The 72,089-nt window shown below is 36.5% G+C and overlaps 3 protein-coding genes across 5 annotated transcripts; 1 reads left to right on the top strand and 2 right to left on the bottom strand.

The window, feature by feature from the left end:
- The first annotated feature begins 5,065 nt into the window (after positions 1-5,065).
- LOC146730598 (uncharacterized) lies at positions 5,066-10,706 on the top strand. 3 transcript variants are annotated; one of them, XM_085493526.1, is made up of 10 exons: positions 5,066-5,196; positions 5,483-5,501; positions 6,620-6,742; positions 7,017-7,163; positions 7,354-7,485; positions 7,648-7,782; positions 9,362-9,502; positions 9,845-9,976; positions 10,077-10,246; positions 10,603-10,706. In XM_085493526.1, exons 1-9 carry the CDS (start codon positions 5,152-5,154, stop codon positions 10,214-10,216), a joined length of 1,014 nt encoding a protein of 337 aa, XP_085349652.1. In that variant the 5' UTR covers positions 5,066-5,151; the 3' UTR covers positions 10,217-10,246; positions 10,603-10,706. The 3 variants fall into 3 exon arrangements, with proteins under 3 accessions (XP_085349652.1, XP_085349654.1, XP_085349653.1); XM_085493528.1 differs by lacking the exon at positions 9,362-9,502; XM_085493527.1 differs by lacking the exon at positions 9,845-9,976.
- Positions 10,707-20,047: 9,341 nt separating this feature from the next.
- Positions 20,048-29,348, bottom strand: LOC144359840 (uncharacterized). Its single transcript, XM_078012777.2, has 2 exons — positions 29,333-29,348; positions 20,048-21,225 (listed from the first exon to the last, which is right to left on the bottom strand). The coding sequence occupies exon 2, from the start codon at positions 21,209-21,211 to the stop codon at positions 20,048-20,050; it is 1,164 nt and encodes a 387-aa protein (XP_077868903.1). The 5' UTR covers positions 21,212-21,225; positions 29,333-29,348.
- Positions 29,349-37,363: 8,015 nt separating this feature from the next.
- On the bottom strand, positions 37,364-57,290 carry LOC100376030 (uncharacterized). Its single transcript, XM_085493513.1, has 10 exons — positions 57,198-57,290; positions 54,906-55,008; positions 52,335-53,508; positions 47,263-47,339; positions 46,525-46,612; positions 43,687-43,792; positions 41,919-41,997; positions 39,781-39,890; positions 38,604-38,751; positions 37,364-37,617 (listed from the first exon to the last, which is right to left on the bottom strand). Exons 1-10 carry the CDS (start codon positions 57,269-57,271, stop codon positions 37,498-37,500), a joined length of 2,079 nt encoding a protein of 692 aa, XP_085349639.1. The 5' UTR covers positions 57,272-57,290; the 3' UTR covers positions 37,364-37,497.
- Positions 57,291-72,089: the final 14,799 nt, after the last annotated feature.

The raw sequence follows: 72,089 nt of genomic DNA, 5'->3' as shown, positions 1-72,089 counted from the left end.
ATTTGAAACGTAGTAGTAAAACATGTGGATGGCAATATGATTTATGTGGTCACAGTGACAACAATAATAAGTTGAGAAGACCAATGGAATTAAAGTCTCTTGATGAGTTTATTCTTGTTATGTGTTCACTAAGACAAGGATTTTCACATGCATGTTTGGTAGTGTGCACCAATGATGGACATTATGTGTATTATTGTGCAATTTCCATGACCCTATTATTAGTGCATAGAAATTATTATTATTGGGGCGCCACATCCTACACACCTGTAGGTTGGTACGCATTGTCAAATATTGGCTTCATCTTTTAGACATGCCCACATATCGTCTATCAGTGCTATATGTTTGAGAAGTCGGAGGCTAATAATGACCGTTTATGTTGGACATGGAACGTGAAACAATTACTTTTTTCGTATGGCTTTGGTGATGTTTGGCATAACCAAGGTGTTAACAATATTGATAATTTTATTGCGATATTTAAACAAAGATTTTGGGATATTGACATTCAAGAGTGGCATATTAAATTACATCAATCACCTAATCCCTGCAACATATAACAAATTTTAAACTGTATTTGGTCAAGAAAATATTTAAACATTGTTGACAATATATCAATCAGAACTTGTCTTGTATCTCTGCACACAATTTGCGCATTGAAGCTGATAGCCCATCACATAATGAAAGGATTGACAGAATTTGTGTTTATTGTAACCTTTACCAAGTTGAGGATGAATTTCACTTTTGTTTGATTTGCCCATTCTATAATGTCTTGAGAATAATCTATATCTCAGAGAATTTCCTTATTTTCCCCACAATGAACAAATTTATTCATTTAATGAACACCACTAATGTGACTGTTGTTAGAAACCTATATATTTAGTAAACATAGACTATTGATTTGACAATTGAGTTTATAATTTCTTATGTTGGCTGAATTGAACATATTTGTCATGCAGCTGTTGTTTCACTCGTTCAAAGATCTGGCCATTTTTGTTTTGATTTATTACCAATATTTTCACACAGAGAGGAGTAATGTTTGTCTTTGTTTCTGGACACTTGACCTCACAAATTTCAAATGTAGACTGCACATCTTTGTCAATGACCTTGCCATCGAGGAAGCAGTAAGGGAACCTTGCTAACACTCATTAAAAACCGATATATCGAAATTTAGACTATACATATTGCTTAATACAACTTTATAGAGCTATATTTTCAAATTTGTTTCCATGCTCTGTAAACGTAGATTTTAAAGGAGTTGGCTTATACAATCTTCGAACTAATTACAAATATCATAAAATATAGATGCATTTAACCTTAAAGCTTGTTTTGCTTCCACCACTCACTGCAATCTACTTGTTGTCGTGTTTGAGGCAGTTGGCTCATCAACTCCAAGGGATAATAGCAATTGCTTTTGTTCGTTGAAAAAGAATGTTTAGAAGAGTTCGTTGAAATTTTAGAAAATTTAAAGGAATGTAAACAGAAATTCTTTCAAAAGTAACACTCGATATGTCTACAGAAACATAAAAACTGTTAAAGTAAATGTTGATTATCATTGTGGCTACTACCAACTTACCACTACCAGCAGCTCAGATCTTATTGGTAAATTATAAAAACAAATATTTGAATCGTCAGTGTTCTTTAAATTATTCAAGGAAAATTCACAAATGCGGAACACAAGCCCAATTAAATAATTACAATGACCTGATTTACCAGCTACACATATACACTTAGTATGTATCACTTATTATTAACCATGTGGGTCCTTACATTTACTATAACTAGAACTCCACTCAGCATTAAACAAGAAAATGTCCACGAATAATTGTTACAATTTCAAATAAATATTGTTCTTGATTAAAAATGTTCCCACACTGAAAAGCTGTTGGTTGTTCTTGGCCCTTTTTTCTTTATGCAAGGTTGTACCCCAAGTGGCAACTTTCATCTCTGTGCGATGGTAGGGTTTCAAGGGATATACCCCATTCAGACTGAGGGTAAGAAACTGGCTAACTGGATATACATGTAGTATATATAATGGATAATGGAATAATAGTACATGAAAGTATGACTCTCAGAAAGACAATGCAGGTAATAACACCGCATCTTTCATATTAAAAAAATCTCCAGAACTTACCGAGCAATGAGCTCTGCTTTTGTCATTCTGTGTTTTGTACGGTCCCCAAGACACAGCAACCAAAACATTAGTTCACCATTGCATGGCCTTGCTACATCTTCAAGCATAAACTAAAATTGTATACATAACACGTACTGAATTCAAAATTGAAGCTTTGAAAAATAGCTGTGATGTCCTCATTTACACATTATCATGCACATAGTTTGTCTGACATTTACAGCATAAGCAATCAGCTGAGTTCACGCTTCGTCACTTCACGGAAACAATGTTTAATAATAAGTTGCAATTGTACATACTCAACAAAACAAACTAAATATATAAGCACAACGAAATACATCAATTTCTTACCATGAAAACGATTGAGCTTGGCGCAAAATATTCATGATTATTTTCAATAATTTCTGTGTAACATAATATTTCCACTAACCATGACACAGCTTGGAGTATTTTCTCACTGTGCATGGATTTACAGTGGTGTCGGCATAGGGGGCAGTTGCCCCTCGATAAAAATGTTGGGGGACGGGGTGTCGCCCCTCCAAAATCAAACTGAAACCCTTTGTGTCAGCAGAATTTGCTCCTAAAATTGCAGGAACTAGCGTTTCTGAGGGTCAACATTTTAAAATTGTTAAGGGGAAAATGCTCCCTACTGAGGTTGGTGAGCAAAATTTCGTGCCACCACCTCTGCTTTATTACGAGCAATTTATTACAGAAGTTGTGAGTAGCTTGAGTCAAAGCTGCCCTAAAAATAATCTATGGCGCGCCACCTTTACAATACATACATAAACTTAGCACATATACTTCAACAATAATAGAAATTTAAATAATTTGTTTTTTTGTGTTTTTTGAAATACAAATATATGTGCTGGGATTGTTAATTTAAACTATTGTATATCTACATCATGCGTATATTGTATACACATTGATACCTATTAATTAATTCAAATAAACACTGCTTGATGTGAATCTAACAACGTATATAGCGTGCTTAGGTTTACAGATAATACAAATTTAGGTAACTATTTTAAGAAGACACATATGACAATTTATATGTGATGGGAATATTAATCCGTCCGATGTAGTCCACAGGTTTTCAACAGAAACCATTTGATTATTACTCAGACTGATATATGGTGCTCAACTCACTCTCACCTGACAGCAGTTCATATGTACCAAGCAGCCCATATAAATTTCTCTTACCGATTTTATTATGTGGAGTAGCATATTTGGTAGTTGTTAAGTCATGCCAGTCGTTTGGTTTGTGTTTTTGAAATTGAGAATGTCTCTAGTATTAAAATCTACTGTTTGGTATGTTATTTACACTTTTATTCACTGGAAACCACTCCAACTGCACAAAGTCAATAATTGACTGTCCTCGAAATGAACAGTTCTGTGTAAAGTGAGGTTTGTAATGTTAATTGCTTTTTAACACATATTATCGTAATTAAACTGATAACACTCATTGTGAAACTAGACACGTATGAAGCATATCCAGATACCGTTTTTGAAATCATATTGTACACATCAAAAGCTCACCGACCAGACACACCTTAGGCTATGTACCTCCAAATAGTGAAAAGCTCTCCACTGTTATATTATGCCTAATCCCATGCGGCACAATATATGCTAATGATTTGATGACCAAAATTACCACTTTATGATGGACAATAAATTAAGTTTAATAAATAGTCAATACAAATAAATTGAGATAAAATATAATACTACATCAGAGCTGAATACTTTTAGGTAAACCATAATCTGATTATGAATGTATAGTATGGCTAGCTTTAGATACAAAGTCATTTGTAAACTCATCACATATACCTGCATAATCGTATCAATATATTTACCGATAATGGGGAATTTAGGTAATCACTTCGGAAATAAACATATGATAACATATATGTGCTGAAAATGTAATTTTATTTACTAATACCATGCTGACGACAACGTAGAACAATTGATTCATTTTGAATTAATAGTTTTAAGTGAGATGGAGTATTTAATTAAGATGTATTCACATAATTAAATTGTTAACGCTCGTTGCGAATCAGGACACGTAAGATGCATATTTAGTTATCATTTTTAAAATCCGATTGTACACATCAAAAACTCACCGACCAAGACACACCTTAGGCTATGTACCGCCAAATACAGTTATATTATGGCTAATCCTATACCGTACAATACGTCCCAGTGATATACAATTATGATTCTTGATACCAAAATTTCCACTTTATGGTGAACATTAAATTATCTTTAATAAAGTAGCTAAAACTATTATTATATGTACTGTATTATACAAATCGTACCAGAGTCTAATAGTTGTAGTCAAATACTGTCCTGGTTACAAACGTATGGTATGGAAACCTTTAAATAATTCATGTGCATATCACACAGGCTGCCTAATCTCATTAGAATATTCTGCTGATAGTAGTAATTTACATAATGAATGGAAATAATCAATGTGAGCTTGGAATATTAATTTCAATCATCATATACCGTCCCTGTCAGAGCGTGTTTTTTACCACTGTCTCATTAATTAGATGATTTGGTCTAAGATCACATGCAAATCAAATAAACGTATCATCTTTATACGTATGTGCTCCATATATAGTTAAACATTAATTTCACATCATGTTAAGGTAAAACATCACATCATGTAAAACTTTGTATAATAATGACAGTGTGGAAAAACATTTCGCAGCATAGTTTTGAGAATGGTGACCACATATTTACATGAGCTGGAGTCGATTTGCTTCAGAGCATCCAGTGCATGCATATCTGAGTGATGCAAAATTTGTAAACTCAGCACGCTGTTATTTGGTACATCGGATGAATAATCGCATTAAGGTTTCTGGCAAATATTTTATAAACATATGGTAAATACTGTTTGTTTCACCGCAACTCTGCCCTTTGATGTACCCGATGATGTAACATATAAATATAACCTGTGCAATCTATTAGCACGGCAAATACTCGACTGTCTGCGTGTTTATTTTGCTCTGAGTGAAGATATATTCAAAATGCATTTCAGTCATTTTCTGCTAACGCTAGCAGCGTTGGTCTGTGTAAGTACCGCTTATATATTATAAATATTCCTCCTTTTTATTACAAAACATGATAGTAAAAAGCTTGAATGTGTCAGCTAGTTTATGTTAGTTCAGGTTATCACATGAGTCAGTGGATGTTGATGATTTTATACTCTGTAGTTGTCAACTCATCATCAAAACAAAACTAGGTATGTATCAGCTATTGTGGGTTTCTATAGATAATCTATTTTTCTATCTATCTTGTCTGTCTGTCTCATTCCCAAATATAGTATAATTTCAATAATGATGACTATTTTTATTGCAGTTGACACATTGCAGTTCGGGTGAGTGTAGTATATTCTATCATTTCCGTATTCAGTTACTGTCTGTCATATATTCATTCAAGTTCAGGTTATTGCAATTCTCCACTCGATTCAATTACTTTCGAAATATCCCTTAATAACATTTTCAACTACTATGTCCAAAGAGTGTGTATCTCTACAGTACAACATAATATATACTGCCAGTCGTTTATTTGACGCACTTCCCAAACGAAACTAAATTGTATTTATGTATTAGTTTTCGACAGGGTAAATTTTATGCAGCTTTTAATCAATAAAATAAATCCAATGTGTTCAAAATATAAAATCGGTGATATCAATTCGTTACTTGAGTTGGCACAGAATAATTTGTAATTTCGAAATAATAATACAATTTTTTTAAAAATGTAGTCCGGTGAAGATAACGTAAAGCAGCATATATTGCAAACCTACTTTCACTGTAGTTTTTGATGTATGGCATAACTTAATACAATAGCTACTGATTCTAAAAAACTTTTTTCGATCATTGTGTGGAATTAAACAATTAAAGTAAGCTTCAAAGACCAGCTGGATTCAACCAAAAAGTGAAAATGATTGTAATGATGAAAATGTTGGACACGCTGCACGTGGGTACACTTATACCCGATGTGTGGCTTATTGGTTATCGTATTCGCATCAGATTGTAGTTTCACTCCAATGGTCGGCTGCAATATTAACCATTGGAAAATAAGCGTACATTCTACCCACTTACCAGCCTCAGTGCATTAGTATTCGGGAGAACGGCGTTCTTTCGTAAAAATAAATCTGTCGGTCCCGTGTTCTGTTCATGTTTTAGTGCACAGATCCAATTGTTCTCTGGGAAAAGGTAGCTGGTTTCCGCGGACAACTGACGTATTACTCTCAATCATACATTTTAGGATTTATCACATGTACAACTACAATTGTAGTATTACTTTTTTCTAATTGTCTACAGTTATTTGCTGATAGTTTTCAAGGTGTTGTATTACGGGTACGATTTAACAATGAAAATCTGAGAATGTATATACGTTTGTTTGATATTTAGAATAAATTTGTGTTTGAGGGTCACATAATACTGGTGCAAACATTTTCATTGTAACAAGATCTGTTTTTGACTAATGTAGATTATTGTGCTACTGAGTGTGATGGTGTATGCCGTAAGAAACACTGCAATGACGATGAAATTGAGTCAACTGATCCAGAATGCAAAAATGATTGTGAGGATAACAAAAAATGCTGTGTAAAAAGTACGTTTTCACGTGTCCGTAGTTTGTATTCATTCATTCATCATCCATCCATCCATTCATTCATTAAAGACATATCACATGTACAAAAATAAATTTTGTATTACATATCTCTTATGTGACAAGTACGATTTCACACTAAACAGTCGGAGAATGTCTATACTTTTGTTTTATATTTAGAACTTAATGTTATCAAGGTGTATTTTGTATTTGACAATCACATGATACTGGTGTAAACATTCTTCTTTTTAACAACATTGTGTTTTGACTGATGTAGATGTAAATGGTGTAGGTAATGAGTGTGCAAATGAGTGTGATGGCCAATGCCGTAAAAAACACTGCAATAGGGATGAAGTATTATCAACTAATCCAAGCTGCATAGACGATTGTGATGCTAAGAAAGGTCGGATATGCTGTGTGAAAGGTAACCTTACCGCATTTATCGTTACTAATCGGTAATTGATGAAACATAAAATTCTGATTTTGGATTAAATTTCAGTATTAACATATTCTTGATTTGACATAGAAAAATAAAAACCTTTCTTTAACCCTCCCTAAACTGCGTATGAATTTATAATTTACAAAATTGTGTATATGTAATTTTTCTGACAAAGTCCAAAAATATGACTGCGAAGTAGACTGTGGAGGTACATGTCGTAAACATTGCAAACTTGGTGAACAGGATGCGGAGCCCAAAGGAGAATGTGTTGCAAGTTGCCCAGATACATACAGGTGTTGTGTGACAGGTATGATTTTACACTTAAAAATCTGAGAATGAATATATAGTCTGTTTTACAATCATAATTTATTTTTTTCTAAATAAGGTACATTGCGCATTAAACACTTACGTTGTACTAGTGATAACAATTCGATTCAATAAGATCTGCTTTCTTTTTTGAATGATTTAGATGATAACGAGTGTCAACGTGATTGTAATGGACAATGTCGTGCAAAGCACTGCAATAGAAATGAAGAGGAGTCAGAGGATTCAATCTGCGAGAAAGATTGTAAAGATAAAAATGATCGGATATGCTGTGTGCCAGGTTAGTTTTCACAAATCTAACGAACATGCATTTTTGATTTCGTCTTTATTAATGTCGTTAGATGTGTGTTATGTGAGTATGTACAGAACCAGGATATGACTGCAAAACAAACCGTGGTGAAACATTGCTAACGTAACAATTGCAAACGTGGTGAACAGGGCGCGTCAACAAATCAAAATTGCCTAAACAATTGTAATGAAAAATAATTGGATTAGCTGCGTGGGAGGAACACATTCATAATGATTAGAAAAACAACAGATGTGTTGCCTAAGGTAGAGATGCAGGTTCGTGGGCACTTGGGAGTGAAATGTTTTTTTTGGCTTTTTATTATTCAAACAGTCTTGGCTATAGACTGTTAAAATTTGGTACAATTGTGAATAGTGGAACATACTCAAAAAACGTTTTTAAAATATAGATAACAAACAAACATTCTTTCTTTTGAATGCTTAGCAAGATTTAGCAAGGCTGTACATAAATAATAAAAAAGAAACATGGTGAAAAAAGAAATGACGGGATCTCCATATTATCCACTATATTTAACTTTTAACAAAACGATAATATATTTAAATTTGGAACTACTACAGCCATTTTAATTATGGGCATAAGCAAGCTTCTCACTGAGTGAATTGTTATGTTATGCAAATTAGCAATTATCTCAGCTTCTTTTGAGTGCACATGCCAGAACTTTAAAATAAAATAGCTCCTAGACGCTTTGACCTTTTGTTTTGAAATTTTCTCAAATGATTGACAATGTGTTTATCTTCAAAACGCCGTTGGGGTATTGTTTTTGGTTGAATAGTGTTACAACAATCGTACAGACAACTAGCCTGGGTGTTAATTTATGCATACACTTGAAGTAGTGAAATTTGAGCTGCGGCCCTGCAAAATTGAGAACTGATAGACAATTTTCAAGACGGCACTTTCTTCTTAGTAAACAGATGTACCCATATACCAATGTTGACAGGAAACAGAAGCATGGTTTAGAAGCTAATTTTTGTGCATATTTCAAACTACAGTGTTCATAGAAACAAATACTAACAAAATTTTAAAATTCATACAATAAGCTTTCCGAAAATATATAGTTTTGTGGACCAGGAAGGTCATCTTGGTTCTCTAATTAACTAATTAAAATACCTGTCAGTTACACTGCATCTCTACCTTAACAGTAATCTTATTCGCATCATAAGATTGTGGGTTCGATTCCAGGTTGAACAATTGTGGGGCGGGGGGGACGAAAGAGTACATTCCGCGTTTGTTCGGCGGGAATGTAAAGCTGTCGTTCCCGTGTTCACTTCACTTGCTCCGGTATCCGGTTTCCATGGGACAACTGATGTATTACTCCCAACTCATGTATGTATGTACTTGAGTTACATTGTTTTTGGTATTACCATTCTTTATTTGTCTACAATCACTGTGGTCGGGCTACAACTGTTGCGTCACAAAATATTATTTCGTACTAAACAAATTGAGAATGTGTATATGTTTGTTTTCTATTTTGAAGTACATTTTGTATTTGATCACATTATGCTGATGTAAACATTTTTCATTTTAATAAAATCTGCTTTATTGACTGGTGAAGATGATGACATTAATGAGTGTGAAATTGAGTGTGGTGGACAATGCCGTAAAAATCACTGCAATGACGATGAATATGTGTCACAAGAACTGAGCTGTATAGAAGATTGTGATGAAAATAATGGTCGGATATGCTGTGTGCCAAGTAAGTTTTTATGCATCGAAAGAGTATGCATTTTGGATTTCGTTTGTATATAATTAGATGATGAAACATAGTGTTCGGATTTCTGTTGAATAAATTCATGTTTAGAGCAGTATACAACTTTCATTTGAAAAATAACACATCACATTTCTCTGATTTCCTTCCCAAAATCACTTTACTTAAAGTTTTACTTTTAAAATTTTTTAGTATTAACATAAATCTACCTTGTCTCACATTGAGAAGTAAAAAACAAGAAAATAGTACATAATTCTTTTCTAAATTCCTTCTACATTGTGAATATGAATTTAGATTTTACAAAACATATATGTTTATTTTCTGACAAAGACCCAGGACATGACTGCGAAGCAGACTGTGGTGGAACATGTCGTAAACATTGTAAACGTGGTGAACAAGATGCGCAACCCGTGGATGGGTGTGTTGAATCTTGTCCACCTGATTATAGATGTTGTGTGACAGGTAAGATGTCACACTTTTATATGCTACATTTCTTATTACACTGTAACACCGTGAAAACAAAATTATTTTAACATCTTTAATTTTTTTGTGTTTAATGTAGATGAGAAAGCGTGTAAAAATGATTGTAATGGCCAATGCCGTAAAAAACACTGCAATGACAATGAATACCAGTCACATGAACCAAGTTGTGTGAACGATTGTTATGATAAAAGGGAACGGATATGCTGTGTTCCATGGTAAAGTTTGGTTTTGGTTTTTGCTTCTATTTAGGTAAATATATGTTTTATCATAATATGATTTAATTGCTGGTCAACCTAGTTTGTTGGCCGATAATATAGACACAAAAGTAAGAACTATGTAATAATACATGACGCAATCTAATTATATTGCACATCGAAATTTGTTTTTATGAAATTGTATGTTCACATTCTTTACCACTTTTTTTACCATTCCGGAAATATACACATTTACTTGAATCATATAACATAAAATAATTGTTTCTGAAAACAAATTATGTAGTATTTCAAACAATTCCACATACTTTCCAAGTTTAGTAACTATCAAATATATATTCATATCTTCTCATGACATAATTGTAACTCAATATTCTGTTTTCTCCTTCACAGATATCACTGTCTGGCACCATAAGTAACCAACGAGACTTACAATTTGTCTCATGTAAAGAATAAATTTAGATCTTAAATTAGAAATAAATCATAAAAATGAAAAAGCCTGACTGTAGTGTCGTTGTACATGTGTGTCGGGTATTACACATTGTCACGTGGGGAAGAGGCAAGTGATCCCCCAGCCAATCAGAGTGATGGAAACAATCGACAAACAACAGTTATGTGTATACGAGAATTTAAAGTCCCCATTTATTGACAAGTTAAAAAGAATAGGACATCAAACAATTATGATAATACTTTCAAAAATTAATCACTTAAATTAATAATAGGAAATTTAGATTTGCTATTCGTAAATTACTAACAGTTCATTGATCACATTGGAACCGAAGCAGGCTGTAGAAAGCGGAGCATTTTAGCGTAGACTTAGGTATCTTGGAGCCGGCATACACCAGTCAAAGTGGCTGCAAGTGGCTGTAAGTGGGTGACCAATTCACAACCTTTTCCGTAGGTGCGTTTGATAGACGCCAGCGTACAAAGGCAGTTGACTCTCACATACATAGAAGGCAAAACCACGAGAGTTTCCTGAAACTGATGCAAAGAATAACTAAAAAGTGCACGACCACGTGTAACCATCAAACCGCGTCCGAACCAGTACTGAAATTCATGGCTGCCCTATTTATACTCGGAGAACTTCGTAATTGTAGCGAATATTATAGTATATTATATGGCTGAAACTGTCATTGAATATATCAGATTAAGGTAGCGAGAAAGGTTTGGCGACGTTTTTCATTAAAGCATTCTCTGTCTATTGTCTCATTCAGAACCGTAATTTAGCGTATATAATTCAAAAGCCTAAGTATAGAGGGACGAGTTCGCACAAACTGGAGAGTCAATGTTTACGTAAATACCACGTGACCACATATATGACAAACCTTGTAAAAATGACAAAGTCCGCGATTGCGAGAGTACAATGCGGAATTTCCGGGTAAAATTAGCGCAAGGCATTGTCCGTAATCAAATCCATTGAAATGTGTTTCCGATAATCAAAAGACATATTATTCCGATTTCTACGCAGATTTGTTTTTTTTGTCCCCTAATTATTTCATACGTGGCACAGACTATTATTCTGCGACGAAGCATTTTCTTTAAAAACCCAGACATATTTCGCACCGTCATTATCTGAACGATAAGTGCGAGTTTGAATGTCCTAGTCCGAACGCACTCAATTTGATGGCGGCCCAATGATTCATACTCAGCCAAAACTTTAACTCGCGAAGAACGCGAAAAACAGTTTGAGATAATAAAACACTGCAGATTTGCTGCATTATTATAAATATACACTAAGAATGGCAAAACATATTAACTACTGATATCATAGAACTCATAAAGCTTGTGAGATAATGAATAATTTCAAGCTCGAGTGTGAAAAATGAAGAAATCTGCTGGCATTTTGAGTCCATACTACAGTAGCGTTCGGAAGACGTGGCATCCATTGTTATGCAAACGACAACGAGGGATAATCCTCTGACAAACATTACTGTTTCACTGTACACGCTGACAGTTTACAAACAAGCTAATCCTCAAGTTTCTCTAATAGATCTAATAAAACGGTTTTCATGGTCAAAAAATGGCCGATGTTCGAAAAATTGCTTTGTCAAAGTGCGACACGAATAATACTGGTATAGCTAGACGCAGTAGGATTCAAAGGAAAACAGTCCCTTCTTTAATTTCTTCAAATTACTGTTGAAAAAAATACAAAATGCTGGGTAAATATCTATCAGTTACGGCTTTGGAATAACTGTCATGGGGGCATTATCGTCTTGTCTCTATACACGTCTGCTTGAGGAACAGGATGGGAACAGTCAAATAGACACACACAACGAAATACGTTTTAACTCTTGTTTTTAGTCAGCCAGTCGAGTACTCTATAAGACACAGCGTCCTTGGGAAAAGTTCCAAAGACTATCTCAAGGCTGACCCAAGACTGCGTCTCTCATGGTGTTCTCGCCAAGACCAACTCAAACTCCTTTATTCACTTTCAAAACCTTAACCAATTACAGTGGAGTATAAAGTCTATAAGGCGGAGCCTTCAATCATACAGCCAATCACACGAAATACTGGACACGTGATATATTTTGATTAATCGCCCGCTTTATTAATAAACTACAGATACCAACTGTCAGAAATAGTAGTCCGGATGGCAACGGTTATATCGTAATTAGTTCCAAATCACTCAGTCAAGTTCCGTCTAGAACCTCGCATGAGCCTAAATGGTAACAGATTATGGAAATGTGTTAAATGATATAAACCACATATCTACAAGAACTCAAGCATAAGTCGTATCGGTAGAAATAAATCATGACATAACCTGTAGAACTTACAGTAGATAACAAAGCGATTACCAAGTTCGTTGTGCAAAATCAGTATGAAGATTGCAGTTTTTCAATTGAAACGCTCACTGTTTTTGACACTGCTATATGGATGTTACGTTCGTTCTTCGTCATTAGCCAGTATAATTTGTTATGACTACGTTCATTACTTTAAACTCCAAAAAATTGTGTAACCGTTCAAACTGCCACGTCTGTCAACGTTTTTTTTTCTTTTCCTCGCCATTGCATTAGAAAAAATGGTATTAGTAAAATAGAATATTGACTTGAAAAATAAAACGATTTAAAAGAAATTTGCGCAAACATATGACTATGTTTCTCCGGCGAAGTCTCGACTGACATTAATGCTGACAATAATGCGTTTTAAAACACTAATTCGAGCTTATTTCGCGATTTTGATCTCTTGAAAAGCTGGGATGATGTATCAAGGTCTAAAGTAACCGTTTTATCAATATTTGAAAAATCAAGAAAAGAAGTGAAAATTTCCCTTCTCGCTACCTTAAATAGACACGTAATTAGTCCTTATGCGATATTCCTTTTAGCTTAGTGTTAAATACATATATTCGCACTCGGTTGTCCGTCATTTTACGACTATTTTGGGACGCCCTGAAATCAAATGGTTTCAATCAGCCTATAAATTTTAACGAAAAATTTCGTCGAGTATTTTTGTGTTCTTAACTATTTGTAGGTAAGTGGTCAACACAAAATATTTATGATCCTCTGGAAACCATTTTATTTTATTAGACGATAGACATTTTTCTTATAGCTTTTGAAATAACAATATCTCTCCTTGCAGAAAACGGAATACAAATATATTGTTACTAACAGTGATTGAAATCAGGGCAAAAAGGGCAGCACAAAACGACATTTAACTTTCCCACCCTACCCAAAATGACCTGTCCTTATTTATTTATTTATTTTTTTGAACATCGCATAGTGCACAGTCAGCTGGAGCACAAGTGATAATAAAATAAATGCGATATTTACTATATATGGGAGCATCCATCTTAAATGCGACATAAAACTAAATAAATAGATAGTTGTGAAACGAGTTTTTCAAATTCCTACAAAACAGCACAAAATAGATTCGTTACTATTGAGCCAAACGTTAACAAAATTCGACCAATTTCATCGTTTCGTGTGGAAAGTTACCCTTGAATACAAACACATAATTACACAATGAACATAGAACACTTTCCCGGGGTATTTGAAACCGAAATTGCCATCTAACTGTAAGGCCGTCGACGATTGGCTGCTGTTGGCATGACAATTTTATAAATGAAAATATTGTTAATATGTGGTTAATATACTAGAATTTGTGTTACCACACAAATTCACGAAAACGTTTGAATAGAATGTATAGAAAAGTCCCTTGCACACAAACGCCTTATTTCTTGAAGACTATAGCCCACTTTCCCAGTGTTTTTGAAACTGAAATCATCATCCAGTCCAGGAGCCAATCAACGACGCCTTTACAGTTAGATGACGATATATATCTATCCCATACAGCATCATGGCAACTCAGTGTAACACAGCAGTGTAGAAGTTTCTTTATTTGCTTACTGTATAATAACATTCTCTGCAATCTGATTGGTCCATGCATCAGACTGAACTTTGACATCATTGCACAAAACAAAACATCACAAAACATCTTACGATGCTGATGGTTTTACACAATATTTCTTGAATTATTATTAAGAACTATATTAATTTGAATAATTCTGGTAGTTTCGGGTGTCAACTAATACGCGTGTGAGATATAAAGCCCAACATATTTGACACATTAAATTCTCCAGGCACATAAATATATCGTATCCTGCGGCGATTTTTCATGGATTGTGAAACGGTCATGGTTTGAATTGATAATTTGAAATTATGTTCCCAATAAATCCCCCGAAACAGTAATTATACGTTGGCTTCAAAACTAACTATAATTCTAGTTCAAGTTCAGTTAAATAGCAATTAAATAAATTCACTCCTATATGCAGATGATCTTGGGTCAATCTCTACAACAAACTCAGGTATGCATAATGCATTAAACAACCTTCAAAATTACTGTCAAAAATGGAAGCTACAAGTAAATATGACAAAAACTAAAATTGCTATCTTTAGAAGGAGAACAATGAAAACAACAGAAAGATTCTCATCAACCAAATATTACAAGTGTTGATTCATATTGTCACTTTGGTGTAATGATTTACTCAAATGGTCACTTTACTGATACAAGAAACAACTGGACAATAAAAGCTGTTCGTGCCCTTTATAAACTAAAACAATCGACACGATAAGAAACTAACAGTAAAGCATATATACATCTCTCCAAGGCCTACATAAAACCCCTCCTAGTATACAGTTGAGATAATTGGGGCACTGAATTTCTCACTAATGTTAAATGGGATACTAGTAAACACCAACTGAAATATTTCGCTTTAAATGTTACGAGCATTTACTGGGTCTGAACAAAGTCACTGCAAATTTAGCATATAGAACTGAGGTATGAAAACTACCATTATAAATTTACATCTAAACTAAAATAATCTTTTGAAATACTATTCACGAATTAAAAACCTTCACTAATATAGTCAAGCATTTTGTCGCATACGACTTATTTACCACTTCCGTGTCACTGAGAATGTTCTAGAACCGTACTGTGTCTGGGTGGAATATTCTAGATTTCTTTTAGAAACTGGTTGAATAGGTAATAGAACACTGTAGGAGACAATAGAAGGTAATGGAACATTCTAGAAATTTGTAGTAAATTCCAGACTCATTATGTATGCTGATGTAATGGTCTATTTATAGACAGTGGGGGTATATATAGGGGAGTTGTTCAGCACTGATTTCAGATCGGAGATCTCGTTGAATGGTATTGGAGTTTAAGTATCTAGTCATTAGAGTAGTGGAGTTTTACCGCGTTATTGTACTTGACGCAATGATCCCGGGACCCGCCGTAGGCGGCAGTATTTTCATGCGAGGTCAATTTTGGATCACCAGGTCATTCCTAAACGCGTAATTAGGACTGAGACGAGAATCAATTTTGGGTGCCAGAAATCAACCAAAGACGCTTATTTGGGTATAATTTGCGCTGTCAAGACAAAGTTCGGGTAATTAAAATAAGATTGACGATGTTTTCCCAGGAGAACAAAGTGCATTATTTGTTGAAAATAGCGGAGAAAAATTGATACGCACAAATCGTGACGTCGACTCTACGCATGCAATGCAGCGTCATGGAAATTGTCTACAGTACACGTACACGCATCTTTCGATGACGTAGGTTATTTTTCTAGCCAGCCCAGGACGCCGTACAAACATTGCACTAATAGAGGTAAGAGCTCTTGCCCTTTCCCACAAATTTAAATATATTCTTAACAATTGCTTTACCTATAAAACTCTGCACACCATGCTATGATCATTCAGTGTTTTGAACTAAACGACTCATCGCTTAGCAAAGCCGATTTTCAGGATTTATTGACACATAATGTCATGAATCAGGGAATCTAATGGCCAAAAATAAATCGCCAAATATTGCATCGTACATAAATGATGACAGCGATTTACTCGGCCTATGGCCTGTGAACTCGTATGATTTGTGTAATGTGCACATGAACGGTGCGACTAGTAACAATTACCTAACCTAGCGGTCCTTCACGCCACACACAGTTGTTACGATGCATCTCAATAAAATAGCATCTAAAACCAAAATAAGGCCGATATGTGTAAATACTTGTACATTAGTCTGGTCTATGCAGCCAGCAATAATGAATTGCAAGAATGGCATTGGCAAAATGATGACCTCGGATGTAGCCATGTCTAGGGCATGGATATGATTTATAGTCGTCGCCCACTAATGTGTCTATGAAGTATGTGATCATGATTAATCATTTGTGACCACGCCATTGATTATATAGGCTACCACACACTGTATAATATTGAGCAGAAAGCCATGCAAAAAACTGCATTTCATTCACCACATTGGCATGGCTGGCTATACTCATTCTTACTTTTTCATGACCATTGTTTGGCCCACTACAATTTTCTTGTGATTTAGGCGGATTTTTGTCACAGGCAAGAAACAGCAAGAGCTGCAATGTGTACATCAAAAATGCTCTTATCATGCTTGTGATGTTGCTATTGTAGATAAGTGGCCACAGCAGGAATGTACATAACTGTCATGTATTAGGCAGTAACTGATAGGGGCCAATTCCTTGTGCTGATGTCTACATACACATGTACATCAGTGAAAGTTTTGCTGTCACCAGCTGCCATTCTTGAAATGGTGCCATCGATCAACAGTTCATGCCACTCATCTCAACCTTAAACAATGACATGTGTTGTCATTTGTTAATAAGGCCAAATTTTATTTTTATGGAAATGAGTTACCTTTTTCTAAAATGAACAAATATTAATATCATCATGTAAAAAAACAATTGTTTAAAACGATTGTATTTGATGTAGACTGAATATGTTGGGGAAAAAATAAATCTAAAATAATAAAATCCCTGCCTAACTACCCAATATTTTTTACCATAATACTGGAAACACCAAATTTGTTTTTCATTGGCCTTATAATGTTTTGAGATCTTTTCAACATGGTCCACATAAATAATGAGGGATAAACTGGTATTCTGTACAAACAGGTCCATGCATTTACATTCTATGTTTTTGGTTTGATGTTGACTCGTTTACAGCCCTGTCATTGGTGATAGCAGGATTTTACTCCTTGTAGCATGTGTGTGGGCTGTCTTATGCAAACCAACAATGCTGTCTTTGCACATGGTCAATTCACTTGGGTGATATGTCAGATGGCACATTGCCATTGCCATGCGTTACATTCATTACTTTTACGAGTTATATCAGTCTGATGGGATTGATATCATCAATGATATTCCTATGAAGTACAATTACATTTGATATAGTCGCTTTGCACCTACTTTATTTTCGATTCATTCTGAATGGACAGTTGCATGAACATACAATACCCTAAAAGTAAGGGGGTATATTTGTATGACACCCTGTAATTTTGCATGATATGGATCCATAATACTGTCTTGTACAATGCTGTAAACAGTTAACTACTGGTTTTGTACAGTTTATTGTTGCTGCATATATACAGACAACAAGATCTAATATTTTCGGCAATATGACTACTACCAAATTGGTTGTTGGTGGTGATACCTATCATTTTGGTCTTCCGTCAACACTTGTGTGCTTTTGCACCATGAGTCGTTTCATGCACATCATGACACTCTGTTGACAACACTAATTTACCTCATTATAATGTTAATGTGCATAACCTGTGTTTATTTTCAATGAGAGGATGCTTGAATGCACGGCAGTGCTTTCAGCTTCCTCTCGCCAGTTACAATGTGCCTCAAGATTTAATTATGGAAGTCCAATCATTTCCAAAGCATTATCTATTTCAACAATGTTCTTCCTATTGAACATTCCTCTACTCAACACCTTACTCAAATCATTCATTGCCTTTATATAATCTTTACCACTTTTTATTTTCTTCCAGGCGAGATAATTCAACCAGCACCTGTACCTCCTACTGGTTAAACTTGACAATTATTTGTACTTTATTTTTACTTGAATGTTTTTTTAAACTTGTTGTTTATTGTTGGTTTAAATAAAAAATAAAAACTTTATTATTTCCTTGTTCATTACAGACGATTATTTTATTCACACTATTTTTACATGGTTGTCTTCCAACTAGCCATGCTAGTGATGTCTAATAGCAACTGGCCATATTACAATCGAGTGGTGGGTGGGTCACAGTCAAGTACAAATAAGCCATTCACTGCCAAAGAACAAATATAATCATTCTTTCCGATCAAGTACTTTAACCTCCCCCTCTTGATTCAAATGACATAACCAAAAGACTTAAGACATCACCTACTTCCTATAACACACAACATCATATTCACATAATTGTTCATACATGTATACATTATCACAGCAAAATCAATTCCATAAATTTACCAATGGCTCAAGCAAATCATTTGCCCATATTAACTATAGCCTCTTTTGTAATACTTGTGGCTTGTGTTTCAATTACATAATGTTAGTCCAAAAATGTCAGCTTCTATTATTTGAACACTCAGGAAAAACAGAATCTCATTATCAAGGTCACGTTTATATTGTGCTTGTCCCGCTAACTCTGCAGAGTATAATAATACCAGTACCAGTTGAAACCTCATCTGTTGGCTCCGTGTTCGTATTTTATCATCGCCGCCAGGGAAGTCTTTCTGTTACTGTTGCCATTTTGGTATTTGATCCATCACACCTGTACTATACCAATTACGGTAATATTACGTTGCGTGTGACACATTTCAACAAAAAATCGCAAATTTATTGTGGATTCTATCTGTGCAAAATATTTTGAAAAAAGATAATTTACAAGAAAAAAACTGTTATCTTCATCGAATTCAAAATTTCTGGAGACAAAATATAAAGAAAGACAATTCCAAGTTGAGAACATATGCAGAATTCAAAAACAATTATATTTCTGAACCTTACCTTAGTACATTAAATACCGATGAAAGAATTATGTCTAAATTTAGAACAAGTAACCACAATTTAGCAATTGGGAAAGGAAGGCATACCTATCCAAAGCCACCATAAAAATAGAATTTGTAAACAACGCTCGCTAAATGAGAATGTAGATGAATTACACTTTTCACTACTTTGCCCTAAATATCATTTAGACCGACAACAAATCCTGACAGATATTGAATTCCCAACTAAAATCACCAATTCATTCCAAAAACTACTTAAAAATAGAGATGAGGAAATGATCAAAAGCATTGGAAGTTTTGTGAACAGGTGATTCACAACACGAAATGAAATCGCATATTTTTTTTTTAAATGATACTTATACATGTACTACTTTTTAGTTTTTGTTAAATTGCTAACAATTGATAGACATGTTCTTTTTTAATTTGTTCTGAGCCTTCAGCACATCAGTTTCTACCTGTTCTCTGAGCTCAGTGGCCATACAGTGGTTGAATTACACCAATATGGAGCAGACTTCACAATTGGTAATAAACATGTACTTATCATGACTTGTACTTAACATAGTTTTGTTTTTGTTCTTCGTATATCTTCTTTGCATCTTCATATAATTTCAAATCCCATTTGTTTCTTTTACGTAATTCACTCAATTCATAGTCAGTAAGTTTTTTATTATGAGCATTAGCATTCACATGAACCAATTTCGTTTTCTGATTTATACCAAACATATGTGCAAGCATTTCTTGAGAAGTTTTAAAGTCTTCAGTCAGTCCAATGAACGCCATTTTGGTTTCTAAATTTCTCTTAGCCACGAGATAGTGTTTTTCTCCGATGATAGGTATTTTACTGGCATCGGATAATGACACAGATCCACAACAATCTTCAAAAGTGTCATCAATTACTGGGAAATCGCCAAATTGTAATAGTCTTACCATGTAATTGCTCATATCTTGTAGACGAATACGTTTCGTTCGTTTTAAGTAATGTGTTAGTGACGATGATTTCATCAAATATTTCTTACAGACAACGTGCTTGGATCCACAGTGTGTCTTCTTGAGATAATAATAACTTGAAATAAGCCTAGCTATTGGCTCACGAAACCATGTGACATATGCTACAGGCCTGTTGGGGTACAAATAATTATGAATCCCATAAGAGCGCTTTGAGTAATACAATGTTTGCAAGGCATTACTTTTCGACTTAACTGCTTCTTTGAAAAAATCAATACAATGAGACAGAGCAACTTTACGTATCCTTCCAGCATTCGGTTTGAATTGGAACAGAATATTTTCAACAGAAGTGCCACCAGCTTTAGGTAGATGGACGAATACAATATTAGCCTCACGATACTCACAATCGTTCACAGCATAACTGGCAGTTTTATTCAGATAGAAGTTTGGAAGAGGCTCTCTGCCAGCATCAGAAGAACTGTAGTACATGCGTAGTGCGTCGTTGATGCGACTACAAGTATTACTACCGAGAACTAGTGCTTCTAATATTGCCTTACAATCTACAGTAGCATTTTTATTGGCCAAGTTAAATACAGGTTGTACAGGATCGCTAATTTTGCAGGATTTTTTTAATCTAACATTGTCATAGTTTGAAGTCGTTATCTGGTATTTTCCTTGCCAATATGAGTAATATAGAGCAACTGCCAATATCGAACATATGCATATGCACAGGAACGATCGTCGAAAATTTCTATTCATTATCTCTGTGTTACCTGCAAAGCAAATGAAAAGCATTGTGAAATAAAAGCGTGATCCTAATTTGAACAAATTACTTAATATCTACAACAATTGTTTTTATTTGAGATTGCTATACCTCATGACCATGACAGCCAATCAGATTACCGTATTAGAGGTTAACATTTTTGTATGTTAAGTTCTTGCCATAATTGTATGTTAACCTCCATCCGGGTACCTTCCTCCTCAATTTACCTGATTTATGCCGATAACTTGTCAGGGGAGCACGACACGCGACAATATTCATGAACTGGTTGGTTTGCCAGGTTTACGTTCACTATATTACTATCTTAATAGAGAGAAAAACTAGGATTTTATAGCGATTTCGCGTGATTTTTAGTCAAGCTTGTCGTGCGTTCGCCAGAGCGTTCAGCTACGCTCTTTGAGACATTCGATCTGCGATTGCGTAGTTCGTCAACCTAAATAATCTGAGAGTCATGGGCGTTGCTGTGTGACGGCATCGTTTTGATTGATTTTGTTACGTATTTTGCGTGTTTTGACAGTATATTGTCATATTTTGTACAGTGTATTTGTTGAAAGAGAATGGTGTTGATATAAACCTATACTCAAGCAGTGTGCAGCTCCGAGTGCAGCTCGTTTCAGTGTTCTACATGTAATGCGAACTGAAACGCAATGTAGCGTATAGCTGTGTACAGGATGGCGCCGGATGTTGTTGCAAAAATCCATTCTCCGTCGGGCTGAAGCTATTGAAATTAAGTTTATCAAAACTACCATGAAAGTAAAAAGGCGTCCATGATAAAACTTAATCACTGCTCTTGAACTCTTTCAACTTGTATATTTGTGTTCATACATGCATTTAGATCTACAAGCGTGAACTGAAGTTTGCCATGATTGAGTGCCACAATTTCTGTTTTTAGATTTATTCGGTATAATACTCAGAGCCCATTGTCAACCTCGGCTTCGACTCGATTGACAATGAGCTCCTCGGGTCGCTAAAAATGTATGTCTACCTCTGTTGGGGTGTACATTGGTATATTATACAGAAGAAATGCAACGTACTGAGAAAGCCATTGAGTACCTTCCATATGTTTGTTGGAAAAGACACTGATCTTAAGGTGGCATCCATAGGGCAGGCCATCATGCAGTCCACGAGTTATAGTGACTCCACTACAAATAGGAACTTGCTGTCCAAATGCATCGCCAGTTTGGCTCACGATTTCTCATTGATTTTCTCCATAGTCATGGGTTTTGTTCATTATATGCAGAGGTACAGAAGTTTGAACGTAGTGCCACCTTGCACCAAGCAACTGACAATCCTGGTTTTATACATGTAGCTGATAATGTTGACCATAATGTCCATACCATTGACGGGCTAAACACGTTTCATGGTATGGGCATAATACACCAGGGATAATGTGGAACAACACCCGGAAATCACAGGAAATCCAACATAATGCGCCCACAAGTAGCAATGTGAGGAATATTGTTCTCAGACTGAGTGGTCTGCATGTGCAAATGAGTTTTCTGGGTTGCATTGGAAATTTGATGAGTGGATCTGGACTTAAGGAACTATTGGAGACAATTTATGCCGAGAATGCTGTTGGATATGTGTTGAGTGGCAAGTGGCAAGGAAGCAGCATTATATGCATTGCTTTTGTCATTACCAAGAAGATACCAGTGCTAGTGAATTATCAGATATACCCGAACATGAAGATTCCAGTAATGCAAATCAGTCACAAAAAGAAGATACAACGAATTAGTTGAAATAAGCAGGGACCATCCTAGAGAGGCTGCTTGCACACGAGACAGAGATAGAATCGGTTTGTTCGAATGAAGGTACTAACTCTAATACAGGAAAAAATCAACCAATTCAAAAAAACAATCGCTTCCCTTAGAACATCCAAGTTATGGCTACAGTACATAGAGATGATTGAAATACTCCAGCAGTTCATAAAAGCTGAAAGAACTGGTAACTGGTCTCTCCATCTAAAAGCTTTTTCAGACATGCTTCCATACTTTGTCAAATCTACCAGAAAGTAATGCTGATGTATTTCAATCATTCCTGAATGGATACCATGTGGTTAGGCGGACAGACTGGGCAGGTATATCGACTGATCTTGCAATTGAACAAGTGTTGATGTGGAGTGTGAAAACAAGTGGTGGGCTGACAAGAGGCATGTCAGAAATACAACATACCGTTTGGCTACTATCAACACCTGTATGTGCAGAAGTCAACCGTGCAATGCAAGAGTTCACTGGTGTTTCTTACATCACAAGTGAGCAACACAAAGAGAGTGCAAAGACCAGGCAAATTAGAGATCATAATGACCTAATGGAGTTGGTACAGTTTCTTCGTGCAAGGAATCCATTCACGAACAACTCTTCTCTATGTAGTATAGTTACTGGAGTTGTTGCTGATGACACAGTAAATGTCGTCTATTGGTGCCGAATTAATAAAGTCTATGATTGGAAAAATTGAAGGTCATTTTTCATTCACTAAAAAAGAACAGGCTGTGTGAAAACATCGTTAAAGCTTGATGCAGATGAGTACAAGTTGATCCCCAGTTGTTATTTCAAAGACTTGTTTCCATTGCAAGGGGGATTGTATCAATAGACGAGTTGTCCAGTCTTTTCACCTATGAGCTGTGTATTCATCCACCAGCATTGTTTGCTCCTGATGGACTGATGCGGGAAGCAAACAAGCCAGCTTTAGCCGAAGCAGTCTGGAAATGCGTTGGTCCCATTACTAGTGACATGTCCATTGAGGTTAAGTATGTTATTGATGGAGGTTTACTTTTACAGAGAATTCCATGGCCACGAGGACTAACATATAAGGGCATTTGCAAACTTTACCTTGATTACATTGACCGCAAAGATGGTAAAGAATCAACAGTTATTTTTATGGCTATCCAGATAGACCATCAACAAAAGACACAACTCATCTTTGGCGTTCAATAGGGAAAATGTCTACTGGTGTTTAGTTTGATTCTGACATGGTTATGAATAATGAAGAAACAACAGTTCCTTGCAAATGCAGCAAATAAGCAGCGGCTCATTAATATCCTGGGAACTGAACTGGAAGTAAAGGGAATCGAGATTCGAAATGCTGAAGAAGATGTAGATGTCCTTATAGTGATGACAGCTGTAGACTCTGCTGTCAATGCACCAATGGTAGTTGTAGGTGAGGACACGGACTTGTTAGTGTTGATGATCTACCATTTCAACTTAAATAGTCACAAACTGTATTTAAAACCAGAGGCACTGCGAAATACAAACAACAAAGTCAATGTGTGGGACATAAAACATACCACTTGTTTGCAAAAACATATTATTTATACATGCTGTCTTGGGCTGTGACACCGCATCCAGGATATATGGCTTAGGAAAAGGGTCTTCTTTGAAAAAATTCCAAACCAACAAGCAGTTTCAATGTCATGCTTCAGTGTTAGACCAAGATAATGCTTCCTAATACGACATTGTGGAGTCAGGAGAAAGCTTTGGTTCCTTTATATGATGGCAAGTTCCATGAAACATTGGATTCACTCAGAATGGGAAAATTCTTTCAGAAAGTTGCTACAGGCGTTACATGTGTAGGGCCTGAGAATATTTCACCAACATCTGCAGCTGTAGTTTACCATAGTCAACGGGTATACCACCAGGTTATGATGTGATAGGGCAAACTCATGTTAATCCAGAAGAATGGGGCTGGAAAGTGAAGAAGGGAAAATTGCTTGTTATCTTAACTGACAAGCCTTATGCACCTGACAAATTACTAAAAGTTATCAGATGTAAATGTAAAGCAGACTGTCGAACGACAAGTTAGACATGTAGAAAACATGGACTAAATGCTCTCCCATATGTGATGAATGTAGAGGTGTAAGCTGATGATCAACTATATTATTATAAACTTAATAAAATGGCTTAATATTTCCATTATATGGGCAATATCAATACCTGAGAAATTTCTTTTTTTTCTTCTTTTTTTTTTTAAAAAAAAGATTAAAAAAAAACGGTTCACTAAACAGACCCGATAATTACAGGAGAATATCTCTACTAAGTATATTTAGCAAAATATTCACGTCTATTCTAAACCGACGTCTCGGGTTCTGGTCGGAGGCCTTCGGAAAGATTGACGAATCACAGGCTGGTTTGGCGGTTATTCAACTTTTGATAGTATCTTCATTTAACAGTGCGTTATTCAAAAATATCTGTCTAAAAAACGTGGAAAATTTTACTGTGTATTTGTCAAATTTTCCAAGGCCTTCGACACGGTTGAACGCCAACGATTGTGGTATATTCTGCTGAGGGGTGGTGTTACACGTAAAATGTTCAAAATGCTTTATGCTATGTACAAAGATGTCAAGTCGTGCGTGCGCACGTCTATTACTAGTTCTACTGAGTATTTTAACTGCCCAACCGGTGAGCGTCAGGGTTGTATGCTTAGCCCCTTTTTGTTTTCCTTTTTTATAAATGAATTGACACACGAGTTACATTCTGGGGTTCAGAGGGGCATACAACTTTCACCTGATTTGGTTGAAATTATGTGCTTGCTTTTTGCAGATGATGTCGCTTTATTTTCTGACACTGTCATTGGCTTACAGCGACACTTTAACACATTGAGTTCTTATTGTAATAAGTGGAAACTAATTGTAAATTTATCTAAAACTAAAGTGATTGTATTCAAAGCTGGGGATAAACTTTCAACAAATGAGAAATGGACTTACGATGGGGAACAAATCGAAGTGGTGCCATATTATAAATATTTAGATGTTATTTTTTCAAACCGACTTTCTTGGTCTGAAGCAACAAAAATATTATCACAACAGGCAAAGAAGACATTTTTCAATATTACCAGTGTTACAAGTATGCTATTCTTTGATGTATTTTTTTAAAATGTTTGACACTATGGTGTTACCAATATTAACTTATGGTTTCGAGGTATGGGGCTTTGAAAATCATTTATGTTTGGAACGTGTACAATCTCTAGCCTGTCGTTATTTTTTGGGTATCTCCTGCAATGCTCCAAATGTTGCAGATTTTCTATTTATTTTCACACAGCATTAAAATGCATTAGGTATTGGACAAAATTATTAAAAATGCCAGAAACCCATTACCCAAAGAAATGCTACCTTATGTTATATAATATTGAAATATCCAATCTTAGTCATGTTAAACAAATATTATTTTTATGTAATTTAGATGATGTTTGGGAATCACAAACAATAACGTAAATGTGTTTTTACGCATTTTTAAGGAAAAAAATGAAACAAGTTCTATATACCGATTGGTTCAGCCAAGTATGTACTTTTTTTTAGAGAAACTGACATTTTATAGGGAATTTAAATTTTCTTTGGAACCTGAAAAGTATTTATTTTGTGTGAAAGTGCATTCTCATGTTCAATTGTTAGCTTGACTCCGTTGTTCATGCCACTATCTTCGTATTGAGACAGATAGAAAATAATAATGTTGATAGGAGTGAACGCATTTGCTTGCTTTGTAACAGTAACAACATTGAAAATTAATACCATTTTTTTACTTATTTGTTCCTTTTTTGTTAATTTAAGAATAAAATATATTCCTGCTAACTTTTGTAATCCCCCAACAGTCAGTAAATATTACAAATTAATGGGTACAAAAATACAGATCTTCTTCAAAGACTGGGAGCCTTTACTTTTCACGCAATGAAATTGCGAAAAGAGCTACAAGTATTGTCAATTGTTTAAAAATTGTAATTTTATTTTCAAATATAAATAATGTATGTCGATATTATGGGCCGATGGCCTTCTATTATAAATAAAGACCATATATATATAATTAACTTTCTCTTTGTACGATTTTGGTAGACTTTTGATATGTTGTTTATATATGTCAATTGTTGCTTAATCTGCAAGGAAACTTTCTGTTGCAATTTTGTCCGGGTTGACCTAAAATCAAATTAGATTGACTGGACTACTAGCTTTCAAAAGACATCGGCTTTACAAGGTTGACAGACTTCTGATGTCAGCAATGACGTCATCATATATATGACGTCATCATGCATGTTGAAGTGATCTGTTACAGATGCACATTTATATATTACATTCATTGTTTTTAAAATATTGTTGCTATACAGTAATACATTTCAATGATAATTAGAGGTTATTAGAAATTATTGCATCTGTGGTAGGTAAAAATCAGTGCTAAAAACAATAAATAGTCAACATGCTCTAAAAAAAATTGCCCAACGGTTTAGGTCTTGGGGTTTTTTTGGTCATTCTCAATGACCCTAGCCAACGTTTGAAACAAAATTCGCTAATGTACTATTTTATTCCTGGTCAACCCCTAAATCCACTAGACTACAAGAGCAGTGATTGAAATTCTATTAAGTTTATCACGGACGCCTTTTTACTGTCATGGTAGTTTTGATAAACTTAATTTCAACAGCTTCAGTTTGACGAAGAATTGATTTTTGTAACAACATCCGGCGCCATCCTGTGCACAGCTATACGCTAAATTGCGTTTCAGTTCGCATTACATGTAGAACACTGAAACGAGCTGCACTCGGAGCTGCACACTGCTTGAGTATAGGTTTATGTCAACACCATTCTCTTTCAACAAATACACTGTACATAATGTGTCAATATACTGTCAAACTAATAACACACAAAATACGTAACAAAATCAAACAAAACTATTCCGTCACACAGCATAGCCCCCTCCCCTTTCACATTAAGTGGGTAAGGGTGTGAAGCCCAACTCTCGTAAACCATACTCACTTCTAAACCATCTTTTTTTCTATTTATACGTGACTCGCTTCTAAACATAAGTGTTTTCAGCGAAAAACACCCAGCTCACAACTTTCGCAACCAGTGAGCGCATCCGGGCGACGCATTTTATTCAGCCTTTTCCAGTATATGGCTTTGAATATAAAGACATGTGAAAAAGTAAATAAATAAAATAAAAACATTGATAAATGACCACCCATTTCTAAACAAAAAAAACGTGAAATGACACCCCGGTCGGGTGGCACATACCCGTATTGCACATCTATGGAAGTAGCCCCCCCCCCCTTCCCGGGCAAAGCCAACGACTCTCAGATTATTTAGGTTGACGAACTACGCAATCGCAGATCGAATGTCTCAAAGCGCGTAGCTGAGCGCGCTGGCCAACGCACGACAAGCTTGACTAAAAATCACGCGAATTCGCTACAAAATCCTAGTTTTTCTCTCTATTAAGATAGTCATATAGTGAACGTAAACCTGGCAAACCAATCAGTTCACGAATATTGCCGAGTATCGTGCTCCACTGACAAGTTATCGACATAAATCAGGTAAATTGAGAAGGAAGGTACCCGGGTAGAGGTTGACGTACAATTATGCCATGAGGTTAACATACAAAAATGTTAACCTCTAGTTAACACAATAAGCGGTTCAAAGCCTGCTGCCAAAGAAATGTACCACCATTAATGGTATAGCCGCAGTGCGGGAAGCAGGAGAATATGTGAACTGGCATGGTTTAAAACAGATGTATTCGTGTAAAAAGACGTGAATCAGTGAATATTTCATTGAAAAGAGGCACACGCAAAGGGTGTTGAGTGCGATTTGTTACTAAAGCATGCACTATTTATCCCATGTTAGTACTATTACTGTTTTCCTAACAGCTAAACTAAAAAATAATTACCAGTCATCACCAACAAATGTTATATCATTTCTTAAACCTTGCATCTTTGCTACTCTCTATAAAGCTCACAATAATGCGGTTACCTAACACAAACAAGATTTGATCGGTACCTTACTACATCTATAAGAGCAAAGTTGGTTAACAAAATGCTGCTCATACACTAACCAAATTGGACTCGCAACTTATTCGACCTCAAGCTAATGATTGCTCACGATGGCAATTGTTGTTCTTCTCATGAGGCAGTCAGCTTATATATTAAAGGGCGGCAGTCGTGCCGCGTCCTGCTCGATAAGGGACTCATAGCGACGTATACAACGCGTATGAAATACATTGTTTATTTACATGAAATTCAAACACACACTGCGCGACGACTATCGCAAGGTAACACTAGCTTTTGAAAGCAGACAGGTTCACTCCTAGATCGACGGCTCAGTGCCGCACATAACAATTCCCACTATGACTTACCTGTAACCAGTACCGGTGAACAATAATAGAAAACACTGTATAAATAGAATATATGTTGGTCTATAAATAACATCAATACAATCTCCCAGAGGACACTATATTAAGAATCATATGCCAATGCTGAAACACTTGCAGCGTGACCACAGAAGCTCCAATTCACACTACCTGAATTTTCACAATGATATTAAAATTCGAAATATTTGATGTCTGATATCGCAATACTATTGTTTATACAAACTGTGCAGTACCAGCTCAGTATGCAATGCAATAATTCCGGTGAAAATATCACAACAAGCAAACATGTCTTCATTGGTTGCAATGTTTTCTTACTAGTGGGTTTCCGGTTTGTGCTGGAAATTGTATTTAAACGACATACTCGAGTAAATGTGTGCTAATAGAAATAATACAAATATACGGGAATTACATTAATCTGGTTGAGAGACCACATATTACAAAATGGAGTTTACCTTTACAAAAAGTGCAGTCCACCATACGTATGAATAGTTGTATATGCATTGTAAGTTTTAACCTTGTGTGTGTGTGTGTTTGTTGTTTTACTTACCTTATATGCAGGCGAAACGAGAAAATAATAATACCTATTTAGTTTAGTAAAACATCCATATGTTGATGATAGGTTTGTTATTCTGGGTCAAAAATAGATTATAAGCTGATATGACGTATTGATATTATAAAACATAGCTGGGTCTTTGTATGCAATGAATATAGTTCATCGATTACATATTCCGAGTTTCATCAGTTAAATGCCCCGGTAATGTATCTCGGGAACGAGTTGGTCCGGCAAGTAGTTTATTTGTCTTTACTTAAGACATATATACCGGTAATATCACCCAATAAATTGGTCAGTATAGAAACTACATCGCGCTTCGAATCCGGTGCTGGTCGATGTCATCCAATGAGTTATGCATACAGGCTGTTTGTACAGTTATGCCCCTCGTTGTCACGTAACCTGATTGTCATGGCCGCGTTTGAGCGTTTGATACCGGATATAACGCTACACTATTGGTACATTGTTTTAAAACACAGGAGTGCGAGTGCAATTCGAGACTGTGATGATCACAGTCAGCTGGCGCACACGTGATAATGAAATAAATACGATATTTACTATATGGAGGCCGCCATCTTCAATGCAGTATAAAACTAAATAAGAGACAAGTTGTGAAACGCGTTTTTCAGATTCTTAAAAATCTGGACAAAAATACCAATCTTTCACAAAAATACGATCCGTTGCGGTTATATTAAGCCAACAGATAACAAAATTCGGCAGAATTCGGCGTTTCTGTGAGGAAAAATCCCTTGCATACGAACACCCAATTACGCGAAGATCCTAGAACATTTTCCTGGGGTATTTGAAACCAAAAATTGTCATTCCAGCTCAGCAGCCAATCAGCGACGGGCTTACAGTTTACGGTTTCAAATACCCCGGGAAAGTGTTCTAGGTTCTTTTAATTTTCAGCTGAAAGCGGTCCTACTAATTACTGCCCGGGACGAAATGGGACTGCCAGGGACCGATATTCAACTATTCAAGACATGACATCGACTGATTTTTGAATACTTTATATTATCTACTTTTTATTACCTCCACTACCAGTGTTCATATGATCATGCTTTTTATTTTGGCTACTTGCGCACTGACCGGAGATCTCCAGCGGCGACATTGTTACACTGTATCAACGTAATACCAACGCAACTTTGAATAAAATGTAAATGCTGCGTTCAATCTAGAAAATACTATTGCAAAACGACTAGAAATAATGAACAGCAGAATACGTCCTAGTAAAAAAATATAGTAAAGTGACTACTAAAAACTGGATGAGGCCCTGTTTTTGAGCGGAGCGGATCGGCAACCTGACGACTGGCTTTTTTTGTTGTTGGTGACCTTCACGGTCCTTGGTATTTTAATATATCTTTATAATAGTGTACAAGTGAGTATTTTTGCTCCGGGCAGTCCCATTTCGTCCCGGGCAGTAATTAGTAGGACCCACTGAAAGTAAAGTAGCCGGGGTCCGAGAACCGTAGTTCGCTGAACTGCGCGTCAGATCACGTGACCCAGCTAGGCGTGATTGACCGCAGATACAGACAACCCGCCATTTTGCAATAAGCATAAAAATGCGATTCCGGAAGTTCCTAAATGCGCATGTGTTTTGACATGAGATCAGGTGATCCTGAAGCAGACGCTCGACTGGACGTACGTCCATGCGGTGATTATACAGCCAAAACAAAGTCAGCTTGGACGTTCAGTTGTGAGACATGACAAAATAAACAAAGCCAGTGATACATTTCGAGAATAAAAACAACAAAATAAACACAATCGAAGACGCCGACCACGCGCGCTGGAAATGAATAGAACGCATTGCGGCAAGGAGTCTCACCTGCCTCTTTTACTCACGGAAACGCACACGCACGTGTTATTTCTGTATATTTCGGCTAAGAAAAAAACACCGGAAGGGACAAGTTTAAATCATGTTTGTATTAACGTAACATGAAAGCAACGGTGAATATAAGTTTATCAATCATCAAACTAAATATTCGATGTTACATACATGAAGCGAACTGCGGCGGTTATGTGGCTAAGACGAAGGACACGCGACAGAACAATAATTTCTACAACTGCATGGAGAATTGCGTATTATTAGTTGTTATCAGACATATCCTTGTCCAGGATTTTTTGAACAATGTCTCACATTTCCGAAAAAATATATTCGAATACTAGTTTGGGGCATAGACCTTAGAATATCTATTAAGGTCTATCAATCAATCAAATATTTTATTTTACCTAATAATGTACACTTGTAGTTTACAAAACAAGAATCAATTATAAATAGGTAAAATAGGAACCAGAAATAGCCGTTGGCTAATCTAGTCTGATTCCTCAAAAAACAAAATGAATTACACTATCTTTGAGGGTGATTTATAATAACCTGAACCTGTAAGTGAAGCTAATAATAATATTAATAATAATAATAATAATAATAATAATAATAATAATAATAATTATTATTATTATTATTATTATTCAATTAATTTTTCTTTCATTTTTAACTTTAATAATTTCCTTGAGGTAATGTCTTATATTCTGTGATAGCTGGTTCCATAGCTTGGGGCCAGTATTTTTAATAGAACGTTGACCTACATTAATACGGTACTTTGGAATTATTAAATTTCCTTTGGTTTGAAACCTAGTATGATAAGTTTTGGGTACATGCTGAAAGAGTTGGGATATAGAATTAGGAAAATGTCCGTTAATACTATCAAAAACGAAAAGGGCTAATTGGAACTGGTGTTGTTTGTATATATCAAGTATATTACAGCTGTTAAACAATGGGAGAGTATGTGAAAATGGAGGTGAACCAGAAATAGTACGTACAATTCGTTTTTTAATAATTAGTATTGGATGTAAATGAGTTTTATAGGCATTTCCCCAGGTTTCTAACATATATGAAATATGTGGCAAAATAAATGAGTTATACAATAATAATAGAGTTGGCCTTGGAACAATTTTTCTTAATTTATATATGATACCTGCTTTGACACTCATTTTGCTCATCACATGATCAATATGTTTTTTCCAATTTAACTTGTGGTCCAGCAGCACACCAACATATTTAGTACACTTTACCTCACTAAGGCTTTGGTTTCTAATTGTCAAACTCCCAAAAGTCACTACCTTTGTGTTTTACCTCTGAATAGTATATATTCAGTTTTGTTAGTATTTATTGTCAGTTTATTGCAGTCGCACCAGTCAACTATTTGATTTAACTTTTCATTAACATAGTGTAGATTAATACTGTTCCCAGAACGAAATGTATGAAATAGACTGGTGTCGTCTGCAAACAGACGGATGTCAAAGTACGTGGATGATAATGCTATATCATTAACATAAAGAAGAAACAAAGTAGGACCAAGTACAGACTCTTGCGGAACAGCGCATATTATTGGAAGCGAGTCTGATGTTACACCATTCACACTTACATGTTGTTCCCTTTTTTGTAAATAGCTCTCGATCAAGTCCAAATGTAGGCCTCGAATACCATATCCAGCTAATTTTCTGAGTAAAATTGAGTGATTAACACTTATTTGATCATAACCAACTGCCTTCTTTTTATCTAACCCTCTCAATATATCTGACACTTCATGAGCTGTGGTACCACGCAAGAAAAATGAATTTGTCACATGTGCATTGTAAATGTCGAATGTACGTGGTGAGATTTCGTTTGCAAGGTTCGCCCCAACTCTGGTAAAAAAGTTATTGAACCCATTCACAATTGCATCTTGGTCATGTAGTGTAGTCGTAACGTTGCTACCGGGGTAATGGACATCAATGTGGTCCGGTAATTTTGTTTTGGAATGTCCTCTTCCTAATATTTCATTTATTATTTTCCAGGTTTTATCGGTTTTCCCAATATATACAACAAACTGTTCTGAATAGGAATTACGTTTCGCATCTCTTAGAACATTTGTCACATAATTTCTATAGCGTTTATTTTTAGCCACGCTGTCCGCATTATAATTACATCTAACCATTTTTGAAAACAATTCATGTTTTTTATTTATTGTCCTTTTTAACTCTATAGTTAACCAGGGATTTTGGGGGATAGTGTGGGAACCAATTTGTTTGGTAATGAGAGGGGCATGTTTGTTACAAATATTCAAAAAAGTGCCAGAGAATGCGTCATATACATTATCAACATCGTTACTATTATACACATCGGACCAGTTCTGACTTTCAAGTTCATTTTTAAATTTGATTATATCAAGTTTGGAGTAGTCACGAAATGATATTATACCAGTTTCCGGAAAATACGTTTCTAAGTCTTGGAAAATTCCAAATATTGGTAGGTGATCGGATATTTACACCTCTATTGTCCCTGTACTGACAAAGTTTGAATGAATATTTGTGAATAAATGGTCAATTACACTACGAGAGTTAGTTGTTATGCGTGTGGGTACATTAATAGTTTGTTTAAAGTTGTAGCATGATAATGTGTGACAAAGTTTTCTAACATGACTAGAGTCTAAATTGTTTAAATTTATATTCAAATCATCAACTAAGACACATTCGGAATTAATTGGTAAATTATGTAACACTGTATGCTCTAAACTGTCCAAAAACTCAACATTTGTGTTTGGTTTTCTGTAGATTATGACAATTACCAGCGACTTATTCCAACCAACATTAACATTTACCCACAATGTTTCAGCGTGTTTTACCTCGACATCAATCAAATTATAATTTAAAGAGGTGTGGATATAGGCTCCAACTCCACCACCCCTTTGATTTGTTCTGCTTTTTGTTTCTAATGAGTAAGTATATAGATTGAACATATCTTTATTTTTGACTTGCCATATTTCAGAATGTGCAATGACTTTAAATTTGAAGGGAATTGTATCATAAAATAATTTTAATTCATCAAAGTTTTTAGTACGCGATCTTATGTTGACATGAGTGATGGAAAACGCACCTTTCGGAATGTTTCCAGTGAGTTGAAAAAATGCATTGTAGGAACAAGTGTTGCAGCTGTCAAAATGTGTGTCAAATTCCTCACTATTTGAATCCATAATCATCATTGAAATTTACAGCTTGAGAAAGAACTGATAATAAATGTAGTAGTAATAACGAATTACCATACAGTATGCAATTACAATATAGAAATTGGAATGAAATAAACTTTAGAACATAGCATTGTGACATACCCATTATTACATTTCACGTTCCTGGAGTTATTTCTCATGATGTTCAATTAATGAATTTTTTCGATATCCCGCTCAGTGTGGATTATGATGGACATTGCAGTGTTATCCTTTTTTTACATATATGCGCCCATTATAAGTCAAGAGATACTGATAGTGTGATTCCTTTCTTGCGCGGTTAACCCTTGATAACAGCTGACATGACGATGGTGTTAAGTTTTCATTCACAAATATGTAGTTTGAACGACGGTATCCGATATCTTTTGTTGTAATGTCTCGTAGTTTGCGACGATTTTCATAAATAACATTGCGTTTTTTCCTGGCTGCAAAGCGAACAATAATTGATCTCGGATGCGTAGGTTGGTTGGTTGAGGTGTCTTTTTTACCAATGTGACGTCAATGTCGGCTGGTGTTATGGTCGGGTCTATTTTGCGAAATACAGATAACGCAATTTGCTCCGTTATCCTCCTCACCATTCTCACTTTCTGGAATTCCATTGATTTCTAGGTTAATTCGACGGGTGTATTGATCTTGATCGCGAAGCTCCTTTTCTAATACACCAACTCTGTCACGTAATTGGATGTTCTCTCGCGCCAGGTTTGTGTTTCTCCATTCTTTTTCTCATTTCTTCAAATTGGTTATTAATAAACTTCATAGAAGTGTCCATACCTTGCTGATTCGTCTTCATGTCATGGATATCTTTCTGTATTGCATATACAGCATTCAGTAACTATGATGGCTGTGTTTGACTTTGCTGGGAAGGTGACAAAATTTGCATACTCGCCATGTTGTCCTCTATTGTTTGCGCTGTTGTCGTTGTTGGCGTATTAGGTGCTGGCGTTTGAAACCGCTTTTCTTCGCATTTTCGGCATAATTGTAAGTCTCCTTGGCATAGATTAACTTTCCTGGTAGTTTTGCAATCAATGCATCTCATTGTGGTAGTGAACTAGACGAGACAGTTGTGCAAAAATAGAGAAATTACAGGAGCGATGTGAAACCAGTACTTGGTCAGAAACGCCCTCTATTGTCCTTGCGAATTTTCAACAACGACAACGGTCAGTCACGAGTTTGTTGTGTCATGAATTGAACATTTTACAATCTTGAACACTACTTTTAGTTTTTGACATTGTGAAATTATTTCGATTTTTGAGAAAGAGAAAAAAGATAATTCAGAATTGCACCAATAAATTATTTTCATAATTACTGATTACACACGAATATTACAGAAAAAAGGATAATTTGCTATATCCTTGTTTGCACGTCATGTTCACAAAATTATTTGTAAGGGGTGCCCTTTGAAATGGCAAATTTTCTCGATGTTTTAGCGAGTACTCCGACGGGTATATAGCGAATTCTCGCACTAGCATAATTTTGCTCGAGTTCACTCATCGATTTCTCACATGCCCAATGCGTTTTAAATTAGCATAATTATATTGCGTGAGTGGCTGGAGAGACTGTTTCACAACGCGTTCTATTTCCAACGCGCGTGGCCGGCGGGTTTATTTTGTATTTTTATTTTCGAAATGTAGCACTCGCTACGTTTATTTTGTCATGTCTCGCAACTGAACGTCCAAGCTGACTTTGTTTTGGCTATACATGTAACATTAAAAAAAAAAGTACTACATAGTACCACACTGCTGATACATGTGAGTATTTATTACTTTATTTATTAAATTATTACTTTATTTTGCACTTTTAAAATGAGGGATTGTACGTCGGGCTTCCCAATGAAGCCGCGAAAGGTGCGTTCCTAGATTCTGCTGAGTCAGACCATGGAGTGCCTCCTTTTTGGCAAATATATATATATATATATGATGTATGTGCCAAATATGAATGACAAGAGTATGGTCAAAAAGCAAGATGACCACCAGTTAGCCATCTTTGATCTGTCTTGGACATTTAATCTACAATGTATGTACCAAATTTGAACAAAAATAGACAAATCATGCATAAGATACTACATTTTCAACAAACAAAATGGCTGTCAGTCAGCCATCTTTGATCCGATTGTGAAACGAATTGACATAGACACGTATTCTAACATGCACAATGACAAAATAACAAAAACTGACAAAGCATGCATAATATTTTCAAATAAACAAAATGGCTGCCAGTCAGCCATCTTGAATTAAATCAGTAAACCACTACATGTGCACATGTCCCAGGTAAAGTACTAGACACATGCAAATAATGGAAGCAGATTTGATCCACAGGGTTGTGAAATACGACTCTGGGCAGGCGGGCTCAGACATACAGACAGGACTATAAGTCCCTTCATTCAAACAGGGACTAAAAAAACATTCAAAACAATGGATCACATGATCAAGAATGGAGAACTAGCTTTAGTATATTTGCGTTTATTGTATATGTATATACATATGATACAAAGAAAACATGGATGATCAGAAATGCATATTATGTACATGAAGATGCTTCAAAGATGGGTAAAGTATGATTTAATGCTGATCTAGCCAATGCTGCAGATCATCGTTGATGGATCTCAGATTACTGACTGCCGTCATAGTATTAGTAACATCAGTCATCATAGCTGGTATGTTGGCGCTGCTCTTGTAATCCTGAAATTCAACAAGTTAGGCCATGGTAAATAAATTTACACAATTCACTTGCCCTTCACTCGCTCTAGATTCTGAATAGCTAATAATAACTTTCCCAAATTAAACCTTATTGTAGATATTTTAATAACATAGCTCTCCTAATAATCGGGTTACAGTGTTTAGGAGAACCATTTTTATCTCTCAGTTATTTTCTATAGGCAAGGTCTGTTTGTCCTGAAGTGGAATATGTAAATATTTTACCAATATTACATGCAGTTAACTAAATATTACATGCAGCATAAATGCAATAATAAAGCACATTGCAAAGAAATGTGATCTAACTTGAATTGAATCATACCAATATTTGTTACCGGGTATGCTGCAATCCTCTGGGCGGACATACGGGCATTTTCACTGTCTGGCAACCCTTGCGGTGAAAACAAAGGCCAAAAACTCACAGAAAACGGTACTTTTGGATGGTTGTTGAGACTCCCCTGAACAAGATTAGCCCTATGTGTGTGACATATATAAATTTGGTTGTTCAGGATTACTTCAAAGTTAAGTTTGTGTTGTTTTATTGAATTTTCACTGGCTCAACCGGCGTTCCACAGCAGCGCGCATAGAGCCCATAGAAATGCATGTACAGTGGTTATCTATGTATGTTCTTATCCCCACCCAGCTCATCAAATTACAGACCTTTTATAAGACATGTGAATTTAAGAGCTGTTTCAGTGACAAACCATAGACCCTCTAACAGTTAGAGGGTCTATGGACAAACTCACAAAATTAGTGTAGAAAAATGTCTAGAAGTGCAATCAGATAGTCATTTCAAACCACTACTCAATAACACATGGCCCACAAAAATAAATAAAAATGACCAAAATTTGTGTCAAAATGCTTCATTAAAGAACATATTTTGAATATTTTCTTGTTATCAACAGAATTCTCACACTTTCAAGGCCTTAAAGTTGAGTTAGTACTTCTGCTTAAAAAACATCTTAACTTACTGCTTGTTTTGTATGTGCCTCCATGCCTGCAAATTCCTGTAGGATATCCTGCAAATCAAACTGAAATTCACTGATTTCAAGCCAATCTTTCTTATCCATTTCCATTTTCTCAAGTTTCTTTTTCTTGTTTATTAATTCAGTATCAAGGCTGAAAAAAAAAATCAAACTTTAAGTTGAAAGAAATATATTTCTAAAATCATAGACAGCTTTAACAACACTATGCATTGTGATCAACCAGTAACTGGGTATGACAATTGACAGCGTTCATAAGGATGCCATTTTGCAATAATCACTGTGACTATTAAAGATCCAGGTGCTCAAACTGATGTTATTACTGGACTACTCTAGTTAATTGGACCTATGAAAACTGTCATTTTTAGTAGTTACTAGCCAGGAAAGTTGTGGTAAAATATTTGATTTCAGTTAAGTGATCACACTGCAGATTACAAAAGACATCATGTTCAATTGAGATTTGTCCAGAACTGTATATTTAGACACATGGTAATTGAATTTTGACACATAAATTTTAAAGTCAGTGTGTGGTAAAGCATGGTTATTGCATCATGTAATCTATATCAAAAATCATTTGGGAGAAAGCAAAGTGAGAGACTGCTCCTGAAGAAGACTGAACATTGATGAAAACCAGTGAATTTGGAATTCAAGATTAGTGTTTTGTTTTTCACTAATCTGAAACTACTAGATAATTGATGACAATTTTGACTTTTGTAAACACATTAATGGAAGGTTCACAGCAGCATTTTTCCCTCAACTCGTCAAATTAGTAAAGTTATGAAACACTATGACAAATGTATAATATTATGAGGTTATTACAAGAATACCTCAAAGTATACAACTGGAGTATCGACCAACGCGCAATGAAGGTATTCTCGTAATAGCCTTATTATTATACATCTTTTCCTTCTAAGAATACATCATGAGAATGCCGAAATCCAAAAAGTTTAGAACAGAATCAGCATAGTCCGGTTAAACCCTGATGGCAGCCATGTTTGTTTTTATTATTAGAGGACGCTTACGCGCGTAACGATTCCATATTTGAAATCTGAATTTCCTTATATGGTAGGATGAAAATGCCCCGTAAAATACCGCAAAATCCTGGCACGCTGTAACTAACAGTGTTACGGTGACAGATGTACAATAATAAACTGTTAACTATTACTTTATTTCTTCCTTCTGTAGATCAAAAATCCGTTTTCTAAGTTTGACTATGCTGGATGTGTTTCTTGATACTGCAGATCTCAGTACTTTATATTCCTGTGTTTGGTCAATCTATAAAAAAACAAATCAAAGAAAGCTTAGAAAAAACTCATATGTGCTGAGATTATTGGAAACATATTAACCCAAAACCTAATCAAATCTATGCATTAGCCCAGAGCATCTATGCAGAAAGTTTCATCAAAAACCATATCAGTGGAACAGGCAGACATCCACAAACTAATCAACACATACTGACACACCAACTGCAAAGACTCCCATTGTATGCTTTGCACACAGGAGTCAAAAATAGATTACAGGAGTCAAAAATGGATTGTGGGATGAATGAGATACAGATTTCTTGGTAAATATTGTAAAAAGCTATATTTACTAGTAGGTGTTGATAGCCGATTACGCAAAAGAAATTATGCATAAAATTCTCCATTTACTGGTAAATTGGCAATTTTCATAGTTAAAAAACATACCAATCATCACACCATAAATCAATACTGATGGGAAAAAACTTTATGACAATACAGTAGTTTATTTCACATAGTAAATATTGAACAAACCCAAACCATTAAATCAAATGTAAGTAAACTCATGTAAGTTAAATCAGTAGATTCACTTCAGTTAATGCTAACAGTGTTTTTCCAAGCTTTGTGAAGTTGAGTCAAAGCTAATACATCAAAAAAAAACATATCAAAAAACATGCTGCTCTGTGATTGGTCTGAATGTTAAGTATTTGGTTTGGGTAGCCAATCACGCACAATTGTTTTTGCATAAACTCACCATGCATGGTAGCTAAATTTTCCTAAAACTGATGTGGAGAGTATAACTATCAACTTCAATTGAGTTCAATACTGTTTGTATTCACTAATGTCAATCAAAAATTGCAGTATTAGATCAATGAGCTCAAAATCTGATCAGTTTTTTCCATACTTTTATTTGAAAATAAAAACGGTTTAAATAAAAATTCATGATTTCATCTTTTAAGCTGATTTTTTCAAAGATTTCTATGACCTATGTGAGGTAGTCTCACCAATGAACAAAGTTGATTGAAAAGAGGCAAATTAAAGCATTCGTGTACTAAACACACGTGCTCATTTGCTTTTGAAAGCTACTCCATTGTGTTGGTTTATATACACACTCTATAACAGGGGTTTTTCTAGAAAAAAACTGCAAGAGGGAGCACCACCAAGTGGGAGAAGATAGGGATCTCTCTACCAGGGCGTGGAGTTAAAATGAAGCATTCTAAGGCTTCCTTGAGGCCAAAATTACTATCAGACAGGTCACAGTTGAAGACTGTGGCAACATGTGATTCCTGGTCAATCAGAATTTTATGGTTGCCAGAGGATTTGCTCCCCAGGCTAAGGGGGTGCATGGCCATGTTCCCTTGTTTAAAAAAATCCCTGCTATAAAGTCAACACGATCTGGATCAGTATTGAAATTTGTTTTGTTCATTACTATATCACAGACACCCTTCTGAAGTATACATAGAGAATGTTTACAAAAATTTCTCGTTACAAGTATATAGCACGTAAACATAATTGCATTTTATACTACAAAACACATCTAGTATGTAGTCAGTTAGAGTGTTTTATATTTCCATCAGATGCATTTGTAAATATGGTAACTGCATTTCAAGTAGGCCTCTGGAGTCTAAACATAAGATTTTAACGGCCCCCAAAACAAAATTTTGATATTGTTTTCAAATATTGGCTGAGGAAAATCACGTCTTACGTCCCTAGCAATTAAATAGTAAACAAAACATGAATTTAAAGACATTTAATGACCTGGCTCTAATACAGCATTATAATATAGAATCCTTTACAATACAAGAGACTAACTATATATTAACTTAAAACATTTCTGGTTATATGGCACGTACAAATAATGGCATTTTATACTCCAAAAAACATCTAGTAAGTAATGTGCTAGAAGTGTTTTGACATTTCCAATCAGATGCATTTTTAAACATGGTAACTGCATTTCAAGGACTCACAGAGGTCAGTCCATAAGTTCCCACTTTCAGACTCGTATACTTTCAGAGACAGATAATGTTTCAAGTGCATGAAAATAGTGAATATTAAATAAACTTACAAGATCAATCGCTGATTTTCTGAAGGTTCTGAAAAATTCATTCATTGCTCTTTTCACAACACTCGATTCGACACTATTCCTAAAAAAAAAAAATGCAATTTAGACTGAGTACTAGAAGCAATGCATCTAATAACCCGCATACATTAAAATAAACAAGTAGGTTACTTGAGGATATTATCAGAAATAGTTGAAATATCAGATGCCAGATCACAAACGGAAAATAACTCAAACACCACTGGGAAAATCACAAAACAAACTGACACGCATAAATAACCTAAAAAAAGAGATGTTAATGCCAAGTTTGAATAAAATTGGCTCTGAGAAATAGTAAAGGACATGTTTGATTTCTAGTATCTTTTAGGAACAATGGCCACCAATTGGTCAATCAAACGAAAGTCAAATCGATGGATAAACTCGCATATGCACTAATAAGACATCGACGTACTGTAGGAGTCTGAGAAACGGGTTGAGAGTAACGAATACCGTAAAAGTCCTAATATAAACCGGGTTTATATTACAATGTATCAATTTAGAAATTGGGGTCAACAGCTCAAGTTCAGGGGTGCGGTTTATATTATGTACATATTGCAATTACTAAATGGGTGTGGTGATTTTTTTCCATGCACAAAACAAACAATACATCGTACAATCTCTTAAATATACGCATCATTCTAATTTGGGTGTCAGGGAAAGTGAAAGGCCTTACTAAAATAGGTGTCATGAAATTTTGCAAAATTACAGTCATTCAAAAAAAATGTTCACATGATAACAAAAAAAAATACTCAGTATATTCAATGTAATATGTATTTATTTAACGAAAAGTATATTCTAACAAAAGTTTCAAATAAAAACAAACACAAATGCATTGCTTAGTAGCAAATGATCATGATACGATAATGCAATGTGGTTCACAAGTGAATAACTTGCTTGCTTGTTTTCGAAGTGTTAAAATTGTTGATTATTACTCAGTAGTGATTGTAATAACGCACAAAAAATTCATTGAATTGTTATGAAATGCAAGTAAAATTCAACTATGTTTCACAAATGATTTCGTTCACATGTAAACGCTTAATGCAATGCGATATCCCCAATGTGCGATTTTGATGCATTTTTGGCCATAAAATGGCCGCTATTCGGCTATCGTTAATCGGATCATGAAAAAAATGCATGTGCATATGTCCCATATAATGTGTGACGTATGAGTGAAGTTTGAACTTAATCGGTCCATGCATGTTCGAGATACAGGTGATCACGGACGCACAGATGCACGGACGCACACAGGGCAAACCATAAGTCCTCGTTTTCAGACTATGTCCGAACGGGGACTACCGGTAATAAAATCAAAACTAATGATGCCTGCGCCACAGATAAACTAAGTCAATATATATTAGAGGGATAAAACAGGTGTATTTATCAGTATATTCATTGTAATTTTGATTTGCAAGATTGATTTTGTGACATATGCCCTCTGTTGGGAAATTAGATAGACAGGTCCAGGTTAGTCGATTTTGCTGAAGAGTGGCTGGTGAAGTCCAATGTTTTAGTACATGTTTTTAAGGCGATGTACTACAGAGAGTTAGTCAGTCCTAGAGTGATCTCATTAGGGACAGCCTGTTTTTGAAAACAAACAGGACAAAGGCATTCTCACAAAAATTGTTTGGAGTTTATTTGCATGGTGTTCCACTCATCTCTCGTCACCACGAGATGTATATCATTTTTGCAAATTAACAAATCTAAATCCATGACAGGGTAAATATCTAATGCTTACTTGTATTCAAAACTGATTTCCTCCACCATTTCAAGTATAACATCAAGGTCAATAATATCAGCTGCAGTACGATGACATCTATTACCACTCCACATTCTCACCTCGCCTGAAGAATAGAGCAGAACATGTTTGTTTCCTGTCACTGTGTTCATGTATCACGGTATTTCACTTCAAAAACTGTATAAAGCCATACCCTAATAGTCAAGTCATTTTTATAAACTGGACAGCCATATCCTACTGGTCACGTCATCCTTACAAACTGGACAGCTATATCCTAATGGTCAAGCTGGTCTTACAAACTGGACAGCTATACCCTAATGGTCAAGTTGGTCTTACAAACTGAACAGCTATACCCTACTGGTCTAAGTTGGACTTACAAACTGAACAGCTATACCCTACTGGTCTAAGTTGGCCTTACAAACTGGACAGCTATACCACACTGGTCTAAGTTGGCCTTATAAACTGAACAGCTATACCCTACTGGTCAAGTTGGCCTTATAAACTGAACAGCTATACCACACTGGTCTAAGTTGGCCTTACAAACTGAACAGCTATACCCTACTGGTCTAAGTTGGCCTTACAAACTGAACAGCTATACCACACTGGTCTAAGTTGGCCTTACAAACTGAACAGCTATACCCTACTGGTCTAAGTTGGCCTCACAAACTGAACAGCTATACCCTACTGGTCTAAGTTGGCCCCATAAACTGAACAGCTATACCCTAATGGTCTAAGTTGGCCCCATAAACTGAACAGCTATACCCTACTGGTCTAAGTTGGCCTTACAAACTGAACAGCTATACCCTACTGGTCAAGTTGGCCTTATAAACTGAACAGCTATACCCTACTGGTCTAAGTTGGCCTTACAAACTGGACAGCTATACCCTAATGGTCAAGTTGGCCGTACAAACTGAACAGCTATACCCTACTGGTCTAAGTTGGCCGTACAAACTGAACAGCTACACCCTACTGGTCTAAGTTGGCCTTACAAACTGAACAGCTATACCCTACTGGTCTAAGTTGGCCTTATAAACTGAACAGCTATACCCTACTGGTCAAGTTGGCCTTATAAACTGAACAGCTATACCCTACTGGTCAAGTTGGCCTCATAAACTGAACAGCTATACCCTACTGGTCTAAGTTGGCCTCATAAACTGGACAGCTACACCCTAATGGTCTAAGTTGGCTTTACAAACTGAACAGCTATACCCTACTGGTCTAAGTTGGCCTTACAAACTGAACAGCTATACCCTACTGGTCAAGTTGGCCTTATAAACTGAACAGCTATACCCTACTGGTCTAAGTTGGCCTTATAAACTGAACAGCTATACCCTAATGGTCTAAGTTGGCCTTATAAACTGAACAGCTATACCCTACTGGTCTAAGTTGGCTTTACAAACTGAACAGCTATACCCTACTGGTCTAAGTTGGCCTTACAAACTGAACAGCTATACCCTACTGATCTAAGTTGGCCTTACAAACTGAACAGCTATACCCTACTGATCTAAGTTGGCCTTACAAACTGAACAGCTATACCCTACTGGTCTAAGTTGGCCTTATAAACTGAACAGCTATACCCTAATGGTCTAAGTTGGCCTTATAAACTGAACAGCTATACCCTACTGGTCTAAGTTGGCCTTATAAACTGAACAGCTATACCCTACTGGTCTAAGTTGGCCTTATAAACTGAACAGCTATACCCTACTGGTCAAGTTGGCCTTATAAACTGAACAGCTATACCCTACTGGTCTAAGTTGGTCTTACAAACTGAACAGCTATACCCTACTGGTCTAAGTTGGCCTTATAAACTGAACAGCTATACCCTACTGGTCAAGTTGGCCTTATAAACTGAACAGCTATACCCTACTGGTCTAAGTTGGCCTTATAAACTGAACAGCTATACCCTACTGGTCTAAGTTGGCCTTATAAACTGAACAGCTATACCCTACTGGTCAAGTTGGCCTTATAAACTGAACAGCTATACCCTACTGGTCTAAGTTGGCCTCATAAACTGGACAGCTACACCCTAATGGTCTAAGTTGGCCTTATAAACTGAACAGCTATACCCTACTGATCTAAGTTGGCCTTATAAACTGAACAGCTATACCCTACTGGTCAAGTTGGCCTTATAAACTGAACAGCTATACCCTAATGGTCTAAGTTGGCCTTACAAACTGAACAGCTATACCCTACTGGTCAAGTTGGCCTCATAAACTGAACAGCTATACCCTAATGGTCTAAGTTGGCCTCATAAACTGAACAGCTATACCCTACTGGTCTAAGTTGGCCTCATAAACTCAACAGCTATACCCTACTGGTCTAAGTTGGCCTCATAAACTGGACAGCTACACCCTAATGGTCTAAGTTGGCCTTACAAACTGAACAGCTATACCCTACTGGTCTAAGTTGGCCTTACAAACTGAACAGCTATACCCTAATGGTCTAAGTTGGCCTTATAAACTGAACAGCTATACCCTACTGATCTAAGTTGGCCTTACAAACTGAACAGCTATACCCTAATGGTCTAAGTTGGCCTTATAAACTGAACAGCTATACCCTACTGGTCAAGTTGGCCTTACAAACTGAACAGCTATACCCTACTGGTCTAAGTTGGCCTTATAAACAGGATAGCTACACCATACTTGTCTATTCAGCCTCATAAACTGGACAGGCATAACATAATGGTCAAATGTTAACATAAATGAAACACAGCCATACAACTGTATATCTATATGTAATTGTCAAGCTTAACATATCTCATTAGGTGATACAGAGTACATGTTTTTTAACAGTGTTACAGTCATCTATTTAAATAATTTAAAGAGAATCATTTCTAACCTGTCTCTATTGGTAACGTATTATCTTGTACAGCAGGAGGTGTTTTACTTCTTCGTCTTTTTCGTCTGACAACTGGTCCACTCTCAAACTGCAAACACAAACGTGGAATCTTTGAAATTTATCCATGGAACAATCACATATTGAAGATTATAGCAGAACTGTATTGAATCCCCCATTGCAGAATGTTCAAACAGATATATAAACTTGGGCTAACACGCAATTGTCTCACCATTATACCTTGATAGAAATCACACTATAAACCTGTATTCATACTCGACAAAATCAAACAACAGCGCATAATCTGGTTCTTTTCCATGGGAAAACAAGTGCGATTATGTCGGTTAAGCTATGATATTTTCGGGGGCAACCATCACGGTGAAAACAAAGACCGAAAACTCTCAGAAAACGGTACTTTGGGATGGTTGTTGAGACTCCCTTGAACAGTGTAACAAGATTACCCCTGCGTGTCACTGTGTAACGCATATATATTTGATTGTTCAGGATTACTTAAAAGTTGAGTTCTTTTTGTTTTCTTGATTTTCACCGGCTCTTCACTCAGCGTTCCACGTTCCCCAGCAGGACGCGCAGAGCCCACAGACATACGTGGTACAGTGGTGCGCATCTTAGCAACGTGGAACGTCTTGTGACGTAGCTCCGCCCCCAGGGATACATTGTAAGATGGCCAAATCTATCAGTATGGTGATATTTGTATAATTAAAATAGCATGCTTGCACTTACAGGAAGAGTAGTATACAAAAAAGATCCATGTTGGGTTTCCAGTTCTGGCGATTGTCCTCTTGGTGAAGTCCTCTTTCCTGAAATAATGGAAATATTGTTTGAATAAAAAAGAAGTATGTCACAGGTGGAGGATCTGAGTTGAATTTTTTTTTTATTTCACTTAAAAATAAATGTGCATAAATTGCGGCAATACTTTAAAGTGTAACTGAATTGGGCCAATTGACTTTTTTGTGTGCAAAATTTATTTATGAACAACATTATGAAAAAAAATCAAGTGAAAAGGGTATATAAATTGGGTAAACAGTCAATGATATTTCATAACCGGGCCACGCCCCCCTCTCCCGTCACCTTCGAGTTTTTTCGGCATTACGAGTGTTGCCGAAATGGCGCCACCAACGGGACCATAAAGCAGGATATTGCTAGCAGACAAGATTGTTTACCATTTTCCATACGCAAGCGTTTAGTAAACCAGCATACAGTATGCAGTACAGTTCTCGCGAAAGCTTTGGCTTTTGTGGCATCATTGTCGCCTACGCACGGCTTCATTGTCGCCTCAGCATCGCATCATTGTGGCATCAGCTCCGCGTCATTGAAAATTGAAGCTGTGCTCGCCTCACTTATTTTGTGGTAGCTGTGGAATCATAGCCCTATGTTGCCGACCGCATTATTTACGTGACTGACTGGCCGGCCCGTACAACAACAAAATTAAAAAAAAGACGTCCAAATGAAATTGTTAGGGCGAAATTCGATTGTAGGTCGCACCAAAGAGCTACGGAATCGCAGCTAATTTTGTGGCATCATCGTGGCCTCAGCTTCGCAGTCTCATGGCATCAACATGGCATCAGCTTCAAAGTATTGTGACATGAGTAAAATGACATTTTACTAAAAAGATATCTTGTTGAATTATTTTAGTGTTGCGAGTATTGGGCACCAAAAACTTTGTGAAGTACATTACAATCAGCAATCGAGCAATTGACTGCAAGGAAAATTGTGATAAATTTAAATCACAGGATGAAATCGTCGTTCGGATACAACAAAATTTGCTACCAGGGTATATACGAAATGAAACTGTTTTTGTTATAAAATTACCTTTTTTTAGCTCATTTTATTTTCTGGTAAGAGAACCGATCCCATGGCCGGACTACTAATACATGCACAACACACTTACGCCGCCTGGTGCGTAGGCGTTGTCGCCAGCCATCTTGATACAAAGTTCCAAAACAAGTGCGTACATTTCTAACTATGATTGGATGGTTGTGATGACGTCGGTCAGGTAAAATTTGACATCCAATTTTCAAAATTAAGTCACGATCAGTGACCTGAGCTCGATCTATACGTACTTTAAAAGTATTCTCACAAAAAATATTTTCAAATAAAAACCACATGCCCTGTAAAAAATCGAATAGCGCTTGACATGCAGAAATAATGTATCGGTCTTCAGAAAAAAACGTGTCCATTTAGTTGTAGCCGTAAATATTTGGTGACCAGCCGATGAACAATTTGAAAATCATGATTCACATGGAAGTCCTTCGATACTGAAAATCGTCGACCTCAGTCTGGTTTACCTTATTTACCAACTTGCAAAACTGATTTGTATCTCAGCCCTGTTTTTTCTTTCTTTTTTTTTGAACTGAGGTCAAATCCCATTCGTTTGTCAAAATATGCCGATGTTTTTCAGTGAATAATTGTGAAGCCTGTCAGGTCTCTTGGCTGACACTTTTTTTTTTTACAAACCTACCCCTTGGAAGCTTAAAAATTATGATCGCATGGATTCACATCATCTGTGGGGAGTGTGGATAATATGAAAAAAAAAATAATCAAAAATATGACCCCCCTCGGAATTAAATCATCTGTAGGGGTGTGGATATAGAAAAACAAATAGTCAAAAAATGACACCTCTCGGAATTGAACCATCCATCTTTTTTGTAAAAATATGACCCCTCGGATTTAAACCATCCGTAGGGGGGGTGTAGACAAAAACTGGAATGACCCTACACGGTCACCCACATCGCATACTTTTCTCGCAGGTTCAAACCTGTATGGGCCACTTTGTCCCTGGCACTCTAAAACAAAATCGTGACATCTCTCGTTGTCATCATATTCCTCGATCACACAACTCTCGTCAGACGATGATAAGATAGATTCTGTGTCGCTTCCGAGCACTGCATGCGTATAGCGGCCATTGTGAAACGGTGACAAGTTCCCCCCGTGACGTCACAAATCACCCTTGTATGCTACAGTCAAACCTGTGTTAACGACCACCTGTGCAGAGCGGCCACCCGCTCATAGCGACCACCTTAGTACAGTCCCTTCGCAATTTACACGTTAAAGACACTGGGTATAGCGACCACCTGTCCACCGCGACCAGCGACCACCCTATTGTAGACCTATTCACACTTTAACCTTTGTATAACGACCACCAACATTTCCATCAGACTGTCTCAGCAAAAAGACAATAGCTACTTGCGAATCGCTAACAGGAAAGTGGTCATATGTTACGTTCAGATTACCGAGTACGCAATCTTTAGGGCTAATAGACAGGGGTACCATCGCAACTTGGTTTGTGAAGTTGCGAAAAAGTAAAAAAAAAAAGTTGAATATCATCTGAATGTATTCTAGAGACTGGAAAGATTTTAACAACAAATTAAAACAGTTTCATTCAAAGTTTGAAATGAAAAACTAGCTTGTTTCGGATCGGTACTACCCCTGGTATACTATCGATGCACAGCCGGCCAGCGGCACTTCTGTGGACTGTCTCGCACATGAAGAGCAAATTCCCCCCCGTCTCGAAAACAAAAAAAATGAACCAGTTTTATTAAATGAGAGATGTTTTATTTACCTTGTCGACATGAAATATCCAAACAAAATAATAAAACATTCGTTTATTTCGTTTTCATCGCGGGATTGCAAAATCCGACCTATTTTGGCCGCCATGTTGTTTGTTGTTGATCGTTATAAATTATGCTAATAAAGCTAGCGCATGGGCAAAACGTATATTTACTGAGGGGTCATCTCGGGGTTATTCTCAACGAAAGATGTTTTCTATTTTGATCCTCTTTTTTTATAAACGGTAATATCAATATTTCGCAATCGAGAAAATTCGTTTGGGCAGTTTTGACACGTCGATGCTTGTAACAAATAACTGTAAAATTGCGTGTACGATCACCGTGTTTCATTTCCGGTTCGTTTGACTTTCTGATTCAACACCGAGAGTTGGAGCAATTGTTACGAGTTTGGTCAATTTTGTTTATTACAATGCTTCTTCATTTTTAATGCTTGTTTGTTTTTTCAATCACGGCAACTTTGCCTGTGTATTTTGTCACAGTGTACAATCGACAATACTAACGATGGGACTGATTACCGCCTGTGATGGAATATTCTCTAAGACAAGCCTATGTCACAAACTGGTCAAAATCCGCCAAACATTGTCAGCAACCAATCACAGACTAGCTTACACAATAGCTTTCCCTGACGATAATACTTAGCAACGTTATTTCCCCCACGCTAACTTGAAAAATCTTTTGTTTTTGTCTCGTTTCCGGTCTGTCTTAGAGAATGTGTAAGAGACTGGGGAATAAGACTGCTTGGCGAGAGTGTGAAAGTCCGAGCTGAAACGCCAATCCAATCGATCGTTGACAATTGTTCTTATGCATTAAATACACCAATGAATCCATGGGCAGAATCACTTGGCTTCAGTGAATTTACATGATATAATTTGTAGTAAAAAAGTAAAGCTGTGTAATTATCCAGATGAAAATGAGTGACTTTTATTAAAAAAGACATTCATTGTAGGTTTGTTTTTATGTTTTGCTTATGATCTCCCTTAAAATTCCGGTCCTAATTAATATTCATGATTAAATGAATAAATTAGGCCATCTCCATATAAAGACCACCTGCCTATAAAGGACAGTTTGGCTCAGTCCACTGACTGTCCTTTATAGACAGGTTTGACTGTAATTAGGTTCTCTAGCTGAAGCCTCGTTCTGAGTCGGCCAAGAAATTGGACGTGGATGTTTCCTTATCCAGAACATTATTATTGATCGTTTATTTAATTTATGTACATTTTTCACTTGATTTTTTTTTCATAATGTTGTTTATAAATAATTTTTGCACACAAAAAAAGTCAATTGTCCCAATTCAGTTACACTTTAAGAATTCCTTTACAACACAATAATGAACAAGCCATGCATGGCACATCCCCATTAGTTATCGAATTTAAAATATATAGTTTTGTTTATAGTAATATAGCTGGAATATAACTATGTCAGGAATATGATTATGATGATTGTTTAACAATAAAATGATTGACATTTGTATCTGATCGTCAAACAAGTACTTGTCCATATTGGGAGATATTGCTTTGGAACAGCATTAATTAAAACAAAATCAGCCATTTTGAATACATGTATACATTTATAAATTGATGTATAACGAATAAAATTTGAACATAATCAGTCAAAGCATGTCAGAGATATGGCTCTAGAAGCCCAATCATTAAAACAAATGGCCGCCAGTCAGCCATTTTGAATCAAGGTCCTATAATGTCCAACGTATATACCAAGTTTGAACAAAATCTATCTGTAAACAGCCGAGAAATGCTTGATTTTGATGATTTTTTAGCACAAAAATGGCCGCCATTTGGCCATCTTGAATCTGATCATGAAACAAATTCATGTGCATATGTATAATATCATGTATGATGTATGTGTGAAGTTTGATTATGATTCGTCCAGGCATTTCTAAGATACAGGTCCGGACAAACTTGAGACGATACCAAGCTTTAATTAGGTAGTCAGTGCAAGTCGCGCCCAGGTCAAACATCATACACATGTGTAGCACAATGATCACCGCACTTTAAGTGTATGTAGACTTAGTGATACAACCACCTGTGATTGCCTTTATTCTACATGTGGGTCTAATATATAGTCAGAATGGGGGTTCAAATTTATAATAAACTGATGGTGACACTAGATATCACCTTGGACATGTACACAAGGTGAAAAACAAAAAAAAGTAGCAACATGTATCTTTTCTGTTTACAGATAGGTCTGAAGGAAGCCATTTAGTATTACCTGGAGTCTGCAGACTGGCAACTTTGTTAGCTTTCAAAGCAGAGTGACGATTGGTAGGTTGAGTTTGTTGCGAAGGGGCATCACTTGCATTGGCTATTACAGGTTGTGGAAGCCTTTGTAAATCCTGCTTGAAGTGAACACTCTTAGTTGGAGACTGCTGATCACTTGATTGCTGTTCAGGATTTGACACCAGCAATACATCAGTTAGTTGATCATCCGTCTTTGTTATTGATTCAGTTTCTGTGCCTGCTGACTGATCTATGGCTTCGTACGTGCTTTTTCCCTGATCTTTTACTGGTGATAGTCCCGACTGAGCTAAAGAAACTGACACCGGTGATTCAGTGCGTTTTGATTGTGGTGTTGGTTCATGCACTGACCGATTTCTAAGTCTCTTTGTTGTTAGCAACTCAGACTGATCTGACACAACGGGCACAGGTGATTCAGTGCGTTTTGATTGTGGTGTTGGTTTACGCACTGACCGGTTTCTAAGGCTCTTTGGTGTTGGTAATTCAGACTGATCTGACACAACAGGCACAGGTGATTCAGTGCGTTTTGATGGTGGTGTTGGTTCACGCACTGACCGATTTCTAAGTCTCTTTGGTGTTGGCAACTCAGACTGATCTGACACAACAGGCACAGGTGATTCATTGCGTTTTGATTGTGGTGTTGGTTCACGCACTGACCGATATCTAAGACTCTTTGGTGTTGGTAATTCAGCCTGATATGACACAATGGACACAGGTGATTCGGTGCGTTTTAATTGTGGTGTTGGTTCACGCACTGATCGATTTCTAAGACTCTTTGTTGTTGACAGCTCAGACTGATCTGGAACGATTACTGCTGGAGATTTCGTACGACTCGATTGCGGTGATGATTTGTGTGCTGATCCCTTTTTAGCACTGTTTGGTGTTGACAGCCCAGATCGACCTGAAGCAACTGACGATGCTGGAGAATCAATACGATGGGATTGTGGTGATGGTTTGCGCCCAGACAGACTTCTAACTCTCTCTGGTAATGACGACACTAATTTAGACTGATTTAAAGAAACGTGTGCTGGCAAAGAAACACGTCTTGTTTCAGGTGTTGGCAGTGACTCGCTTGCTTCTAATTCAGACTTGTGGATTGAAACAGATGCTGGTAGTGAAACACGTCTTGACTGTGGCGTTAAATTTCCCTGTAAAGTAAAAACAGTTACATTACTTAACTACTGGACACCAAAGACAATAAACTTTATCTTTCACAAAATCTTGTACTTTGAAAATTTGCTGCTATTAGCTCAATATTGGTTTGTCAGTCAACGTATTTCCTCTTTTAGCAATGCATACGATTACGTAAATATCAGGAGTATGTCTACGGTCAAAATAACTTTTATTTAATTATTCAGTAATAGAGATATTTTAATACCAGTATTGGGGTTATTCACAAGAAAATTATTGTGAGGTTAGCAGAATTTAATCATCACACCCCATCTCATGTGCAAAGTGAATAAAATATAGCACTAGCAAAAAAAAGGGCTTTTTATACATGTATATACCGTATTTGCTCTATTAGTAGTGCATGCGCTTATGTAAATACAGAGACATGTCTTTGGTAAATGCAGTTAGCTATATAAAATAATATAAAATAATAGCAAAAGGGGTTGGGTTACTGTAATGATCAAAATTCTTAAATAAAGATATATAGCTACCAAACTATTTTTTCCATAATATAACCTTAAAAACTGATCAAAAATGCGTATTTTGAGTAGTTTACAATTGGTTCCTACGGCAGAAACATTCCATCATGTTTTGAAATAGTTTTCAGCGAAGTATGCTAACGAACAAATTGGAGAATTTTGATTACAAGTTATCCATCGAATAATATGTTTGCATGGATTCCTATGAAAAATGTTATAAAATGGTTGCTCTTTGGATTTTTTTGGATTTTTGTGTAAAAACATGAATGAGTTATGTATTTGAATCATTATACATCAGATTTTGAATGATTTACTGAGATCAACTTTTTTCTTTGTTTATATGGTAACTACCTTAAAATAAGTCATATGATCCGTGAATTTATTAAGTGAATTTATGTTGATGCACTTCTGATAGAATAAACACAGTATATGCTATCAGACCACGGATTCAAGCAAAATACAAACACAAAAAATATTTGAAACAAATCCAAGTTATTAATTTTAACAGCCTTTCTCAGAGAAATAGTGGAAACGTATAGAAACTATTTTAATGGTCTGAAAAGAAAGTTGATTTATGGTCTTTTCAGATTACAATTCATGAAAAATACAGGGTATTTAGTAGTACTGAATGTTTAATAGAAAATCATACACTGAAAAAGTTGATGTGACAAATATCTTTTACAATTTGAAATATTGTTAATGAATATTCATGTTTTATAAACAAAAAAAGTATGAAAATGAAGGTAATCAGGGGATACAACATTTTTGTTTGTCCTTCAACAGACACAGCCACATACAATCTTCATTTTGTTTTCTACCTGACAAATACTACTTGATTTTTGGGATTTCATTTTTATTTACAGGGCACACTGCTCTTCAGTGAAATAATTATTTACCTCTGTATCAGTACTATCAGGATCAGATGTAGTATTAGGACTGTTTCGACTGACATCCCAGTCTGGTGAGAAAGTAAATGGACGCTTAGTAGTTGTTCGTTTACTGTTGAAAAAAACAAAATTCGGAAAACATAAGAATAAAGATGATCTATTTTTTTGTTTGCTACTTAATTTTGTGAGATAACAGGGCAAAGATGATTGAGTGTGTGAATAATTTAAGTGTCCATATTTAAGTGTACACCCCCTCCCCCATCTACGCCCAATAGTAGTTGCCATGTTTTACAAGGGTTTACTGAAAAATAGAACTGACACAATCATAGAATGGAGTACGAGTACATGTTGACAACATGCGAAGACAGTAAAGACATTTTCAACTCAAACTGTGTTGCTACACTGTGGCATTACCTTACAATAGCTTTTGTGATATTACATGTATTTTAATGCCACAACATTTATAAATACACTATAGTATATTATACATCAGTCAGACTTTGTTGACATACTTGTTTGTTTGTCTTTCTTTAATAGTGGGATTGTTCTGATTAGTCCAAATGTGGGTAAACATTGGATATTGTTTACTTATTGTGTTTGTCTGTTCTGATTGGCCTGAACCACTACTTCCCCCAAGCATGAAAATAACACTTCAACAAAAGTGAAAACTTCGTCAAATAATTTATAAATGTCCAGATGTCAAAAATGGTCAACAGGTGATTTACACTGTTGGCTTTTACATTTATAGGTTGATATTGAAATAATCAGTATGAATATTATAATGTTATAATCAAACTCTATAAATATCACAAGATCAGAAAACTTTATGTGACCCTCATGACCCAAAATAAAAAATTATTGAATATATATTGAATAAAAAAATATATGCACACAATTTTAATAACGTAATGTTTGACAAAATAAAATCTTCTGCAAAAATCACATGCGGAAAATAGCATGTCTTCATTTTTCAATTTTTAATTGGTGGTTAAAGACAAAATCTAGTGAGACATTTGTTTCGAAAATGTGAGGTAGTTTCCCTGTATGTTCTTAGTTTATTTTACATTCTTTTATACATTTTATTATTCCTATTATTGTCATTGAAAATTCCTTCTTTCCATTGCAAATTGAATATTTCTTTTATTCATTAATTATTATTGTTACATCAGATTTTGAAAATGTTTATAATTAGTGGCAAGTTTATTTGCCCCAAATGAGATTTTAGTGCACTATACTGTTTTGACACATTCGTGTCAAATTAATTAAAACATTGAGTGGGAATCTGCCTAGTTCACCATGATATATAGCCAGGGGTTTTTCTAGAAAAAAACTGCAAGAGAGAGCACAGCAATTCAGCAGCGCCACCAAGTGGGGGAGATAGGGTTTTCCTTACCAGGGTGTGGAGTTTTTGATAATTCTAAGTTAAAATGGAGCATTATATGGCTTCCTTAGGGTGAGGGGGGCGGCGCATGGCCATGGCATGAGGGCACAGCACCCCTGTTCCCTTGTTTAAAAAAAATCCCTGTATACCCATTTTGGGTGTATGTTTTGTATCGCAAGTATAAATCTGCAAACACTAAGATTTGATTGGTATGAGCTTTCATTTCCCCCAGCCATCCCTGTCATATAGACTAATATCGGATGAACTAATTTATCAAAAAAAGCATCCATGTTTTTAAATTTAGAGTAGATTTGTATTCAATTTTAGCCTTCAAGAATATTTATGGCTGCTTTAAATTTCCCACTGCTGCCTACTAACACTCTAAATGATTATGTTTTGGTAGAAAAATAAATCGTCAATAAAAAGACTACTTTTTGATTATTAAAATCTTTGTGTATTCATTAAATCTGATAAATTATCCCTGATCACACACATACACTGTAATTAAAGGTAATTAATAAAATATTGTTTTTAGCATTATGTTTCTGACACAGTGTTGGCGACTGTGCGAAAAAAGTGTAATCCCACTTCGTAGCTTCGGTACTCGCTGTATGTGACCGCTGGTGATTTAAAACTGTTCAGGGAATGAAGTAATGATATTATCTGTAGGGGAGTGCCAACAAACCTCTGAAACAACCGCAGCCAGTCTACAACTTTGTTGAGCACCCTGGGGGTCATGTGGCGCAGTGGAGATCATTGCGTTGGGAAGGGGGCGAAAGTCTGAGTCGAATCGGTTGTGCGGAAATTCGTATTTCCCGCCACTAGCCCCAGGGTCATACACACCGTTCATGGATCACTCAACAACGAATAACCGCTAAGTGGCTAAATATCTGAAATATTAAATATTACTATTCACTCACCTAGGTCTAAGACGACCAGGGTCTAATCTTGGTAGATTTGACACAAATTCGCGGAGTGGGTTACTGTCCGCCATTTTGATTGTGATCGTAGCTTTGAATCATGGGTAACAGTAATAGGTCAAAGGTCATCGAAATGTCTAAGAACAAAATAATGCAAACAGTTGTGACGGCACTGGGGGGGGGGGCAGTCGCCCCCAATCAAGCTGAAACCCTTTGTGTCGCTAAAATTTGCCCCTCAAAATGCAGGAAATAGTGTTTCAGAGGGTCTAGATTTTAGGTCTCGCCCCATTATGTAAAATTTCGTGCCCCCCCCCCCCAAAAAAAACGCATGACGATTCGTGTCATCTGGATTACGCATAGCTTCTATGCGATTTACGTATAGTATAGTATAGTATAGTATAGTATAGTATAGTATAGTGATTTTTGATTTACGGATAATAAAACTAAATTACATTAACGGAAGTGACTGATAACTTTTACTATAAAAACCTTAGCATCCCGTTGGCAGGCCAGTCACACTGGTTCTCACTACAAGAGGTTACGATCCCCCCTGCCAAATGCTAAGGAAAACTGAAACGTATAAAGAAAACACGAAACAAAATGACCATGTGGAGGAAACCAGAAAAAATAAAATATGAAAACGCAATCAGACATGGATTTGTAATACTCCATTTTCTACTGAACAAAGTGTATCATTAGTAGCCCAGACTTGTTCAAACCTTTCCAGTTGTTTTATCATTTTGAAATACTGGTACTCCGACTTTATCCGGGCAACAATTCGATTCTTGAATATTTCAAATGGATTCACAAGCAGGTTTTTCTCTCGCTTATTCCGACGAGAGATATGAATTGCTATTTTGGCAGTTGATATAATATACAAGAAGATGCTCTCACACTGACGAGAGAGAATATTACTCGAATGATGAGGAGGAAGAATAACAAACCACCAATGTGGAACTGAGATACCAGGCTTGAGAAGATTTGTAGACAAATGCTTGATACTACCACAGAGGGCATCAATCACCGGACATTCCAGGAAAATATGCGGCAAAGAATCCAACTCGCCACAAAGTGGACAATTTTCTGAAGTGGCGAGATTGGCACCAACAAGAAAGCCCGCTGTAGTGTAGGCACCATGAATAATGCGCCACTGTAGATCTCCCTCGTGTTTTGTGATAGGAGAGGTGTAGCAACCTTTGAAATTAGGCGCAACGCCCGGTGTTAAACTAAGAATGTCACGCCACACAGTGTCAAGTTTTTCCGGATGACGAATTATGTTGAGTACCTTGACAAGATATCTGTAAATCCCACCTCTCTCTATTTTATACAGTGGATAATTTAAATCATCTGAAACATGCAGCTGAAAGCTGAGGTGAGTAGGAGGTGGGCGATTATCTGTGGTAGATTTTAACTGCGTGTTGATAGTCTGTTTCCATTTAGCAGGAATTGCGTCATGTAGGATTTGAAGACTGAGATTGAGGATGCGATTGGAATGAATATTCACTTTATTCACAAAATAAGAGCTAGCAAGCCAAGAATTACTGGTGAAGTCATACAAATCACTAATCCTAATAATGTGTGCGGCGGCAAAGTGTTTTAAAAGAAATGGTTCATTACGTACAGGGTGGCAAACATAAGGGTTGTTAAAAAGTGGTTCGGCAAGGATGTCGGTGACATTGTTTTCATTAAAAATGCGCCTTTTTTCCAGAGACTTCCAGCATTGCAACAAATCAACGTAAAACGACGGCAGTCGAAGAAGCGAGCTATTGAGCGTAGTGCATAATAAATGGCTGCCATAAGGTAAATCTCCAGCTTGATTAAAAAAATAATCTGTGAATTTAAAACAGGAATGATCATAACCAGAATACAGAAATCGTTGAATGTATTCAAGACGCATGCTGTTAATTCGTGAACGCAGGTGCGTAACATTCTGACCACCATTTTCTAGGGGCAAGTATAGTGTTGCCGCTGGCACCCAGTGTCTACCTTGCCATAGAAAATTGACAAGAGATGTTTGTATGGAGTTGACAAGTTCATGAGGAGGAGACAAACTGTAGAAGCGATAAAATAACTGAGAGGATAACAGGTTATTAATGACGAGAGCGCGTCCTCTGTAGGACATGCCTGAGGCAAAATGGGACCAAAACTCGATTTTATGTTTTATCTTTTGTTTAACTTCTGCCCAGTTTTTATTGGTATAACTTTTCTCATTGCCTAAGTGTACCCCTAGAAGTTTTAAACCAGTATTGTTCCATTTAATACCCAAAGGGGAATCTTTGTTGTTGCGCCAGCTTCCAACCCACAATCCTTCCGATTTTTGAAAATTTACTTTCGAATTGGAAGCACGCTCATAAATGTGAAGCCATTCAGCAAGTTTGTTGAAATCTTGCTTACGAGTGATAAAAAACTCAACATCGTCAGCATATCCTGCGAGTTTGCAGTGGCGACCATCACTCTGAGGAATTTCAAAACCTTTAATGTCTTTCTCACGCCTGACTTTATCAAGAAGAGGCTCGATAGAAATAACGTAAAGAAGGGTGGATAGAGAGCAACCTTGGCGAATACCACGCGAAAACACTATTGGTGAGGTGAGAGTGCTATTGACGCGAATAAAGGATTGGGCATTAGAATACATGAGATTTATGTAGTTGATAAAATTACAACCAAAACCAAACGCCTGTAATGCTTTAAACATATACGTACGATGAATCCTATCAAAGGCTTTTTCCTGATCCAGAGCTACAATACCCAGAGGCAAGTGCGCAGTGTTGGCATAGTCAATACAGTCACGAAGTACATTGATGTTGTCATGAATGTGACGATTTGGAATACTGCAGCTCTGGTCAGGGTGAATAATGGATCCAATAACAGAACGAAGACGAAGTGTCAAAGTTTTGGTTAAAACTTTATAGTCACTGCACAAGAGACTAACGGGTCGCCAATTTTTTAAGTTAGTATAGTCACCTTTTTTGGGAAGCAAAGTGACGACCGCTCTTGTGCAGGACAATGGCAGAACCCCATCTCGTACAGACGAGACAAAAACTTCACAGAGATCCTTGCCAATGAGACTCCAGAATTTTTGATAGAATTCATACGGAATTCCATCGATTCCCGGAGTGCGTCCACTAGCAAGAACTTTTACTGTGTTACTCAGTTCTTCTAAAGTAATCTCATTGTCAAGGTCAGTGCGGTCAGTTTCACTAAGTTGAGGCAAACCTTCGAGCATAGTGTTCTGCGCATGCTCATCTGTAGTATCAGGTGTGTAAAGTGATTGGTAAAAATTGCGAACAATTTGATTAATTACTTTAGGATTTTCTGTAATGGTGCCATCAGGTTGCTTGATACGAGTGATGGTTTTTTTGTGACCATTTTGTTTTTCAATGTTGAAAAAGTAAGAACTTGAGATGTCACTCTCATTCAGATATTTGTGGCGCGCTCGAATGGCCATACCTTTATTTTCTTGTTGAACAAGACGTGATAAAATGGATTTTTTCTCATGGTAAATATCAGAGAATGGAGTGTTGTTCATGTTATGATGTTCCATTTCATGAATTTCATTTTCCAAGACCCGTTTTTGCTGTTTGTGCTCGCGCTGTTTAAAATGACAGTAGTCTTGAGATATCAGTTTTATTTTATGCTTTCCGATATCCCACCATGATTGTAAGTTACTAAATGAGTTACGCTGTAATTGCCACCGAGCCCAGAATTCAGTTATGGTATCAATGTATTGATCCTCTTTAAGAACGTCAGTATTGAGACACCAAACAGGATTTTTATTTTTGATGTTACCCTGAGTAAATTTAATGTATACTAGCGAGTGGTCAGTAAAGGCACGAGCGTCATTATTGATTTCAACATTTAAAACGTGGCTACGCATGTGCTTGTTAATATAGAACCGGTCGAGGCGAACCAGCGTGTTACCACGCCCCCATGTGTAGTTAGTGATGTTGCCATGGTGATGTCGCCAAGCGTCAACAAGTTTAAAACGTTGCAAAACGGAGCTGAGACAATGAGATGTGCGCATGTCCGGCTCTTTGCCGCCATTCCGATCAATATCAGGTGCAATCGTGCAATTAAAATCCCCTCCAACAATCACTGGGTCATCATTCAACTTGTTTAAGTGATGTTTGAGCTCTTGAAAACATTGAATACGTTCATTACAATCAATGGGGGCGTAAACATTGAACAGGTGAAAAGCATTATTGCTAATTTTGACATGGGCGTGCAGCAGATGACCAGGTATAATGTCAGTGACAGAAATTAAATTAAAATCTGAGTTTGGTGCAAATAAAATAGCTACCCCAGCGTGATTTGTTGAACCATGGGAAAAAGCGCCCCTCCCTCTCCACACAACTTGCCAAGTATTTACATCAGAAGGCAAAGAGTGGGTTTCCTGCAAAAAATAAAAGTCGCAGTGGTGCTTTTTCTTTAAGTATTCAAAAATATTGTACCTTTTCATAGCATCACGACATCCATTAACATTGAGTGTAACACCAGATATGGAAGATGCCATGGCAATAAATGTAAGGTAGTAACAAAGACAAAAAACAAGGAATCTAAAAGTCAGCAAGGTGCTTCCCAGTAGACTTGATGTGTTTCTTAATTTTGTTGATTAACTTTCCAATACGGATTTTTTGCGACGAATTTTGTTTTTGAGAATTCTTGTAGTTAGTTAGCTTTTTCAGGAGTACTTTTAAATTGGGACAAAATTCAAAACATCGTTCAATGAACTGGCGTGAGTGTAAAGTGGAAACCAAAAATTCTTTGATTGACTCATTTGAAAGGTGAATATCACCGTCAGCGCAGCTTGATATGTCAGAAATGACGGACCCTTCATTGTCCGTATCATCAGACTCGTTTTCACCTGTGGCCTCAGTTGGTACGTCCCTCGAAGCAAGGGGTGTCACAAATAGGTCCTGTGACATGTTATCTGTAGAGGAAAAAGGGGTGTTCATGAACGGCGAATAATTAACAGAATCAGCACTAGATTCTGTCGGGGGCGTTGATGATATATGAACACCAGCGTTATTAACAATATGCATAGAAACCGTTTCCACCGGTTTAGTAACAGTTACCTCAGCATATACGTGAGGTGGCGCAGTTTCACCAATGGGTCGGGTAGATAAAGGGGGAGGTGGAGGGGGAGAAGGAGGGGTTTGTACCCTCTCTTCAACAGTTGTATCATTAAATACAGTAATGTCAGCGCTGCAATCATTGTTACGTTCAGATTCACCTTGTATTGTATTTGTAACACACCGTTTTTCTTTGTTGATTGGTGATTTGGAACGAGCACGTTTTTTACTTTTGTTAGTTTGGCTCTCAATTTCCATTTCATCATCACCATATCCCTCTTTATGCACATTTGTCTCATTTTCAATATGATTGTTGACAGTTTTATCATTTTCTTTATCAGAAGATACATAAACCAGTCCATTAACATCATTACTGTTACCATTATTGTGAGATTCTTTGTTTAAATCATTGATATTTAATTTTGACGTTTCGTTTGCACTGTTTTGCACAGCACCAGACTGTGGACAATTATTACGTGTGTGACCGGGTTCTTTGCACAAAAAACAACGAAAATCATCTGTTGAAACATAAATATTATAAACCTTTCCATTATACTGAATTGGCAGTAAACCATTAATATTAGGATCTTTCAAATGGACATACACTTGTCTACGAAAAGACTGGACATGTTTTAATGAGGGCTGTTTGCAACCGAGTGGAATGGTACGAATATTACTCATAACGCGGCCATGTGAAGCAAGCGCACGAATAATACAATCATTGGGCATAAATGGTGGGACATTGGAAAGAACAACCCTAGTTGATGGACAAACCAATGGTTCAACAGCAATGTGCTGATCACCGATGTCCAGACCCGCCGCACACACCATGTCAATATACGTAACATTAGAGAAAAAAACAACTACAGACCTGTTCATACGAGAGGCCGCGACGATGTTGCTACCGCCAGTTAAATCGGCCATTGCCTCCACGTATGAATGAACAGAAACGCCATCACAATTTTCGCAGCGAACTGCATGATTACGTGTCAATTTTAAAAAGGGTGTGGTCGAAGGCTTGTTTTGAACAGACGCCATCTTGGTCGTCGTTCACCTTGCCACACCTTGAAACACAACTCCCCCCAAATACTAGAAAACACCCCAGTAAACCCAAGTAAATACTCACAAGAAAATATGTACAATAGTTGAAATGTTGATTTAAAATCGCTGCGCTCACAGAGGCAATATAATTGCGATCAAGTTGGTCAAGTACACCGAGCGTGAACGATGACGTGTCACCTTGCCACACCCAAAATGAAACCAACCCAAAATACGTTAAATTCCGAAAATGACAGTACAAAATACTCACAGAAAGCACTCCAATGATAAATGCAACGTGTTTGTAGTAAAACAAAACTGACACGCTGAAGTACTATACGCGCCAAAAAGCTGGGGAAGTGGCACAAACCACGGAGCGATGTGAAAACACGTCCTCACCCGACCATAGTATAGTATAGTATAGTATATTTTATTTGACACTAAATAATATATTTTGTTACATTATCTGTGGTCAACAGACATTAAATATAATAAAACACAAGTACACACACGAGACAAAAGAAAATACATAAATAACTAAAGTCTAAGTAAAATTACTTATAGTAAAATAAAATGCTGTCAATAAATTTGCTAGCACTATTGGCAATGAACCCATCTCTCGAACTTAACATTTCTGTAAACATTTGTTGTTTTGATAGTTTAAGGATACTTTCATTATAAATGCTAACTACATTCAGAAATTCAGTACGAGCATTTGTTATTCCAGTATGGTTACAGTCTAAAAGTGCATGGATTTCATTGCCAATATCCCCATTGTTACAAAGTTGGCACTTTCTTTCCTCTGGAGGTATCCCTTGATATCTAAGTTTTTCAATTGGTAGGGTATGTGCAGATATCCTAAATTTGGTGAAGCTGGTTCTATGTTGTGCATTTTTTACTTGATTCAAATATGGTTCAAATTTATATGTAGGTTTGAACTGAGTGTATGTACGTAATTTATTGTTTTGGGTTGTCTGGACTGTTGGTAGCCAAACTTTTTCAACATAGATTTCTTTTAATTTTGACTTAAGCAGAGTATTGTCATCAGCATCACCAGTTTTAGTTATCTCCTGTAATTTATTTACAAATGTTGCCCATGTATTACCTTTGATTTTGGTTTCTGAGATGTAAGCACAATGTACTAAGTGTATGGACCCCCCCCCCCCCAAATACATTTTGCTGGTGTTACCGTGTAAATATTTGCGAATGGCATAACGGGGACGTTAATGACATGGTTGCGATATTGTAGAGCTAAATGATCCAAAAAATACGCCCCAGCGTCGAAACATAGAAAAAAACATTCTATAAAAACAATAGCACAAAGGCTCGATTGGAGGCGCAAATACAAAGTACAGGGTCATTCACCTGAAAGTTTAGACTGGGCGATTTATTTCTTTTTAAAGTTTAAATTAAATTAAATATCACGAAATGGAGGTGTTTACGCGAAATCATCCCAAATTTCCAAAAACTACTTTTTTTTCAAGTTTTTTATTATTATAATTTAAAGCGGGAGAGTCGCACGCACGGGAATTGAGTCCCAAGCGGAGATAACAGCACACGCTAAAACGCAAAGAGTAGACGCTTGTTTGTAAACAATGACACGCTATGGCCATCTGACGCATGCTGGGCCATTCTACTGAAAGTTGGAAGCTGTTATTTGCCTAGTTTTTAAAATCAGCTAGTAAACAGTTTTATAACAATACTTAAAGGGGAACCGCTCAATCCAATGGATTGCACCAAAGAATCATGGGACACTATTATTTATGTTGTTTACAATGTTAATCTATCTTTTGTTATCCATTGTTATTTTAATCCAGAAAGTAAATTTGTTGTGAGATTAGGCTTAATTGGAAGGTGCCCCTTTAAAATTCTCTAAAGTTATATCAGAATCGTCAACAACAGAGTATACAGATAAGATGTTATCATTTAATTCCTTCCAAAGATAAACACTATGCAAATATCCACGAAACGGCAGTTGTAGTCTTTTCTGCTAGTGTTTTAAAACACTAATTTGAGCAACGTTATTTCGCAATTTCGATCTTTTGTAAACCTGGGGTGATGTATCAAGGTCTAAAGTAACCGTTTTATCAATTTTTGAAAAATCAAGAAAAAAGTGAAAATTTCCCTTCTCGCTACCTTAAATCAATTACTCTAACGAGCAACGAGCAAGCTTCAGAAGAAACCGTTGACCAGATTACCACTCTCCGCATTGTCATTGAACAATCCGTAAAGTGGAATTCCTCATTGTACGTCAACTTCGTGTACCATGAAAAAGCATTTGACAGTGTGAACAGAGAGACTCTTTGGAAAATTTTGAGACACCATGGAGTACCCATCAAATTGTTAAACCTCGTCAAGTATAGTTATGCGGGAATGACTTGTAGAGTGTTACACGAAGGACAATTCTCCAATCAGTTTGAAATTAAGACAGGAGTCAGACAATGGTGCCTTCTCGCTCCTTTCCTGTTCTTACTGGACATTGACTAAATAATGAGGATTACCACTGACGGGACACGAAACGGAACTAAGTGGACACTATGGATAGAGAACGAACCAAAACCGAGAACTCTGAAAGACCCTTGTCTGTGGTCTATATCCTATTAACTAACTAACACTAACTCTCGTTTTGGAATACTTGTGGGCGTCGCATACGGTTGGTTAATCTATAATTAAATAACATTTGGAAACTCAATTTGAAACCCGTTCAGCCAGTAACAGCAATTGTGAATTTGTCGTCACGAGTGTGGATAAATATAATTTCGAAATAACATTACATGGCGAACATAGAGGGCGGTACAACAAACGTCCATTAGCGAAATACCTTTAGAAATATGGAAAAAAAAATATTGTTTAAAAAGAGGCAATTTCGACAAGTTTACAGCCTCGGCATGCAATATGGTTGTAAACTTGCATTTGTTGCATGCTAACCACGGCGGTAACAATCTTCCACGTAGTAAGTGTGTTCCCATCATGATCAGTACTCTTTCGTGAATTTTAATATGTGCTTCTCATCGCAGACGCTGGAGACAATTTTGGTGAAAAAAGTAGAAGAAAATAAAGTGTTTAAATAAGTGACACTCCTATACTCCATTGCGAAAATATTTTTAAAAAAATTAAGTTTCCAAAATAAAAGGAGAAAATAACATGAACTCCAGTGTTGACTTTAAAATCTCCGCCCGGTTATGTGTTTGCCTTGGGCTGTTGTATTAGTATTTTCAGCCAAAAAAAAAATAGACGAGTTCATCGCCGGATGTCGCAATTGTACGCCCTTTTATTTGTCACTTCTTATGCAATACTCACGACGTTTTTATTTTTACTGGGGTGGAAGATTACATTGTGTGCAATTGTTCCATTCTGTCGCATCAGATTGAGCTATATACATTATTCATCGGAAGCATCGGTTGTACGGTTGTTTTGGGACAAATTTAAATTTTCAAGCGCAGATTTAAAAAAAAAAAATTAAACCTAGTAACTCCCCTCCCCTCCCATCCCAGCATACCCACTCTTAATGGACTCTCCCTTGTACTAAGGCACACACTTTATGAAACTAAAATCTAGAGGGACTGTGTTTGAATGAATGACAGTAATCTACCGTTCTTTCATTTCCGTGCGATTTCATCCGATGTGTGGGCTTACGTAACAAAGAAACGGTAGGGATAGCTCCAAGTACTTAAATTTATAACAAATAAGTTTTGCATAAATCTACATAAAATCTGCTTAACAAAAGAAACCAGAGAAACCCGCGAGCAATCGCAGAATAATGCCGGCGGCGAAAACCGCGTTTCTAAAGAGCAACCATTATTCTGTATGTGGGCATGCGCAGAACACTCATTATCTTTTTGTTCGAAACCAAATTCGACATCACGAAAGATCATACGGGTGCAGTTTGGAACATTTACCGAGACTTACAACCACCAGAAAAATATGTGATTTTCACGGGTTTCGGTAAATTATATTCTAAGAGTACGTGACAAATGTATCAAAATGTGTTTTTTACACTGCACCTCGCAATGTCGGTGTTCTAAAGAAATTTGTAGAGGGGGCTTCCGGTCATCCACACTGCAATTAAGAATGCCCATTGAAGCGCCACGATCGTCGGATTCATCTCGTTTCACTTGTTAAACATTCATTTTCGCAACTTTGATATATAAATGCTTCAATAAGTCGAAAACGTGTTGTTTTATTAATCAAAAAGAACTAAAAGTGCATAAAAATGGATGGGCATTCATAGACTGAAGTCCGCAATTTGATTCACATCTCACGAATTAGTTTGATAACAAATTCTAAAACTGTCTGTGGATGACACGTACGGTGCGATATATCAGTCACTCTCACGCAAAATAAAAAACTGCGGCTTTATCGACAAAGAAATTTGAGAGCCGTTCACAATTGTGTCGTGAGCACTACTGATTACTTAATGCAGTAGAAGATGGCTCAGTGCATTACACGGTGACCATTCACAATCGTTTTATGTAACCGTCTTCTATTGCTTGTTATCTGATTTCCCACTTAAATACGTCGCCATCATGCACGTCTAGAGTGCATGGTGAAGCGAATGCGTTCTCACTGGCGAGGGATATCAATTGCCGTGAGCCCTTCCATCTTTTTCAGTCGTGAACTTGGATGTGAAACTCTGCTTCAAGTACTTTGAAGAAATCAAAACTTTACATGAAATTAAAAAAACTGAAATTGAAAAAAAAAAAAACAATCAAGACGTAAGTCCAGGATTACCCCCCCCCCCCCAGCGTCTCCGCCAAAATATGTGCATTATTCCCCGTGCGCGTTGGGCCCTTACGTTCAATCAGGCCCGTACGTCCAGTGCCTCGAATCCACCTAAGATCCAAGGTAAGAATTGAGAAGGCTAAGTTTATAGTTATAGTAATTTATACCGGTAGTAGTACGGGGAGACACATCATATATAGTGTGTACACAAAAACATTATTTAATAACCAGTAATATAATTGTAAAATCCTGGAACAGAACGTATCATAAATTATACCATGATAATCACTATACCGAGGGGTTGGACAAACGAATACCGTCGTCAGTGTATTATTTCTGCTCATAATAGCTTTCTGTAGTAATTCTATTTTCTATGGATGTGTGTCGTCTACTCGACTTGACTCGACCCACCGTCATGACGTCAAGTAGCAACACCCTCGATCAGGGTAATACACCAGTGCTAGGCTTTTGTGTCCAATCAGTAGTGAACTCGGCGAGAAATGTCTCTCGGAAACTCGCGTAAAAACTACTAGTATGTATTTTACACGCGTTGTACATGTCGCATGGAACCCACTAATGTACCAAACAGGACGCCCGAAGTCCATCGTCTCATACTTATACAGCCAACCGTTCAAATTGTCTTGCACTATTCGTGCCCTCGTAGCGTTGTCATTTCTGCGAGATCTTTCCGAGACTCTGACGTCCTGAGGTGCCCTTACCTTCTTTTCCCTTTCAATAACACTCTGTCTCACAATACGTGCGTGATCATTCATCGCGCGATTTCATTGATATATTTGTCAGTCGAGCAACCATAGTTTTGCCAACACGTTTATGCCAAGATCGAAGACACATATATCCATCGTTCTACTGTCTATTTTAGTCTACACAATATCTGAGCAGTTCGGAGTAAATGCGCAACTACTTACAAGCTTGTGCCTGATTGGCTACCTAACCATAACACCCAACAATCAGACCAATCAGAAAGAAGCTTGTTTGTCTTATCAAATTCTGCTCCGTATACTAGTATATACTGTGATGGCAGTTCGTGGTGTAAACATATGCACTATTGTTAGATACGTTAGTATAAGTATACTACACGCAATACGCTACAGCGATACCAACAATACACGAGTTTATCAAATTATTAAAAAAATAAAAATTTTGAATAATACCTTCCAGCTATTCCATACCACTTTTGCATAGATGAAAAAGTTATCATGCGATACACATTTACATAATGTTACACGCCGTTTCATGAAGGCATGAATATTATAAAGCGGGAGGATCGTCACCTGCGCACGCGCGGAAATTGAGTCCCAAACGACGATAACAACACACGCTAAACACGCAAAGGCTCGTGTGTAGACGCTTGTTTATAAACAACGACACGATATGACCATGCGCAGGCGACGACTCCCCCGCTTTAATATATTTATCAATGTTTTATAATTCACATATTGAAAGCAACTCGATCAACCACAACGCCTTAGCGGGTAAATACCACCTGATATAATATTTTTCACGTGTATGGTAGTAAATCGGCCAATGACTGAGAGGGGAAACCTCAACTTGAAAATTACGATGGTTTTTATAACCAACCAATGAATGAAGTGCGATGATCTCTGGGGATAACTGTTTTATAAATATTATATATATTTACATAAAATATCCACGCCTTTGTGAAATGGAGTGTATCTACAATGCATCGTTTGGAGCTAGCAAATCTACTATGCAAATCAATCAATAACATACTAAAACGTGCGCGGCATGATTACAAATGACACAATACTTCAATGACACTGCCTTGACTCACATTTATTTGAATTAAAACTATTACTGCATGTACTGCAATTCACACAAACATACTTAGTTGTTTGTTCTCGAGTATTTTTGTCTTCCAAATCGAAGTACATGTATACAATATGTGAGCGATGTTCGGGTTAAGATATAGCGTGTGTAAAGTGAACATCTGGAGAATGTTGCGCATGCGCACATGTTGTAGAAACAATTGCAACTGAGAATGCGTCGGACCGGGGGTCCATCATCGTCCGAGAATTGGCATCACTTTCTAAAAACGATAACGTACACACCCAACGTGTACATGGTTTGTTCAGAGTATGCAGTTCGCTAATAAAATACAGCCCCTGACAAGATGATGGTGGAACCATAGCATGAAGCTGTGTGTAGTATGTATTACCTCATAACAACCTACTGGAGGAGGATAAAGGTTACAAAAGAAAGTTACAAATAAAAAATAATCAAATTACAATGGCTAGAAGTTTAAAGCAAAACCAAAAGCACTAAATTGAAATTATTAACGGAAATATATAAAAAAAAATAAAATGAAACACCCACAAAAAAAAGCATACTAACTATGAAGGTGGAACCACTGACAGAACATGACAGTCGTCTTGAGTTCCAATCAGACGGCAAAGCTGTACCCCGTGTGTGTTGTGTGAGTGGCATAAACGCGCATCGGTCTTGCTGTTACCGGCAATTAAAGTAACATATGCAAAGGCACACCAGTACACACAGTGTGGTTTGTATTCAGAGCGTGATCGATCTACGGCACCGAGTAAAAATGTGAGGCCAAGAATAATCTGTTCAAAATGCAACTGACCGACCCGTCGTAAAAAATAATGACCCCCTTCTCATCGAATATAAATTAAAATGAATTGTAATTGGTCATTATAATTTTATAATGCGCCTTAGCAATTATATATGAAGACACTTGTGAAGTTTTTAAAAAGTCATACAAAAGTCAGGAACGCAATACGCCTTTTATAACTTAGTTTGAATTTGTTCGTACAAGAGAATATTGATATTTTTAGAAGTGGTCAAATATAGGCTTTTTTCTTAGATGGATCGTGAAATGGTTTATTTTAGTTTCGTTTCACCATCTACAGCGTAAACATGGAACACTTAAAACCCCATTACGAACCTGTCTTGATCCGTGACAGCGGTTGTGTTCGCACGCTTGCAGTTAGAAGGCAACATTATACAGAAGGTATCACAGCTGGTAAAGTTGGGTGAATAAAATTGATGTAATCTACGCAATAACCCAAATACTGTGTGTCTGCTGCAAACTAATGGAAGTGTTTAGTCAGATTACTGGTTCACCGACGCTGAGGTAACAAGACACGTGATTGCACATCGCTAGTATTGCCGACACACCTATTTATGAATGGTACGTCCCAAATGATGCCGACGGTATGTTCATTTGTTGTCGACGGCGTGCGCAGTCTACCACGGGAAAAAACTCGCTGTAGTCGATGGGTGTTGACAGAAACTCGAGAGTTGCCATTCAATAATCATCCCATCTGAAGTCTAGACACTTATCTACTCTATCATCCCCTCATAAACCGACACACACAGACGAACACAAAAATCAGGAATCAGGTAAGAACAATTACATTGTTATCGGTTTGTCGTATTTGCTTGTTCCGTTATAGTTTCTGTATCTGTAAAGGTTTATTATTGTATGATGATACAGAGGGAAGGGACATATCTTCCCATAATTCATCGATATTTACAACTTATCTGGAACTATGTTAGCCGTTCTCTGACAGTACAAAGAATGACAAGAAATATTTTAAAACTTGAAATACGCTTTGCGTAGAGATCAGGAAGAACTATTACTTGTATCGCATAATCAACAAATTATCTTACAAATTATAAAAAAAGTTGATTCTAAAAACGAAGAAATATTGTATGAACATATATGGATACAGATAAATTACTACCAATGGAAACAAACACTATCGTAAATATATGGAAAATGAAAAAGAAAAGTTTCTTTTGTCAAAACTTAGATTATTATTGCAATTTTGAATTATATTTCATATTAATATTAACTGTATCAACGTCTATATTTGTTTATATGTGAAAGCCAAACTTGAAGTCGACTTGTGTCGCCTTCAAAAAATAAATTCACACGAAAGTTTTCAAATTTAAACAAAATATCGAACTCTGTGACCAATGTAGAATTACTTGGAAAGAAATGTACATAGAATGTGAAACGTTTTGGCGGAAAAAATGGTATGATCAAAGTAGTCAAACT

This window comes from Saccoglossus kowalevskii, chromosome 19 (assembly GCF_978046115.1).
Source record: "Saccoglossus kowalevskii chromosome 19, keSacKowa6.1, whole genome shotgun sequence".
Taxonomy (NCBI): Eukaryota; Metazoa; Hemichordata; class Enteropneusta; family Harrimaniidae; genus Saccoglossus; species Saccoglossus kowalevskii.
This window is presented reverse-complemented; position numbering and strand designations above follow the sequence as displayed.

Bases quoted from the DNA above. Each gene is read 5' to 3' on its own strand.
- LOC146730598 (XM_085493526.1), top strand. From the start codon at position 5,152: ATGCATTTCAGTCATTTTCTGCTAACGCTAGCAGCGTTGGTCTGT. The intron at 6,743-7,016 runs GTACGTTTTCAC...TGACTGATGTAG, and splicing joins CAAAAAATGCTGTGTAAAAA to ATGTAAATGGTGTAGGTAAT. The intron at 9,503-9,844 runs GTAAGTTTTTAT...TTTCTGACAAAG, and splicing joins TCGGATATGCTGTGTGCCAA to ACCCAGGACATGACTGCGAA.
- LOC144359840 (XM_078012777.2), bottom strand. From the start codon at position 21,211: ATGAATAGAAATTTTCGACGATCGTTCCTGTGCATATGCATATGTTCG.
- LOC100376030 (XM_085493513.1), bottom strand. From the start codon at position 57,271: ATGGCGGACAGTAACCCACTCCGCGAATTTGTGTCAAATCTACCAAGA. The intron at 47,340-52,334 runs GTAATACTAAAT...CCATTATTTCAG, and splicing joins TGCCAGTCTGCAGACTCCAG to GAAAGAGGACTTCACCAAGA. The intron at 38,752-39,780 runs GTAATAGTTAAC...TTTTTTTTTCAG, and splicing joins CTACAGAAGGAAGAAATAAA to CCTTGATACTGAATTAATAA.